This window comes from Triticum urartu, chromosome 2A (genome assembly GCF_056163025.1).
Source record: "Triticum urartu cultivar PI428250 chromosome 2A, HENAU_Tu73, whole genome shotgun sequence".
NCBI lineage: Eukaryota > Viridiplantae > Streptophyta > Magnoliopsida > Poales > Poaceae > Triticum > Triticum urartu.
This window is the reverse complement of record NC_141874.1, coordinates 497,575,948-497,648,036: the sequence shown is the minus strand read 5'-3', so window position 1 is coordinate 497,648,036 and position 72,089 is coordinate 497,575,948. Positions and strand designations below refer to the sequence as shown.

The window sequence follows — 72,089 nt, the reverse complement described above, 5'->3', positions numbered from 1 at the left end:
TGCACCATATCTAATAAAGTACGGTTATGACATTCAGACACACCATTACACTGTGGTGTTCCAGGTGGCGTGAGTAGTTAAACTATTTCACATTGTTTTTAACTGAAGGCCAAACTCGTAACTCAAATATTTTACTTCTGCGATCATATCGTAGAAACTTTTATTTTTGTTACGATGATTCTCCACTTCACTCTAAATTTTTTTGAACTTTCAAATGTTTCAGACTTGTGTTTCATCAAGTAGATATACTCATATCTGCTGAAATCATCTGTGAAGATCAGAAAATAATGATACCTGCCGCGAAGTCAATATTCATCGGACCACATACATTAGTATGTATGATTTCCAACAAATATGTTGCTCGCTCCATTGTTCCGGAGAACGGAGTCTTAGTCATCTTGCCCATGAGGCATGGTTCGCAAGCATCAACTGATTCATAATCAAGTGATTCCAAAAACCCATCAACATGGATTTTCTTCATGCACTTTACACCAATATGACCTAAACGGCAGTACCACAAATAAGTTGCACTATCATTATTAACTTTGCATTTTTTGGTTTCAATATTATGAATATGTGTATCACTACGATCGAGATCCAACGAACCATTTTCATTGGGTGTGTAACCATATAAGGTTTTATTCATGTAAACAGAACAACAATTTATTCTCTTACTTAAATGAATAACCGTATTGCAATAAACATGATAAAATCATATTTATGCTCAACGCAAACACCAAATAACACTTATTTAGGTTCAACACTAATCCCGAAAGTATAGGGAGTGTGCGATGATGATCATATCTATCTTGGAACCACTTCCAACACACATCGTCACTTCACCCTTAACTAGTCTCTGTTCATTCTGCAACTCCCATTTCGAGTTACTACTCTTAGCAACTGAACCAGTATCAAATACCGAGGGGTTGCTATGAACACTAGTAAAATACGCATCAATAATCTGTATATCAAATATACCTTTGTTCACTTTGCCATCCTTCTTATCCGCAAAATACTTGGGGCAGTTCCGCTTCCACTAACCAGTCCCTTTGAAGTAGAAGCACTTAGTCTCAGGCTTAGGACCAGACTTGGGCTTCTTCACTTGAGCAGCAACTTGCTTGCCGTTCTTCTTGAAGTTCCCTTTCTTTCCCTTTGCCCTTTTCTTGAAACTAGTGGTCTTGTTAATCATCAACACTTGATGCACTTTCTTGATTTCTACCTTCATCGATTTCATCATCATGAAAAGCTCGGGAATCGTTTTCATCATCCCTTGCATACTATAGTTCATCACGAAGTTCTACTAACTTGGTGGTGGTGACTAGATAATTCTGTCAATCACTATTTTATCTGGAAGATTAACTCCCACTTGATTCAAGCGATTGTAGTACCCAGACAATCTGAACACATGCTCACTGCTTGAGTTATTCTCCTCTATCTTTTAGCTATAGAACTTGTTGGAGACTTCATATCTCTCAACTCGGATATTTGCTTGAAATATTAAATTCAGCTCCTGGAACATCCATATGATCCATGACGTTCAAAACATCTTTGAAGTCCCGATTCTAAGTTGTTAAGCATGGTGCACTAAACTATCAAGTAGTCATCATATTGAGCTAGCCAAACGTTCATGACGTCTGCATCTGCTCCTGCAATAGGTCTGTCACCTAGCGGTGCATCAAGGACATAATTCTTCTGTGCAGCAGTGAGGATAATTCTCAGATCACGGATCCAATCCGTATCATTGCTACTAACATCTTTCAACTTAGTTTTCTCTAGGAACATATCAAAAATAAAACAGGGGAGCTAAATGCGAGCTATTGATCTACAACATAGATATGCTAATACTACCAGGACTAAGTTCATGATAAATTTAAGTTCAATTAATCATATTACTTAAGAACTCCCACATAGAAAGACATCCCTCTAATCTTCTAAGTGATCACGTGATCCAAATCAACTAAACCATAACCGATCATCACGTGAAATGGAGTAGCTCTCAATGGTGAACATCAATATGTTGATCATATCTACTATATGATTCACGCTCGACCTTTCGGTCTCAGTGTTCCGAGGCCATATCTGCATATGCTAGGCTCGTCAAGTTTAACCTGAGTATTCTGCGTGTGCAAAACTGGCTTGCACCCGTTGTAGATGGACGTAGAGCTTATCACACCCGATCATCACGTGGTGTCTGGGCACGACGAACTTTGGCAACGGTGCATACTCAGGGAGAACACTTTTATCTTGAAATTTAGTGAGAGATCATCTTATAATGCTACCGTCAATCAAAGCAAGATAAGATGCATAAAAGCTAAACATCACATGCAATCAATATAAGTGATATGATATGGCCATCATCATCTTGTGCTTGTGATCTCCATCTCCGAAGCACCATCATGATCACCATCGTCACCGGCGTGACACCTTGATCACCATCATAGCATCGTTGTCATCTCACCAATCTTATGCTTCCATGACTATCGCTACCGCTTAGTGATAAAGTAAAGCATTACAGCGCAATTGCATTGCATACAATAAAGCGACAACCATATGGCTCCTGCCAGTTGTCGATAACTCGGTTACAAAACATGATCATCTCATACAATAAAATTTAGCATCATGTCTTGACCATATCACATCACAACATGCCCTGCAAAAACAAGTTAGATGTCCTCTACTTTGTTGTTGCAAGTTTTACGTGGCTGCTATGGGCTTAGCAAGAACCGTTCTTACCTACGCATCAAAACCACAATGATAGTTTGTCAAGTTGGTGTTGTTTTAACCTTCGCAAGGACCAGGCGTAGCCACACTCGGTTCAACTAAAGTTGGAGAAACTGACACCCGCCAGCCACCTGTGTGCAAAGCACGTCGGTAGAACCAGTATCGCATAAGCGTACACGTAATGTCGGTCCGGGCCGCTTCATCCAACAATACCACCGAACCAAAGTGTGACATGCTGGTAAGCAGTATGACTTATATCGCCCACAACTCACTGGTGTTCTACTCGTGCATATGACATCTACGCATAAAACCTGGCTCGGATGCCACTGTTGGGGAACGTAGTAATTTCAAAAAAATTCCTACACACACGCAAGATCATGGTGATGCATAGCAATGAGAGGGGAGAGTGTTGTCCACGTACCCTCATAGACCGAAAGCGGAAGCATTAGCACAACGCGGTTGATGTAGTCGTACGTCTTCACGATCTGACCGATCAAGTACCGAACGTACGGCACCTCCGAGTTCAGCACACGTTCAGCTCGATGACGTCCCTCGAACTCCGATCCAGCCGAGTGTTGAGGGAGAGTTTCGTCAGCACGACGGCGTGGTGACGATGTTGATGTTCTACCGACGCAGGGCTTCACCTAAGCACCGCTACAGTATTATCGAGGTGTACTATGGTGGAGGGGGCACCGCACACGGCTAAGAGATCAATGATCAATTGTTATGTCTATGGGGTGCGGCCGGCCATAGGATCCATACTTTATTCTCATACATGGATCCCATCTCAGATTTCATGGCCTCAACCAATTTCGCGGAATCTTGGCTCATCATCGCTTCCTGATAGTTCGTAGGTTCGTCATGGTCAAGTAACATGACCTCCACAACAGGATTACCGTACCACTTTGGTGCGGATCTTACTCTGCTTGACCTACAAGGTTCGGTAGTAACTTGATCAGAAGTTTCATGATCATCATCATTAGCTTCCTCACTAATTGGTGTAGGAATCACTGGAGCTGATTTCTGTGATGAACTACTTGTTGGGGAACGTAGTAATTTCAAAATTTACTTACGCACACGCAAGATCATGGTGATGCATAGCAACGAGAGGGGAGAGTGTTTTCTACGTACCCTCGTAGACCGGAAGCGGAAGCGTTAGCAAAACGCGGTTGATGTAGTCATACGTCTTCACGATCCGACCGATCCAAGTACCGAACACACGGCACCTCCGAGTTCAGCACATGTTCAGCTCGATGACGTCCCTCGAACTCCGATCCAGCCAAGTGTTGAGGGAGAGTTTCGTCAGCACGACGGCGTGGTGACGATGATGATGTTCTACCGACGCAGGGCTTCGCCTAAGCACCGCTACGATATGACCGAGGTGGATTATGGTGGAGGGGGGCACCACACACGGCTAAGAGACGATCAAATTGATCAACTTGTGTGTCTAGAGGTGCCCCCTGCCCCTGTATATAAAGGAGCAAGGGGGCAGGCGGCCGGCCTAGGAGGAGGGCGTGCCAAGGGGGGAGTCCTACTCCTACCGGGAGTAGGACTCCTCCTTTCCTTGTTGGAGTAGGAGAGAAGGAAAGAGGAGGAGAGGGAGAAGGAAAAGGGGGCTGCACCCCTTGTCCAATTCGGACCAGAGGGGGGGCGCAGGCCTCCTTCCTTTTGGCCTCTCTCCTCTATTCCCATATGGCCCAATAAGGCCCATATACTCCCCGGCGAATTCCCGTAACTCTCCGGTACTCCGAAAAATACCTGAGTCACTCGAACCTTTCCGAAGTCCGAATATAGTCGTCCAATATATCGATCTTTACGTCTCGACCATTTCGAGACTCCTCGTCATGTCCCCGGTCTCATCCGGGACTCCGAACTCCTTTGGTACATCAAAACACATAAACTCATAATATAACCGTCATCGAACTTGAAGCGTGCGGACCCTACGGGTTCGAGAACTATGTAGACATGACCGAGACACGTCTCCAGTCAATAACCAATAGCGGAACCTGGATGCTCATATTGGCTCCCACATATTCTACGAAGATCTTTATCGGTCAGACCGCATAACAACATACGTTGTTCCCTTTGTCATCGGTATGTTACTTGCCCGAGATTCGATCGTCGGTATCTCAATACCTAGTTCAATCTCGTTACCGGCAAGTCTCTTTACTCGTTCCGTAACACATCATCCTGCAACTAACTCATTAGTTGCAATGCTTGCAAGGCTTATAGTGATGTGCATTACCGAGTGGGCCCAAAGATACCTCTCCGACAATCGGAGTGACAAATCCTAATCTCGAAATACGCCAACCCAACAAGTACCTTTGGAGACACCTGTAGAGCACCTTTATTATCACCCAGTTACGTTGTGACGTTTGGTAGCACACAAAGTGTTCCTCCGGTAAACAGGAGTTGCATAATCTCATAGTCATAGGAACATGTGTAAGTCATGAAGAAAGCAATGGCAACAAACTAAACGATCAAGTGCTAAGCTAACGGAATGGGTCAAGTCAATCACATCATTCTCCTAATGATGTGATCCTGTTAATCAAATGACAACTCATGTCTATGGTTAGGAAACATAACCATCTTTGATCAACGAGCTAGTCAAGTAGAGGCATACTAGTGACACTCTGTTTGTCTATGTATTCACACATGTATTGTGTTTCCGGTTAATACAGTTCTAGCATGAATAATAAACATTTATCATGATATAAAGAAATAAATAATAACTTTATTATTGCCTCTAGGGCATATTTCCTTCACTACTTTCCATTTCGGGAGAAGGTACAATTACCTCATCAAGTTCTACTTTCCTCCCACTCACTTCTTTCATGAGAAACTCCTTCTCTAGAAAGGATCCATTCTTATCAACAAAGATCTTGCCTTTGGATCTGTGATAGAAGGTGTACCCAACAGTTTCTTTTGGGTATCCTATGAAGATGCACTTCTCCGATTTGGGTTCGAGCTTATCTGTTTGAAACTTTTTCACATAAGCATCGCAACCCCAAACTTTAAGAAATGAGAGCTTTGGTTTCTTGCCAAACCATAGCTCATACGGTGTCGTCTCAACGGATTTAGATGGTGCCCTATTTAACGTGAATGCAACTATCTCTAATGCATAACACCCAAAACAATGACGGTAAATTGGTACGAGACATCATAGATCGCACCGTATCTAATAAAGTACGGTTACGACGTTCGAACACACTATTACGTTGTGGTGTTCCAGGTGGCGTGAGTTGTGAAACTATTCCACATTGCTTTAAATGAAGACCAAACTCATAACTCAAATATTCACCTCCACGATCAGATCGTAGAAACTTTATTTTCTTAAATGATGATTTTCCACTTCACTTTGAAATTCTTTGAACTTTTCAAATGTTTTAGACTTATGCTTCATTAAGTAGATATATCCATATCTGCTCAAATCATCTGTGAAGGTTAGAAAATAACGATACCCGTCGTGAGCCTCAACACTCATCGGACCGCATACATCGGTATGTATTATTTCCAATAAGTCAGTGGTCGCCCAATTGTTCCGGAGAACGGAGTCTTAGTCATCTTGCCCATGAGGCATGGTTTGCAAGCATCAAGTGATTCATAATCAGGTGATTCCAAAAGTCCATCAGCATGGAGTTCCTTCAAGCACTTTACACTAATATGACCTAAACGGCAGTGCCACAAATATGTTGCACTATCATTATCAACTTTGCATCTTTTGGCATCAGTATTATGAATATGTGTATGTCGGATGTGGGGTTCCAGCAAACCCTTAAGGTTCGAACACTGGGGTGCGCGCAAAGTCTTTCCCTTCTACCGATCTACGATCTAGCTCACTAAGATCTTGCGGACGAACTCGATGAACTCACAACACAGAAAGACACGGGGTTTATACTGGTTTGGGCCACCATTGTGGTGTAATACCCTGCTCCAGTGTGGTGGTGGTGGATTGCCTATTGGGCTGATGATGAACAGTACAAGGGAAGAACAGCCTCATGAGGTTGGGGTGTTCTTGTGCGTATGAACTTGTGGTGTGTAGATTCCCTCAAGCTAAGATGAGATGCCTCTACTATGGTGGTGGCTAGTCCTATTTATAGAGACCCTGGTCCTCTTCCCAAATATTGAGCGGGAAGGGAGCCAACAATGGTGGGCTAATTTGAAGGGGGACAGCTAGTACAATCTATCCTGACAAAAGGTAGTCTGCGCCTATGAAAGGCTCTGGGGTGACGCCGTCTTGGGCTCCACGATGACCTCCGTCTTGCAATCCATGGTCTTAGTCTTGTTGCACCGAAATGGAAACCCTTGCATGATGCCTCGATACTCCGCGGCTGCGCTTGCCCCCTTTGCACCAAAGAGGAAACAAGGAAGCTGCGTGCGCTAGCGCCCGCCTGGTGTCGATCGTCATGGCTCACGTCACGAGAGCCTCATGAGGTTTGCCTCGCCTTGATATCTCCGCCCCTCGCGAGCCTGCCTGACTAGGCCGCTCGGGAGGAGGTCTTGCGTCGGCCGCCTCGCGAGGCTTGGCCCCTCACGAGGGTCTTGGGTGCCTTGTTGGTGAAGATGGGTCGTACGGCCTACTACTTGGCCACGCCGTGGGCCGCGGGCCGCAGGCAGGCAAGTCTGGGGACCCCCATTCCCAGAACACCGACAGTAGCCCCCAGGCTCAAGGTGCGCTCGGGCTTGGCTTCGTGGCGAAGCCAAGGGTCAAGTTCGGAGCACCGCGGGCCCCAAAACCTGCGGCCTCGGTCGACGCGTGGCGGTTGATTGGACGTGGGCGTCTCCGCTTCCCCACGCTGCCCTTGAATCTGCCTGGCTATGCGGCCCCTGCAGCCTGCATAGTTATTTTTCCTTCGCCACGCCTGGTTCTTCCAATCTCCCTGCTTCCTCGATGCCCTGCTCCGCCTTCCCAATCCGACCAGCGCTCCACTCGCTTCACCGCCATGACGCCGAAGCAAGCTGCTATGTCTTGAGCTTGCGTTGGTTTTCCCCGAAGAGGAAGGGATGATGCAGCAGAGTAGCGTAAGTATTTCCCTTAGTTTTTGAGAACCAAGGTATCAATCCAGTAGGAGCCCATGCTCAAGTCCCTCGTACCTGCACAAAGTGATAGCTACTCGCAACCAACGCGATTAGGGGTTGTCAAGCCCTTCACGGTCACTTACGAGAGTGAGATCTGATAGATAGAATATTTTTGGTATTTTTGATATAAAGATGCAAAGTAAAAAGTAAAAGTAAAGTAAATAGCAAAACAATATAAAAGTAATGGAGATTGATATGATGAGGATAGACCCGGGGGCCATAGGTTTCACTAGTGGCTTCTCTCAAGAGCATAAGTATTCTACGATGGGTGAACAAATTACTGTTGAGCAATTGACAGAATTGAGCATAATTATGAGAATATCTAGGCATGATCATGTATATAGGCATCACGTCCATGACAAGTAGATCAAAACGATTCTGCATCTACTACTATTACTCCACTCATCGACCGCTATCCAGCATGCATCTAGAGTATTAAGTTAAAAACAGAGTAACGCCTTAAGCAAGATGACATGATGTAGAGAGATAAATTCATGCAATATGAAATAAACCCCATCTTATTATCCTCGATGGCAACGATACAATACGTGCCTTGCTGCCCCTTCTGTCACTGGGTAAGGACACCGCAAGATCGAACCCAAAGCTAAGAACTTCTCCCATGGCAAGAACTACCAATCTAGTTGGCCAAACCAAACGGATAACTCGAAGAGACTTGCAAAGATAACCAATCATGCATAAAAGAATTCAGAGAAGATTCAAATATTATTCATAGATAGACTTGATCATAAACCCACAATTCATCGATCTCAACAAACACACCGCAAAAAGAAGATTACATCGAATAGATCTCCACAAGAGAGGGGAAGAACTTTGTATTGAGATTCAAAGAGAGAGAATAAGCCATCTAGCTACTAACTATGGACCCGAAGGTCTGAGGTAAACTACTCACACTTCATCAGAGGGCTATGATGATGTAGAAGCCCTCCGTGATGACGGCCCTCTTCCGACGGAGCTCCGGAACAGGCCCCAAGATGGGATCTCGTGGATACAGAAAGTTGCGGCGGTGGAATTAGGTTTTTGGCTCCTGTTCTGATCGTTTGGGGGTACGTGTGTATATATAGGAGGAAGGAGTACGTCGGTGGAGCACCGAGGGCCCACAAGGCAGGGGGGTGCCCTAGGGGGGGCGCGCCCCCCACCCTCGTGACCACCTCTTTGATCCCTTGTAGTAGGGTCCAAGTCTCCTGGATCACGTTCGGTGAGAAAATCACGTTTCCGAAGATTTTATTCCGTTTGGACTCCGTTTGATATTCTGTTTATCCGAAACACTGAAATAGGCAAAAAAAACAACAATTCTGGGCTGGGCCTCCGGTTAATAGGTTAGTCCCAAAAATAATATATAAGTGGAAAATAAAGCCCAATATAGTCCAAAACATTAGATAATATAGCATGGAGCAATCAAAAATTATAGATACGTTGGAGACGTATCAGTGGGCCCCCTGAGGCTCCTCCGACTCCAACTCCAACTCTATATATTGTGTTTCAGGGAGAAAAAAACCAGAGAGAAGAATTCATCGCGTTTTATGATACGGAGCTGCCGCCAAGCCCTAAAACCTCTCGGGAGGGCTGATCTGGAGTCCGTTCGGGGCTCCGGAGAGGGGAATCCGTCGCCATCGTCATCATCAACCATCCTCCATCACCAATTTCATGATGCTCACCGCCGTGTGTGAGTAATTCCATCGTCGGCTTGCTGGACGGTGATGGGTTGGATGGGATCTATCATGTAATCGAGTTAGTTTTGTTAGGGTTTGATCCCTAGTATCCACTATGTTCTGAGATTGATGTTGCTATGACTTTGCTATGCTTAATGCTTGTCACTAGGGCCCGAGTGCCATGATTTCAGATCTGAACCTATTATGTTTTCATCAATATATGAGTGTTCTTGATCATATCTTGCAAGTCTATAATCACCTATTATGTGTTATGATCCGTTAACCCCGAAGTGACAATAATCAGGATACTTACCGGTGATGGCCGTAGTTTGAGAAGTTCATGTATTCACTATGCGTTAATGCTTTGTTCCGGTACTCTATTAAAAGGAGGCCTTAATATCCCTTAGTTTACATAAGGACCCCGCTGCCACGGGAGGGTAGGACAAAAGATGTCATGCAAGTTCTTTTCCATAAGCACGTATGACTATATTCGGAATACATGCCTACATTACATTGATGAACTGGAGCTAGTTCTGTGTCACCCTAGGTTATGACTGTTACATGATGAACCGCATCCGGCATAATTCTCAATCATCGATCCCTTGCCTATGAGCTTTCCACATATTGTTCTTCGCTTATTTATTTTCCCGTTGCTATTGCTATCATCACTACAAAATACCAAAAACATCACTTTTACTACTGTTGCCTTTTGCTACCGCTACCACTACTATCATATTACTTTGCTACTAAATACTTTGCTGCAGATATTAAGTTTCCAGGTGTGGTTGAATTGACAACTCAGCTGCTAATACTTGAGAGTATTCTTTGGCTCCCCTTGTGTCGAATCAATAAATTTGGGTTGAATACTTTACCCTCGAAAACTGTTGCGATCGCCTATACTTGTGGGTTATCAAGACTATTTTCTGGCACCGTTGCCGGGGAGCATAGCTCTATTCTTTGAGTCACTTGGGATTTATATCTGCTTATCATTATGAAGAACTTGCGAGATCCAAAAACCAAGATCTATCCCTCAACTACGAGGGGAGGTAAGGAACTGCCATCTAGCTCTGCACTTGATTCACCTTCTGTTATGAGTAAGCTTGCGACACCTAAACCTGCTTCTGCTATTCGTTCTGATATGTCGCATGTTATTGATGATGCCACTTCTGCTATACATGATACTTATGATGAAAGTACTTCTATGCTTGATACTACTGTGCCACTTGGTGAATTTCTTGATAAACAACTTGCTAGGGCTAGAGAGATTGAAAATATTGAATCTAATAATACTGATGAAATTGATGATGAAGACTTGCCTGTTATTCCTGAGCATTATGTTTTTGATAAAGAAGCTTCTTTAGCTATTTTAGCTTTCAAAGAAAGGTACGAACTTAAGAGGTTATTAGCTAAATGGAATAAGCAATATCTAAATACTAGGATGAAACCTGACCCTGCTTTTGCTACTTCACCTATCTGTGTTACTGATGAGGATTATGAATTCTCTGTTGATCCTGATATAATACTTTGGTTGAATCTGATCCTTTTCATGGTTATGAATCTGAAACTGTTGTGGCACATCTTACTAAATTAAATGATATAGCCACCCTGTTCACTACTGATGAGAGAACTCGTTACTTTTATATCCTTAAAATGTTTTCGTTCTCATTAAAGGGTGATGCTAAGATATGGTTTAATTCTCTTGATCTTGGTTGTGTGCGTAGTCCCCAGGATATGATTTATTACTTCTCTGCTAAATATTTCCCTGCTCATAAGAAACAAGCTGCTTTAAGGGATATATATAATTTTGTGCAAATTGAAGAAGAGAGTATCCCACAAGCTTGGGGGAGGCTTCTCCAATTACTTAATGCTTTGCCTGATCATCCTCTTAAGAAAAATGAAATACTTGATATCTTTTATAATGGACTAACCAATGCTTGCAGAGATTACCTGGATAATTGTGATGGTTCTGTTTTCAGGGAAAGAACACCGGATGAAGGTGAAATTCTATTGAATAATATGTTGACAAATGAAAATAATTGGACATCTCCGGAGCCAATTCCTGAGCCTATTCCTAAACCAACTCCGAAGAAGAGGGGTATTCTATTTCTCAGTCCTGAAGATATGCAAGAGGCAAAGAAATCAATGAAAGAAAAAGCTATTAAAGCTGAAGATGTTAAGAATTTACCTCCTATTGAGGAAATACATGGTCTTAATTTACCGCCTGTTGAAGAAACATATGATCTTAATCCTTCACATATTGAAGAAACTCATGGTCTTGATAACCCGACACAGGTAGTAAAGGTAAATTCTCTCTATAGATATGATAAAGCTGAAATCCCGTTTACTAAGTTTGCTAGCCCATGCTTAGATGAGTTTGATAAATTTATGGCTAAGCAAGAAGACTTTAATGCTTATTTTGGTAGACAATTGAAATACAATTCAAATATGCTTGAACATTTGGGTGATTATATGGCTAATGTCAAAGGTGAACTTAAACTTATTAGTAAACATGCTTCTATGGTTACCACTCAAGTAGAACAAGTACTTAAAGCTTAAAATGATTTGCTCAATGAATTGAATAGTAAGAATAATGATAATGTTGCTAGAGTTATTACTAGAGGTGGTAAAATGACTCAGGAACCTTTGTATCCTGAAGGCCACCCTAGGAGAATTGAGTAAGATTCTCAGAGAAATAATATAGATGCACCTAGTCCTTCTAAAAGGAAGAAAAATAAAAATGATAGGACTTTGCATGCTTCTAGTGAACCTATTACTGAAACACTCGAGAATCCAAATGATATTTCTATCTCTGATGCTGAAACACAATCTGGTAATGAACCTGAAACTAGTGACAATGTTAATGATAATGTTCATGATGATGCTCAACCTAGTAATGATAATGATATAGAAATTGAACCTGTTGTTGATCTTGATAACCCACAGTCAAAGAATCAACGTTATGATAAGAAAGACTTTGTTGCTAGGAAACATGGTAAATAAAGAGAACCATGGGTTCAGAAACCCATGCCTTTTCCTCCCAAACCATCCAAGAAAAAGGATGATGAGGATTTTGAGCGCTTTGCTGAAATGATTAGACCTATCTTTTTGCGTATGCGATTAACTGATATGCTCAAAATGAATCCTTATGCTAAGTATATGAAAGATATTGTTACTAATAAAAGAAAGATACCAGAAGCTGAAATTTCCACCATGCTTGCTAATTATACTTTTAAGGGTGGAATACCAAATAAACTTGGAGATCCCAGTGTACCAACTATACCATGCTCCATTAAAAGAAACTATGTTAAAACTGCTTTATGTGATCTTGGAGCCACTGTTAGTGTTATGCCTCTCTCTTTATATCGTAGACTTGATTTGAGTAAGTTGACACCTACTGAAATATCTTTGCAAATGGCTGATAAATCAACTGCTATACCTGTCGGTATTTGTGAGGATGTGCCTGTTGTAGTTGCAAACGTTACTATTTTAACGGACTTTGTTATTCTTGATATTCCCGAGGACGATAGTATGTCTATTATTCTTGGAAGACCCTTTTGAATACTGCAGGGGCTGTTATTGATTGCACTAAAGGCAATGTCACTTTTCATGTTAATGGTAATGAGCATACGGTACACTTTCCGAGGAAACAACCTCAAGTTCATAGTATCAACTCTATTGGAAAAATTCCATCGATTATATTTGGAGGTTTTGAATTTCCTCTTCCTACTGTCAAGAAGAAATATGATATTCTTATTATTGGGGATGTGCATATCCCCATTGAGGTAACATAGTGTTATTCGAAATTTCTCCGGTTTCATGTTATTCGGAATGAGTTTGTTAACAAGACCTGATCAACCTTGTTAGTGGATTCCTTTTGATGAGCATGAGATGGATGAAACTAGGAGGCACAACCTTCTGTATCCCACTTTTACTTTCTGTTATTTATATTAAATAAAATAAAAATAGTATTTTTCTGTCTGTTATCTGATTATCCGTGCAATATAAAAATACCCCGAAAATAAAAGTTCTCCAAATGCCCTGAAATTTAAATATGATTTTTTCTAGAATATTTGAAAATATTTGGCACTGAGAACACAGCAGGGGGGTCACCCACCTGCCCACGAGGGTGGAGGGCGCGTCCCCTGCCTCGTGGGCCCACGGTGGCCCTCCTCCACTTATCCTTTCACCCACACACTCCTTCTTCCTCCCACAAACACGAACAACCAGCTCAAACCCAAGTCCAACCTCGTTTTGCGGCCATTTTCGATCTCCTTGCTCAAAGCACCTCTCACAAAACTGCTTGGGCAGATTGTTCCTTGGTATGTGACTCCTCCATTGGTCCAATTAGTTTTTGTTCTAGTGCTTTATTCATTGCAAATTTTTGCTGCTTAGGTGACCCTGTTCTTGAGCTTGCATGTCAAATTTATATGGTCAAAAGTAGTTTTGATGCATGATATAGGCCCTAGGCACTTGTAGGAGTAGTTGCTATCAATATTATTGAGTTTGGTTTACTTTTATTTTGAAGTTACTAAAAAAATTCAGAATTTTTCAGAGGAAGAAATATGCTTAGGAAAATGTTCCAAGGTGGTTCTTCAAGGAAGCAAGGACGCAGACTTGCAATGCGTGATGTTGATGATGAGCCACCAAGAGACGCTCCAGTGCATCCTTGTGAATGGCCTTCTGAGAACTTTATGGATCGAGCGGGAATTAAGGAAGAATTTAACGCATATTTGCGTAACGTTGATCTTGTGAGCTTCGAGGAAGAGAAGTGCGGCCAGTATCACCAGCTCACTAGTTCCTTTGTGAGGAGGCAAAAGGAAGATATATTGTTATCAGAGAGGAGGCAGATAAGTACGAGAGGAGAGTGGAGGCCGCTCATTGCCACACTGCAGCTCAGGAGGCGATAGCCGCTGCATCGGAATACGACCCCAACTATTATGATGGATACCCGCCAGGCCAGCCGTGGCCATAGACCAACTTAGGCCAAAAGCCTAAGCTTGGGGGAGTACGTATTTCCCACCGACATTACATTTATGTTCACACACTCATTGCTAGATGCCGGTGCTCATACTTTTTCATTGTATCATCCATGCTAGTTTATTTCTCTTTTTATGCTTTCTTCTTGTGTGTTTAATAAACCTTAAGAAAAACCCAAAAAAATTAGTTGTAGCTTTTAGCTAGTTTTAATTTCCATGCTTGTAGTAGTAATTAAAAAGAAAACCCCAAAAGATTTCCTGTTCTTCTTTTGCTTGTTGGGAGATTTCCCGTGTAAATAGTTTTATTTCTTTTCTTTTCTTTGGGGTTGATAGGAGAAGACCATGATTATATTGTTGAAGTGGCTCTTATATGCATAATTGTTGATCTGACAAAAGAGCCCATATTGCCTTGTCTTCTCCTGTTTATTGGATGCTTGCATATTCCATCTTAGTCCAATGCACGCGCACTATTATTATTATTCACATCGTTCGGTCGTGCAAGTGAAAGGCAATTATGACCATATATGATGGACTGACTGAAATGAGAAAAGCTGGTATGAACTCAACCTCTTTTGTTTTTGTAAATATGATTAGTTCATCATTCCTGATTCAACCTATTATGAATAAACATTTTTGCAATGACAACTAGAGATCATAGTTTCTTGTGCCATGCTTGATTAGCTATGAGTTATAATGGTTTACCTTGTGACGGTGTCCTGGACTAGGGGGTACTCAACACGTCATCTCCCGATCTGCTAGATTGGGCCGAGGACCCCCATGGCCGTATACTCATGGGCCAGTTTGGACAGCTGCCGCATACATGGAAGATTCCACAAGACTTGGTGATCAAGACAAGGACTCCTCCCCACCGGCGTATTCGGCTAGGACTCTTATTATCCTAGGCCTTTGGTACATTATATAAACCGAGGCCAGGCTAGTCGATAGAGAACATATACAACAATCATACCATAGGCTAGCTTCTAGGGTTTTAGCCTCTACGATCTCGTGGTAGATCAACTCTTTTAATACTCATATCATCAATATCAATCAAGCAGGACGTAGGGTATTACCTCCATCAAGAGGGCCCGAACCTGGGTAAACATCGTGTCCCCTGCCTCCTGTTACCATCGATCCTAAACGCACAGTTCAGGACCCCCTACCTGAGATCCGCCGGTTTGACACCGACATTGGTGCTTTTATTGAGAGTTTCACTATGTGATCGGCAAAAGGATCAATGGCTCGCCCGCTGGTCAACTGCGATGCCGACATCTTCGTCGCTGGCTCGACTGGTCACCTTGGCTCGACCGAGGACCGTGCTCCATCTCCGATCATCATGTTCGGACGGGGGCCTTCTTCAACATCAACTCCGATCTCTATCATGATCATAGAGAAGTCATCCATGGAGCTCGAGGGCTCAACGTCAACATTGCCCTCGGGCAGCCGTGCTGTTTTTACGGATAGCGAACTTGTATTTGCCGTCACCACCTCCTCGAGCGTCGGTTTGACGATTGCTTCAGTGTAATAGTGCGGAATTATGTCTACAACAGCCATGCAAAATTTCGTTGATTTCTGATGGAGGAATCTCCGACAATCTACGATATACCGGAGCCCTGTCAAATCTGGACGGGAATCTGGACGAGTTTAGGGCATGGTCTCCAGAGCCCAGCTCGGAGGTCCTTTGAAAGATCCAACCGTTCATCTACTGCAGAATCTCCATATCTACCACCCCTCCAAATTTCAGCTCGATCTGACGGTTCAAACTCCGGGAACCTTCCGATGAGTGGACCAATTTTCAGATCCGTTTTCTGCGCGAATACGGATCCGACCCGAATTCATGTTTCTTTATGAACGTGATATTGGACAACCTTTTTAGAGGAATTCTCTTCTAGGGTATTGTGCGTTGTTTTTAAACACGTGCCCGTAAATTTTTAAGCCTCCCCTGAGGTCATCTTCATCATCATGCTGGTGTCAAACCAGTCCGGCAATATTGCTCCAAGGCTGCCGACCTGCGCTAGACACGTCGTCACTTTGTTGAGCCGAGCTCAATTTCTTCAGATCATCATCTCGGCAAGCCAAACAAGAGTCCGGCATCGCGAAGGATAAATCATCACCAACATCGCCACCCCACGGATTACACGGAGCGGGCATACTGGCATCGCCGCACGGTCACTTCATCAAGCTGGCATCAACCACGTCACGACCTGCATCGGCAGGGCCGCACTATTGCTTCTTTAAGCTGGTGTCCATCACGCCGACCTACTTCGACTCATCGGCTGACATCGAGGCTTCGACATCTTGGCTGGACCGGGGGCTTCGCCATCTCTTCATCAACCTACTCCGGAGACTTCGGCGTCACTAGCCGACCAGCTCCGTCACGTTAGCTGGACCGAGGGCTTTGCCTCGGCGAGACAACCTTTGCCAGCATTGCCATACCGTCGCTTTATCGCCCATCAGGCAATGGGTGTGTGGATCGAGTCCCAATTTTCGGAATCACCTTTCTTCGGATTGCTACAACAAATAAACCAGGTGCTATTAATCCTAGTATTTTTTGCTTGTTCGGGTTCATTTTTCCCAAGGAATTATTACTCTGGTTTGTTCATCATATGTACACAGGTCTATCAAATGATGGCCGCATTAACAACGGTCCATGGTGGTTCGGTCAGTTTCCGTACATGGTCTGGCGAACGCCGCATCCAAAACTCGGAGCGACCTGTGAATTCAGGCTTTGCCACGCCTTTACCGCATCACGCCGACGCCCTGCATCGACATTGACTTCGGCGCCAGGCCATATTTCTTTCTATTACTCAATTTGCATAAATTATTTATTATGCAATGATTTTTTAAATTATTATTATTACTATTATCTCTGGTTTGCACTATTTTTTGTGCACAAGAAAATGATCCGGGTTGGGCAGTATCGTCAACTCGGCGTACTGACATACCACGTCACCTCGGCTGGACGGGGGGCTTCGTCAACACTTCATTACCCCATGCCAAGGACTTCGGCATCACTCTGTCGGCCCGCATTGACCGTGCTATGTTACCACTTCGGAGTGCCGAGCTCTTTGCTCCGCCACCTTGGGACCGGCTTGGGGGATGGAACCTTGTCCCGCATCAAGCTCGGGCCGCGTCATCAATACCGAACACATTAACCAGCTAAGTTGCCTTCATGCTCAAAGTTTTAAATTTTTAACTTGTGTTCGGTTCGACCAAGCATTATACCTTTTTGAAAAAAAGTTGCTTGTAGAGAATGTCCTTGTCAAAACTTTGTTTGTGACACACAAATTCAAATACCCCGTTTACTTGGGGGCTCCGTTGATGGAGCTTTTCCTCTTGCATATGATTATAATTGTACGGCTTCGTTTCTTGTTCGTGTATTACGCCACAATATGTACCATATTGACCTAAGCGATTTGCAAGCTGGGTTGCCTGGCTCCTGTGCTTACACCTACGTTCCCGATTGTTCGGCTAGGGAGTAAAGGGAGCACCTCTGCGATTGTCATGACCGGGTCATCCGAGCTCTGACCTCAGACTGGGTGAAGCCGAAAGCTAGCGCTCTTATTATTTTCAATCATGGTCGGCACACAACGGAACTCATGAGTACAAAAAATCTATTGCACAAGTCTCATAGTAATAATGAGCACCGAAGAAAGATATCGGTGGGGGTACTATTTTCTTCGAAGATGCTTCTTACACTTCGTTAGTAATATAGCATAAGTTCCCTGAGCGCGCTTTGTCTGTTACAGCCTTATGGCCTGATTGCCTGGTCATCGGAAACACCGTCGATACTCTCGACAGGCGGAGTACATGACACTTTTTGGCCCTTGGCCGAAGAGGGAGAAGCCAACGGTCGGTTAAGACGCGTTTAAAGTTTGGGTGAACACAAATATGATATAAGTACTTCGGTACATACAATCATTATACATAAAATTCTTTTACCCAAGTCACTTGGGGGCTCTTAAATTTATATGAGCCGTTTTATAATAAGTGTTCTTCTTCTTAGTTGTTGCAAAGTTTTTATTACTATTATTATTCATCACTCCTTTTTTTGACATGAGTGTGTGGTCACTAGCCGGGGAGCCTAATTTCTCTCTCAAGGCCACTAGAGTTTAGTTTGCCTAATGAGAAGTACTCCGCCTTCGGGATAGGAGGTTGAAGCCGTAGGCTGACCCGCTTGAAGTCTTGAGATAGGATGTGACATGTTAAAGCATGACAGAAGCACTCTTTTTTTCTAAGACCAATTTTCGGATTGGCACCGAACACTTGATCTTGTTCGGACGTCAAGTTTTTACTGACGTTTTTTGGTTTTCCAAGCTTATGACACTTTTAAGCTATTTGTGTGTTTTCAGCACAAGTCTCGCATTGCAACGCCGAACACCTTTAGAGATTCGGCAAAAACATTCTCGGATATTGCTATATATGCATCGATTTCGAATTGTGTCTTCGGTCAATAGTTGGGTTGCCCGGCCCCTGCACTTGCTTCCTACGTTCCGCTTTGTTCGGCTAGGCATGCAAAGGGAGAACCACTGCGATTGTGCTTCCAGCTCACATGGTTAAGCACCTTAGTGGAGAAAGCCGAAAACTGACTGTCACAATAAGTGTAAACTGGTCAGCGATTCGATGACTGTGTTAAATGACGGGCCATTCATAACAATGGCCGAAGTGTTTACGGCTTGACCTCGACTGTCGCCGAACACTACCGGGGGCTATTAACTGGCCTCCCAAACTAAATCCTCGTTATTTTGCTCTTACATTAGAGCTGAGGTTTCATGATCATGCTTACCATGACAACCCAAAGAAAGGAATTGATAGCGGGACTATTTTCTTTGGAAGACATTTCTTATGTTAAACAGTAATATAACATATCTCTCTGCGTACCTTTGTTTATAAAACCGTATGGCCAGATTGCCTTGTTTATCTTGCCCTCATAAAGGCTTTATAAAGTAGGACAAACACTCCTCGGCTACTGGCTGAGGAGGTGGAAGCCGATGGTCGGTCAACAAAGTTGTGTACAATGCGGATCCGAGCATTAATGACGTAAAGTACTTGGGTACATAGAGTCATTACACATAATTTGTGATTTTACTACGGATATCGATCCTTAATTCGGCCACCCATGCCCGCATTAAGGCTCGGGGGCTACTGGGCTTCAGGCTTATTATTTACAAATATTAAAGGGGCACATCGATCCCCTGATCTGGTGTTGCCACCCGACCAGTGTCTCGGGGGCTACTGCATTGCCTGTTCAATGCAGAAAATTTTAAGTGCAATACAGTTTCCGACGAGATTTTGATCCTCAGGTTGGTCGGCCGCACCCAACCTGAGTCTCGAGGACTGAGCACGCCGCTTTTTGTGTCCCGAAGTATTCTGCTGAGCTAGGACCTGATCCTCAGGCCGATTTTACAAATCAACCTGAGTCTCAGTGGCTACTGGGATCAGCGGTCTTACGTCATCCTTCAGGTGCATCTCGGGTTTTAGACCGATACACACCTTGAGGGCTACTGGCTATATATCTCGGCAGAGAATAAATTGCACCAATCAAAAATATTGACAAAAAATCGGCCCATAGTCGGGGTGGTGCACCACCTCGGAAGCAGTCCCGCATAAAGCTCAGGCACTAGTGGCTGGCTCCATAGAGGGCATTTCCGGCATTAAGCTCGGCTAAACTCCTTCAACTTTTTTGAACCAAGGTGATTTATGACAGTCCGACGTTGGAGCTTGGACATAGTCCGGCGTTGGAGCTCGGATACAGTCCGGCGTTGGAGCTCGGATACCTTCCAGTGTTGGAGCTCGGAAGCGGTCCGGCATTGGTGCTCGTCTGCAAAAGATACCTCAAATGCAGTCCGGCATTGGAGCTCGGACGCAAGAGGACACTGCCTCCCTGGAACAACTTCAAACCCGAGGTGTGGCATAAAAATAACAAGGCATTGATAAAGGCCAGAACTTAAAGGGGCTCCTCGGATACCCGACGTATAAACTCGTCGAATGCATTTCGGCGATCCTCAAGATCGAAGATGAGAAGATTTGTTGAACCAGTTTTCAAGACCGCCAACCGAAGATGAAGAACAGTTCGGAAGAATCGAGGAGCATCCCTAACTTGAAGACCGGTTCAGGGGGCTACTGATGGTGTCCTGGACTAGGGGGTACTCAACACGTCATCTCCCGATCTGCTAGATTGGGCCGAGGACCCCCATGGCCGTATACTCATGGGCCAGTTCGGACAGCTGCCGCATACATGGAAGATTCCACAAGACTTGGTGATCAAGACAAGGACTCCTCCCCACCGGCATATTCGGCTAGGAATCTTGTTATCCTAGGCCTTTGGTGCATTATATAAACCGAGGCCAGGCTAGTCGATAGAGAACATATACAACAATCATACCATAGGCTAGCTTCTAGGGTTTTAGCCTCTACGATCTCGTGGTAGATCAACTCTTGTAATACTCATATCATCAATATCAATCAAGCAGGACGTAGGGTATTACCTCCATCAAGAGGGCCCGAACCTGGGTAAACATCGTGTCCCCTGCCTCCTGTTACCATCGATCCTAGACGCACAGTTCGGGACCCCCTACCCGAGATCCGCCGGTTTTGACACCGACACCTTGCATGCCAACATGCTATTAAAATGGTTGTGATGTGGTATGATAGGGTGGTATCCTCCTCTGAATGATTTAAGTGACTTGACTTGGCGCATGTTCACGCATGTAGTTGAAACAAAATCAACATAGCCTTCACGATATTTATGTTCATGGTGGATTATATCCTACTCATGCTTGCATTCGGTGTTGATTAATTTTAATGCATGTTCATGACTGTTGTCGCTCTCTAGCCGGTCGCTTCCCAGTCTTTTTCTAGCCTTCACCTGTACTAAGCGGGAATACTGCTTGTGCATCCAATCCCTTTAAACCCCAAAGTTATTCCACATGAGTCCACTATACCTACCTATATACGATATCTACCTACCGTTCCAAGTAAATTTGTAAGTGCCAAACTCGAAACCTTCAAATAAATATCCTGTTTTGTATGCTCGAATAGCTCATGTATCAACTAGGGTTGTCTGTATCTTCCATGTTAGGCGGGTTATTCTCAAGAGGAGTGGACTCCGCTCCTCACTCACGAGAAAGTGGCTGGTCACTGGGATGCACAGTCCCATGGTTTATGCAAACTAAATCAAAATAATTGCAAACAAAACTCCCCCTGGGACTCTTGTTAGTTGGAGGCACTCGTTGTTTCGAGCAAGCCATGGATTGATGCTTGTTGGTGGAAGGGGGGTATAAAATTTACCATTCTGTTTGGGAACCGCCTATAATGTGTGTAGCATGGGAGATACCGCCATCTCTTGGTTGTTATGTTGACAATGAAAGTATACCGCTCAAAATATTATTCACCTCTGTTTCAAAACCGAGCTCTGGCACCTCTACAAATCCTTGCTTCCCTCCGCGAAGGGCCTATCTATTTACTTTTATGTTGAGTCATCATCCTCTTGTTAAAAAGCACCAGTTGGAGAGCACTGTTGTCATTTGCATTCATTATAGTTAGTTTACATTGGGTATGACTTGACTGGATCTCTTTTACCATGAATTACAATGTCTAGTCAGTCCTTGGTCTTTAAAGGTGCTCTGCATTTATGTTTTGCGGTCTTAGAAAGGGCTAGCGAGATACCATCTTGTTATATCATATTATGATTGTTTTGAGAAAGTGTTGCCATCCGAGATTTATTATTATTGCTCGCTAGTTGATTATGCTATTGATATGAGTAAACTTGAGACCTAAGAGTTATTGCGAATGTGGTTAGATATAATCTTTGCTGAAAACTTGAATGCTGGCTTTATATATTTACAACAAAAAGAGTAAACAGAGCTTGTAAAAGTTTTTCTTTATCACTTTCAGTTTGTCAACTGAATTGCTTGAGGACAAGCAAAGGTTTAAGCTTGGGGGAGTTGATACGTCTCCGTCGTATCTACTTTTCCAAACACTTTTGCCCTTGTTTTGGACTCTAACTTGCATGATTTGAATGGAACTAACCCGGACTGATGTTGTTTTCAGCAGAATTACCATGGTGTTATTTATGTGCAGAAACAAACATTCTCGGAATGACCTGAAACTTCACGGAGCAACTTTTTGGAAAATATAAAAAAATACCTGCAAAAGATGAAGTCCAGGGGCCCACCACCTATCCACGAGGGTGGGGGCGCGCCTGCCCCCTAGGGCGCGCCCCCCTACCTCGTGGGCCCCTTGGAGCTCCTCCGGCTCCAACTCCAACTCTATATATTGTGTTTCGGGGAGAAAAAAACCAGAAAGAAGAATTCATCATGTTTTACGATACAGAGCCGCCGCCAAGCCCTAAAACCTCTCGGGAGGGCTGATCTGGAGTCCGTTCGGGGCTCCGGAGAGGGGAATCCGTCGCCATCGTCATCATCAACCATCCTCCATAACCAATTTCACGATGCTCACCATCGTGCGTGAGTAATTCCATCGTAGGCTTGCTGGACGGTGATGGGTTGGATGGCATCTATCATGTAATCGAGTTAGTTTTGTTAGGGTTTGATCCCTAGTATCCACTATGTTCTGAGATTGATGTTGCTATGACTTTGCTATGCTTAATGCTTGTCACTAGGGCCCGAGTGCCATGATTTCAGATCTGAACCTATTATGTTTTCATCAATATATGAGTGTTCTTGATCCTATCTTGCAAGTCTATAGTCACCTATTATGTGTTATGATCCGTTAACCCCGAAGTGACAGTAACCGGGATACATACCGGTGATGACCGTAGTTTGAGGAGTTCATGTATTCACTATGCGTTAATGATTTGTTCTGGTACTCTATTAAAAGGAGGCCTTAATATCCCTTAGTTTCCATAAGGACCCCGTTGCCACGGGAGGGTAGGACAAAAGATGTCATGCAAGTTCTTTTCCATAAGCATGTATGACTATATTCGGAATACATGCCTACATTACATTGATGAACTGGAGCTAGTTCTGTGTCACCCTAGGTTATGACTGTTACATGATGAACCCCATCCGGCATAATTCTCCATCACCGATCCATTGCCTACGAGCTTTCCACATATTGTTCTTCGCTTATTTATTTTCCTGTTGCTATTGCTATCATCACTACAAAATACCAAAAACATCACTTTTACTACTGTTGCCTTTTGCTACCTCTACCACTACTATCATATTACTTTGCTACTAAATACTTTGCTGTAGATATTAAGTTTCGATGTGTGGTTGAATTAACAACTCAGCTGCTAATACTCGAGAGTATTCTTTGGCTCCCCTTGTGTCGAATCAATAAATTTGGGTTGAATACTTTACCCTCGAAAACTGTTGCGATCCCCTATACTTGTGGGTTATCACTACCAAAGCGGAACATCAAGTGCAAGATGACTTCAAGTATGCCAAGTTCTCATACAAGTCATATGGCTTCTCCAACACCCAAGCTTCAACGACTCCAACACCGTCTACCTCAACCAAGCCTTCTACAAGCAACAACGACAAGTCGAGTTACAAGAAAGCTTCAACAACCTCAAGTCATCCTCCTACAACGAGCAATTTCAAGCCGAGAACTTCATCATCATCATCTACCCCAACCGATGAGACCGTCAAGACAAGTTCCATCAAATGGTTCACATGCGGAGGCCGAGGCCACAAGTCCTTTGAGTGTACCAATAAACGAACCATGATCCTCAACGACGATGGCACATACGACTCCATGAGTGAAGGAGAAACGGAAGCACTTGAGCAAGTCGCCATGCACCGGCAAGTGAACGATGAAGAGGAACAAATCTTTTGTGATGAAGATTCAAGTCCCGCTCTTGTTGTCTCCAAGGTCTTGACCCTTCAACATCACCAAGAAGAAGACCAGAGATGCCACATCTTTCATACCAAGGCTGACATCAATGGAAGGTCCGTCCAGGTCATCATCGATGGAGGGAGTTGTCATAACTTAGCAAGTGAAGAACTTTGCTCCAAGCTCCAATTGCCCAAGACGAAGCACCCACATCCCTACAAAGTTCAATGGCTAAGCGACTCCGGCACTATTCAAGTCGAGCATAGAGTGCAAGTCTCCTTCAAAATCGAAGCTTACGAAGACACTTTGGAGTGTGATGTCGTTCCAATGACCGTTTGCCACCTTCTTCTAGGACGACCATGGCAATTTGATAGAGGTGTCATCCACAACGGCCGAACGAACCACTACATCTTCAAGATGAAAGAAAAGGAGTACGTACTTCGCCCTATGTCTCCAAGCCAAGTGATCGCCGACAAGCAAGCCACCCATCATGGAGAGAATGGTGAGAGAGCGAACCACCAAAAAGAGAGTGAGCGCCACAAGCCCAAATTGAGTGCCTCCACGATGAGCGAAAAGAAGAACCTAGTTCTATTTGCCACCAAACGTGAGATAAGAGAAGTGTGTGAGAACCCATCTAGTGTGATACACTACATCCTTTTGTGCAAGGATGACGCACCAAAAGCTAACACCTCTCACACTCTACCTTTAGTGTTGTCTTCTCTTTTGCAGGAATTCCAAGATGTTTTCCCCGACGAGCTACCTCCGGGACTACCTCCACTACGAGGCATAGAGCACTGCATCGACCTCATCCCCGGAGCACCTCTTCCGAACAAAGCTCCCTACCGAGTCAACCCCCAAAAAACCAAAGAAATACAAAGGCAAGTAATGTTGGAAATATGCCCTAGAGGCAATAATAAATTAGTTATTATTATATTTCCTTGTTCATGATAATCGTTTATTATCCATGATAGAATTGTATTGATAGGAAACTCAGATACATGTGTGGATACATAGACAACACCATGTCCCTAGTAAGCCTCTAGTTGACTAGCTCGTTGATCAATAGATGGTTACGGTTTCCTGACCATGGACATTGGATGTCGTTGATAACGGGATCACATCATTAGGAGAATAATGTGATGGACAAGACCCAATCCTAAGCCTAGCACAAGATCGTGTAGTTCGTATGCTAAAGCTTTTCTAATGTCAAGTATCATTTCCTTAGACCATGAGATTGTGCAACTCCCGGATACCGTAGGAATGCTTTGGGTGTACCAAACGTCACAACGTAACTGGGTGGCTATAAAGGTGCACTGTGGGTATCTCTGAAAGTGTCTGTTGGGTTGGCACGAATCGAGACTAGGATTTGTCAGTCCGTGTAACGGAGAGGTATCTCTGGGCCCACTCGGTAGGAGATCATCATAATGTGCACAATGTGACCAAGGAGTTGATCACGGGATGATGTGTTACGGAACGAGTAAAGAGACTTGCCGGTAACGAGATTGAACGAGGTATCGGGATACCGACGATCGAATCTCGGGCAAGTATCGTACCGATAGACAAAGGGAATTGTATACGGGATTGATTGAATCCTTGACATCGTGGTTCATCCGATGAGATCATCGTGGAGCATGTGGGAGCCAACATGGGTATCTAGATCCCGCTGTTGGTTATTGACCGGAGAGTTGTCTCGGCCATGTCTGCATGACTCCCGAGCCCGTAGGGTCTACACACTTAAGGTTCGATGACGCTAGGGTTATAGGGAAAGTATGTACGCGGTTACCGAATGTTGTTCGGAGTCCCGGATGAGATCCCGGACGTCACGAGGAGTTCCGGGATGGTCCGGAGGTAAATATTTATATATGGGAAGTCCCGTTTTGGTCACCGGAAAAGTTCCGGGTGCTATCGGTAACGTACCGGGACCACCGGGAGGGTCCCGGGGGTCCACCAGGTGGGGCCACCAGCCCCAGAAGGCTGCGTGGGCCAAGTGTGGGAGGGGACCAGCCCCAGGTAGGCTGGAGCGCCCCCCACCAAGGCCCAAGGCGCGTGGAGAGTGGGAAGGGGGCAAACCCTAGGTCCAAATGGGCCTTAAGGCCCACCCTAGGGCGCCCCCTTCTCCTCCCTCCCTTGGCCGCACCCTAGATGGGTTTTAGGGGCTGCCGCCACCCCTAGGGATGGAATCCTAGATGGGGGCGCAGCCCCTCCCCTTCCCCTATATATACTTGAGGTATTGGGGGCTTCCCAACATATGATTTGATCTTCCTCTTGGCGCAGCCCTACCTCTCTCCCTCCTCGTCTCTCATAGTGCTTGGCGAAGCCTTGCTAGAGTCCCGCGCTCCTCCACCACCACCATGCCGTCGTGCTGCTGCTGGAAGGAGTCTTCCCCAACCTCTCCCTCTCTCCTTGCTGGATCAAGGCATGGGAGACGTCACCGGGCTGCACGTGTGTTGAACGCGGAGGCGCCGTTGTTCGGCGCTTAGATCAGAATGGACCGCGATCTGAATCGCCACGTGTACGACTACCTCATCCGCGTTCTTGCAATGCTTCCACTTAGCGATCTACAAGGGTATGTAGATGCACTCTCCTTTCCCTCATTGCTAGATTACTCCATAGATTGATCTTGGTGATGCGTAGAAAATTTTAAATTTCTGCCATGATCCCCAACAGTGGCATCATGAGCTAGGGCTATGCGTAGATTCTATGCACGAGTAGAACACAAAGCAGTTGTGGGCGATGATTTGTTCAATTTGCTTACCGTTACTAGTCTTATCTTGATCTGGCGGCATTGTGGGCTGAAGCGGCCCGGACCGACCTTACACGTATGCTTACGTGAGACTGGTTCCACCGACTGACATGCACGTGATGCATAAGGTGGCTGGCGGGTGTATGTCTCTCCCACTTTAGTCGGATCGGATTCGATGAAAAGGGTCCATATGAAGGGTAAATAGCAATTGGCATATCACCGTTGTGGTTTTGCGTAGGTAAGAAACGTTCTTGCTAGAAACCCATAGCAGCCACGTAAAACATGCAACAACAATTAGAGGACGTCTAACTTGTTTTTGCAGGGTATGCTATGTGATGTGATATGGCCAAAAGGATGTGATGAATGATATATGTGATGTATGAGATTGATCATGTTCTTGTAATAGGAATCACGACTTGCATGTCGATGAGTATGACAACCGGCAGGAGCCATAGGAGTTGTCTTAATTTATTTATGACCTGTGTGTCAATGAAAACGCCATGTAATTACTTTACTTTATTGCTAACCGTTAGCCGTAGTAGTAGAAGTAATATTTGGCGAGGCAACTTCATGAAGACACAATGATGGAGATCATGATGATGGAGATCATGGTGTCATGCCAGTGACGATGGTGTTCATGTCGTGCCTCGAAGATGGAGATCAAAGGCGCAAGATGATATTGGCCATATCATGTCACTTTATGATTTGCATGTGATGTTTGTCATGTTTTTACATCTTATTTGCTTAGAATGACGGTAGCATAAATAAGATGATCCCTCACAATAATTTCAAGAAGGTGTTCCCCCTAACTGTGCACCATTGCTAAGGTCCGTTGTTCTGAAGCACCACGTGATGATCGGGTGTGATAGGTTCTAACATTCGCATACAACGGGTGTAAGCCAGATTTACACACGCAATACACTTAGGTTAACTTGACGAGCCTAGCATGTACAGACATGGCCTCGGAACACGGAAGACCGAAAGGTCGAACATGAGTCGTATAGTGGATACGATCAACATGAAGATGTTCACCGATGATGACTAGTCCGTCTCACGTGATGATCAGACACGGCCTAGTTGACTCGGATCATGTATCACTTAGATGACTAGAGGGATGTCTATCTAAGTGGGAGTTCATTAAATAATTTGATTAGATGAACTTAATTATCATGAACATAGTCAAAAGGTCTTTGCAAATTATGTCGTAGCTTATGCTTTAGTTCTACTGTTTTAGATATGTTCCTAGAGAAAATTTAGTTGAAAGTTGTTAGTAGCAATTATGCGGAATGGGTCAGTAAACTAAGGATTGTCCTCATTGCTGCGCAGAAGGATTATGTCCTTAATGCACCGCTCAGTGAGCTGAACCTCGAGCGTCGGTTGTGGATGTTGCGAACATCTGACATACACGTTTTGATGACTACGTGATAGTTCAGTACGTAAGACTAACGGTTTAGAATTGTGGCACCAAAGACGTTTTGAAACGTCGCAGAACATATGAGATGTTCCAAAGACTGAAATTGGAATTTCAGACTAGTGCCCACGTCAAGAGGTATGAGACCTCTGACAAGTTTCCTAAGCCTACAAACTAAGGAGAAAAGCTCAATCGTTGAGCATGTGCTCAGATTGTATGAGTACTACAATCTCTTGAATCGAGTGGGAGTTGATCTTCCACACAAGATAGTGATGGTTCTCCAAAGTCACTGCCACTAAGCTACTAGAGCTTCGTGATGAACTATAACATATCAGGGATAGATATGATGATCCTTGAGCTATTCGCGACACCACGAAAGTAGAAATCAAATAGGAGCATCATTGTTTATGGTTAGTAAAACCACTAGTTTCAAGAAGGGCAAGGGCAAGGAAGGAATACTTCATGAGACGGCAAATCAGTTGTTGTTCTAGTGAAGAACCCAAGGTTGAACCAAACCCGAGACTAAGTGCTTCTGTAATGAGGGGAACGGTCACTAAAGCAGAACCACCCTAGATACTTGGTAGATGAGAAGGCTAGCAAGGTCGACAGAAGTATTTTGTATATACGTTATATTAATGTGTACTTTACTAGTACTCCTAGTAGCACCAGGGTATTAAGATACCGGTTCAGTTGCTAAGTGTTAGTAACTCAAAATAAAAGGCTACGGAATGAACGGAGACTAGCTGAAGGTGAGATGACGATATGTGTTGGAAGTGTTTCCAAGGTTGATGTGATCAATCATCGCATGCTCCCTCTACCATCGAGATTGGTGTTAAACCTAAATAATTGTTATTTGGTGTTTGCGTTGAGCATAGACATCATTGGATTATGTTTATCGCAATACAGTTATTCATTTAAGGAGAATAATGGTTACTCTGTTTATTTGAATAATACCTTCAATGGTCTTGCACCTAAAATGAATGGTTTATTGAATCTCGATCATAGTGATACACATGTTCATGCCAAAAGATATAAGATAATAATGATAGTACCACATACTTGTGGCACTGCCATTTGAGTCATGTTGGTATAAAACGCATGAAGAAGCTCCATGTTGATGGATCTTTAGACTCACTCATTTTTGAAAAGATTGAGACATGCGAACCATGTCTATTGGTAGATATGCATGAAGAAACTCCATGCAGATGGATCGTTTGGACTCACTTGATTTTGAATCACTTGAGACATGCAAATCATACCACATGGGCAAGATGACTGAAAGGCCTCGTTTTCAGTAAGATGGAACAAGAAAGCAACTTGTTGGAAGTAATACATTTTGATGTGTGCAGTCCAATAAGTGTTGAGGCACGCAGTGGATATCGTTATGTTCTTACTTCACAGATGATTTGAGTAGATGTTGAGTATATTTACTTGATGGAACACAAGTCTGAATTATTGAAAGGTTTAAGTAATTTCAGAGTGAAGTTGAAGATCGTCGTGACAAGATGATAAAATGTCTATGATATGATCATAGAGATGAATATCTGAGTTACGAGTTTGGCACACAATTAAGACATTGTGGAAATTGTTTCACAACTAATACCGCCTGGACCACCATAGTGTGATGGTGTGTCCGAACATCATAACTGCACCCTATTAGATATGGTGCATACCATGATGTCTCTTATCGAATTACCACTATCGTTTATGGGTTAGGCATTAGAGACAACCGCATTCACTTTAAATAGGCACCACACAATTCCATTGAGACGACACCGTATGAACTATAGGTTTAGAGAAACCTAAGCTGTTGTTTCTTAAAAGTTTGGGGCTGCGATGCTTATGTGAAAAAGTTTCAGGCTGATAAGCTCGAATCCAAAGCGGATAAATGCATCTTCATAGAATACCCAAAACAGTTGGGTATACCTCCTATTTCAGATCCGGAAGCAAAATTGATTGTTTCTAGAAACGGGTCCTTTCTCGAGGAAAAGTTTCTGTCGAAAGAATTGAGTGTGAGGATGGTGGAGACTTGATGAGGTTATTGAACCGTCACTTCAACTAGTGTGTAGCAGGGCACAGAAAGTTGTTCCTGTGGCACCTACACCAATTGAAGTGGAAGCTTATGATAGTGATCATGAAACTTCGGATCAAGTCACTACCAAACCTCATAGGTCCACAAGGATGCATACTACTTCAGAGTGGTACGTAATCCTGTCTTGGAAGTCATGTTGCTATACAACAATGAACCTATGAGCTATGGAGAAGCGATGGTGGGCCCGGATTCCGACGAATGGCTCGAGGCCATAAAAAATCCGAGAGAGGATCCATGTATAAAACAAAGTATAGACTTTGAAAGAACTACTTGATGGTCGTAAGGATGTTGGGTGCAGATGGATTTTAAAAGGAAGACAGACAATGATGGTAAGTGTCACCATTAAGAAAGCTCGACTTGTCATTAAGATGTTTCCCGACAAGTTCAAGGAGTTGACTACGATGAGACTTTCTCACTCATAGCGATGCTAAGAGTCTGTTGGAATTATGTTAGTAGTTACTGCATTATTTATGAAATCTTGCAGATAGGATGTCAAAACATTGTTTCCTCGACGTTTTTCTTGAGGAAAGGTTGTATGTGATACAACCAGAAGATTTTGTCAATCCTGAAAGATTCTAACAAGTATGCAAAGCTCCAGCTATCCTTCTAAGGACTGGAGTAAGCATCTCGAAATTGGAATGTGCGCTTTGATGAGATGATCAAAGATTTTGGGTTTATACAAAGTTTATGAGAAACTTGTATTTCCAAAGAAGTGAGTGGGAGCACTATAGAACTTTTGATGAGTATATGTTGTTAACATATTGTTGATCAAAAATGATGTAGAATTTCTGGAAAGCATGCAAGGTTATTTGAAAAGTGTTTTTCGATGGAAAACCTGGATTAAACTACTTGAATATTGAGCATCAAGATCTATAAGGATAGATCAAAAATGCTTAATAGTACTTTCAAATGAATACATACCGTGACAAGATTTTGAAGGAGTTCAAAATATATCGGCAAAGAAGGAGTTCTTGGCTGTGTTACAAGGTGTGAGTATTGAGTAAGACTCAAGACCTGACCACGGCAGAAGAGAGAGAAAGGACAAAGGTCGTCCCCTATGCTTTAGACATAGGCTCTATAGTATACTATGTTGTGTACCGCACCTGAAGTGTGCCAAGCCATGAGTCAGTCAAGGGGTACAAGTGTGATCTAGGAATGGATCACAGGACAACGGTCAAGGTTATCCTTAGTAACTAGTGGACTAAGGAATTTTCTCGATTATGGAGGTGATAAAAGAGTTCGTCGTAAAGGGTTACGCCGATGCAATCTTTGACACTAATCTGGATGATTCTGAGTAGTAAACCGGATTCGTATAGTAGAACAATTATTTGGAATAGCTCCAAATAGAGCGTGGTAGCTACATCTGCAAGATGACATAGAGATTTGTAAAGCACACACGGATCTGAAAGGTTCAGACCCGTTGACTATAACATCTCTCACAAGCATAACATGATCAAACCCAGAACTCATTGAGTGTTAATCACATGGTAATATGAACTAGATTATTGACTCTAGTAAACTCTTGGGTGTTAGTCACATGGGGATGTGACCTTGAGTGTTAATCACATAGCGATGTGAACTAGATTATTGACTCTAGTGCAAGTGGGAGACTGTTGGAAATATGCCCTAGAGGCAATAATAAATTAGTTATTATTATATTTCCTTGTTCATGATAATCGTTTATTATCCTTGCTAGAATTGTATTGATAGGAAACTCAGATACATGTGTGGATACATAGACAACACCATGTCCCTAGTAAGCCTCTAGTTGACTAGCTCGTTGATCAATAGATGGTTACGGTTTCCTGACCATGGACATTGGATGTCGTTGATAACGGGATCACATCATTAGGAGAATAATGTGATGGATAAGACCCAATCCTAAGCCTGGCACAAGATCGTGTAGTTCGTATGCTAAAGCTTTTCTAATGTCAAGTATCATTTCCTTAGACCATGAGATTTTGCAACTCCCGGATACCGTAGGAATGCTTTGGGTGTACCAAACATCACAACGTAACTGGGTGGCTATAAAGGTGCACTGCGGGTATCTCCGAAAGTGTCTGTTGGGTTGGCACGAATCAAGACTGGGATTTTTCACTCCATGTAACGGAGAGGTATCTCTGGGCCCACTCGGTAGGACATCATCATAATGTGCACAATGTGACCAAGGAGTTGATCACGGGATGATGTGTTACGGAATGAGTAAAGAGACTTGTCGGTAACGAGATTGAACGAGGTATCGGGATATCGATGATCGAATCTCGGGCAAGTATCGTACTGATAAACAAAGGGAATTGTATACGGGATTGATTGAATCCTTGACATTGTGGTTCATCCGATGAGATCATCATGGAGCATGTGGGAGCCAACATGGGTATCCAGATCCCGCTGTTGGTTATTGACCGGAGAGTTGTCTCGGCCATGTCTACATGACTCCCGAGCCCGTAGGGTCTACACACTTAAGGTTCGATGACGCTAGGGTTATAGGGAAAGTATGTACGTGGTTACCGAATGTTGTTCGGAGTCCCGGATGAGATCCCGGACATCACGAGGAGTTCCGGGATGGTCCGGAGGTAAAGATTTATATATGGGAAGTCCCGTTTTGGTCACCGGAAAAGTTTCGGGTGCTATCGGTAACGTACCAGGACCACCGGGAGGGTCCCGGGGGTCCACCAGGTGGGGCCACCAGCCCCAGAAGGCTGCGTGGGCCAAGTGTGGGAGGGGACCAGCCCCAGGTAGGCTGGTGCGCACCCCACCAAGGCCCAAGGTGCGTGGAGAGTGGAAAGGGGGCAAACCCTAGGTCCAGATGGGCCTTAAGGCCCACCCTAGGGCGCCCCCCTTCTCTTCCCTCCCTTGGTCGTACCCTAGATGGGTTTTGGGGGCTGCCGCCACCCCTAGGGATGGAACCCTAGATGGGGGCGCAGCCCCTCCCCTTCCCCTATATATACTTGAGGTATTGGGGGCTGCCCAACATATGATTTGATCTCCCTCTTGGCGCAGCCCTACCTCTCTCCCTCCTCGTCTCTCGTAGTGCTTGGCGAAGCCCTGCTAGAGTCCCGCGCTCCTCCACCACCACCACGCCGTCGTGCTACTGCTGGACGGAGTCTTCCCCAACCTCTCCCTCTCTCCTTGCTGGATCAAGGCATGGGAGACGTCGCCAGGATGCACGTGTGTTGAACGCGGAGGCTCCGTTGTTCGGCGCTTAGATCGGAATGGACCGCGATCTGAATCGCCACGTGTACGACTACCTCATCCGCGTTCTTGCAACGCTTCCGCTTACCGATCTACAAGGGTATGTAGATGCACTCTCCTTCCCCTCGTTGCTAGATTAGTCCATAGATTGATCTTGGTGATGCGTAGAAAATTTTAAATTTCTGCTACGATCCCCAACAAGTAAAACATCTCATAGTACATGGACATGTGAGTGAAAGTTTGAGTCCTTGTGACGCTCCGGTCATTCTTTTGCCAAAACGAGACGGTAGCTTTCGCATGTGTTCCGATTGTAGACCTATCAATGCTATCACCATTCGCTATAGGTATCCCATTCCACGCCTTGATGATATGCTTGATGAACTTAGTGGTGCCACTATATTTTCCAAAATTGATCTTAAAAGTGGTTACTATCAAATCCGCATACCAGAGGGTGATGAATGTAAAACCACTTTCAAAACAAAGTTTGGCTTGTATGAGTGGTTAGTCATGCCTATGGGTTTATCGGAAGCACCGGGTACTTTCATGCGTCTTATGAATTATGTGTTTCTCCCTTACATTGGTGAGTTTGTTGTGGTCTACTTCGATGATATCCTTGTTTATAGCAAATCTCTCAAAGATCATGTCACCCATGTTCGAACCGTTTTGCAAACTCTTAGAAAAGAGTGTCTCTATGCTAACATGGAAAAGTGCCTTTTTGGCGTTGACAAGCTCGTTTTCTTGGGTTTTGTTGTTTCCTCTAAGGGTGTTCATGTTGATGACTCTAAGATCAATGCTATAAAAACTTGGCCACAACCAACCAACTTGCATCAAGTGCGTAGCTTCCTTGGTTTAGCCGGTTTCTACCGTAGATTTGTGAAGGACTTTAGCACCATTGCTTCACCTTTGCATGCTTTGAGCAAGAAAAATGTGCCTTTTATTTGGGGACCATCCCAAGATACCGCTTTCAATGAGCTTAAGAATTTACTTACTCATGCTCCCGTGCTCGTTTTACCCAACTTTGACAAACCCTTTGAGATTCATTGCGATGCTAGTGGTAATGGCATAGGAGGTGTGTTAACGCAAGAGAAGCGCCCCATAGCTTACTTTAGTGAGAAACTTTCCGGAGCGCAACTCAATTACCCCATCTATGACAAAGATTTATATGCTTTAGTGCGAGTTTTGCATGAATGGGAACATTATCTTCGCCCTCATGAATTTATCATTCATACCGATCATGAAACGCTTAAATACCTTAAGGGTCAAACTAAGTTGAATAAGCGTCATGCTAAGTGGAGTGAATTCATTGATTCATTTCCTTATATCATCAAGTACATCAAAGGTAAGGAAAATGTTGTGGCGGACGCTCTTTCCCGCATATGCATGCTTGTTACTCAACTTGAATTGGATGTCATTGGCTTTGAGCACCTAAAAGACTTGTATGAGCTTGATCCTACTTTTGCTTTTCCTTATACCAAATGTTTGACGCACATGGATACCTTATGAGAGCTAACAAACTTTGCATCCCCGAGTCTTCTCTTTGTTTGTTGCTTTTGCAGGAATCTCATGGAGGAGGACTAATGGGACATTTTGGATGTGACAAGACTTTCGCTACGCTCTCCAAGAACTACTATTGGCCCAAGATGTTTCGCGACGTCAACCGCTTCACCAACCAATGCTCTACATGTCGCAAAGCTAAGTCTAAAGCTCAATCCCATGGACTTTATATGCCTCTCCCAATTCCATATCAACCATGGGAAGATATTAACATGGATTTTGTACTTGGATTGCCTATAACTAGAAATGGAAAGGATTCGGTATTTGTTGTTGTGGACTGATTCTCTAAGATGGCACACTTCATTCCTTGCAACAAGATAGACGATGCTTCACATGTTGCCAATCTCTTTTGTAGGGAAATATTGCGTCTACATGGAGTGCCAAAGACGATTGTCTCGGACCGCGACGTAAAGTTCCTAAGCTACTTTTGGAAGACCCTATGCGCCAAGCTCGGAATCAAGCTACTCTTCTCCACGGCGTACCATCCACAAACCGACGGCCAAACGGAGGTGACCAACCGCACACTCTCCGCTCTCCTTCGCGTGCTCATAAAGAAGAACATCAAGGAGTGGGAGGAGTGTCTACCTATCGCCGAGTTCGCCTACAACCGAGCAAGACACTCAACTACCGGCAAGTCCCCCTTCGAGGTCGTCTACGGATTCAACCCATTGTCACCATTGGACATTCTTCCTCTACCACTACAAGAGTGCATTAATATGGATGCAAGTGCACGTGTGAACCATCTCAAGAAGGTGCATGAAGATACAAGGCACACCATTGAGCGCCAAGTACAACAACTTGCGACCAAGCTCAACATCAACAAGCAACCCTTGGTATTCAACATTGGTGATCTTGTGTGGCTACACCTTCGCAAGGACCGCTTCCCTACCGAACGCAAGTCCAAACTCCTACCACGAGCGGACGGACCCTTCAAGGTGCTTGCACGCTACAACAACAATGCTTACAAGATCGACCTCCCGCGCGACAAGTACAACGTGAGCGACATGTTCAACGTCAAGGATCTATCGCCCTACCATGGTGATGAAGAATTCGATCCGACGTCGGATCTTTCCCAAGGGAGGGGAGATGATGCGGAGCATCCCAAGATCATCCCCATGGACCTACCTACGTCTCCCTCGACACCACTTGGACCAATGACAAGGGCACGAGCAAAGGCTATCGAAGATAAGGTGAACTCGCTCCTCTCCGAACTACCACTTTCTATACATGAGACATGGCTACTACGTCAAGCGAAAACACTATGCGTGATCAGGTACTTGGAGGAGAGCCACGGAGCAGCTACACCCATCGAACAAGATGACAAGGACACCAAGCGCCAAGGTCATAAAGAAGGAAGGCCAACAAAGCTACAGCCACCGGACGACCGGTCGGGACCGGACGTCCGGATCCTGAAGCCCCAGCCGAAAGCTACAGCGAGCGGACTTCCGGCCAGGACCGGACGACCGGCCACACCTCCCAGCAAGCGGACGATCGGGAAGGACTGGACATCCGGCGCCACCGCACCCGAGCCAAATTAGCGGAAGTCCGAAGTGACCGGACGTCCGGCACCTCCATCACAAAACAGAAATAGCGGAAGTCCGGCGGCCACCGGATGTCCGGACGCCCACGAGCCACCGGACGACCGGTCCCCAGCGGACGTCCGCTACCTGTCTGCGCACAGGATTCGGGCCCGAGGCCCATGTACCCCTCACTTCGTCCCCATTTGCACTAAGACTATAAATAGACCTCCTACTCCTCCTAGCTAGGGTTAGCAAAGTAGTAGCTCAATAGAGATAGAGCTTTGCTCATCCATTATGGATCTACTCCACGAGAGATACCGCGGCCCGGTCCCTTGGATTCAAGACCCCCTTTTGGGTGGCCCCCATCAAGACCTCCTTTGGAGAAGAACCGGTTACCGTGTATCGTCCCTTGTTGATGGTGGATCATGTATCTCCCTTTGTGTTCATGGATCTAGCGCATGTGTGATCTATCTGGTTGGTTTTAGTGTTTCTCTCGTGTTTCCCCTCGTGTTTACCCTCATGATTCCCCTCGTGTTCCTCGTGTTCTTCGCGGGATCCGCTCCTTTTGTGAAAGATCGGCCATCTAGGGTTCCACCCTACATCAGATAGACATCCCTCGAGTCATCTAAATGATCACGTGATCCAGATCAACTAAACCATGTCCGATAATCACGTGAGATGGAGTAGCTTTCAATGGTGAATATCACTATGTTGATCATATCTACTATATGATTCATGTTCGACCTTACGGTCTCAGTGTTCCGAGGCCATATCTTCATATGCTAGGCTCATCAAGTTTAACCCAAGTATTCCGCGTGTGTAAAATTGGCTTGCACCCGTTGTATGTGAACGTAGAGCTTATCACACCCGATCATCACGTGGTGTCTCGGCACGACGAACTGTCGGAACGGTGCATACTCATGGAGAACACTTATACCTTGAAATTTAGTGAGGGATCATCTTATAATGCTATCGCCGTACTAAGCAAAATAAGATGCATAAAAGATAAACATCACATGCAGTTAAAATAAGTGATATGATATGGGCATCATCATCTTGTGCCTTTGATCTCCATCTCTAAAGCACCGTCATGATCACCATCATCATCGGCTTGACACCTTGATCTTCATCGAAGCATCGTTGTCATCTCGCCAACTATCGCTACTACGACTATCGCTACCGCTTAGTGATAAAGTAAAGCAATTACATGGCGATTGCATTTCATACAATAAAGCGAAAACCATATGGCTCCTGTCAGTTGCCGATAACTGTTACAAAACATGATCATCTTATACAACAATTTATATATCATCACGTCTTGACCATATCACATCACAGCAAGCCCTGCAAAAACAAGTTAGACATCCTCTACTTCGTTGTTGCAAATTTTACGTGGCTGCTACAGGCTTCTAGCAAGAACCGTTCTTATCTACGCATCAAAACCACAACGATTTTTCATCAAGTGCGTTGTTTTAACCTTCAACAAGGACTCGGGCGTAGTCAAACTCGATTCAACTAAAGCTGGAGAAACAGACACCCACTAGCCACCTGTGTGCGAAGCACGGCGGTAGAACCAGTCTCATGAACACGGTCATGTAATGTTGGTCTGGGCCGCTTCATCCAACAATACCGCCGAATCAAAGTAAGACATGCTGGTAAGCAGTATGAATATTATCGCCCACAACTCATTGTGTTCTACTCGTGCATATAACATCTACGCATAGACCTGGCTCGGATGCCACTGTAGGGGAACGCAGTATTTCAAAAAAATTCCTATGATCACGCAAGATCTATCTAGGATATGCATAGCAACAAGAGGGGAGAGTGTGTCCACGTACCCTCATAGACTGAAAGCGGAAGCGTTTAGTAATGCGGTTGATGTAGTCGAACGTCTTCGCGATCCAACCGATCCAAGTACCGAACGTACGGCACCTCCACGATCAGCACACGTTCAGCTCGGTGACGTCCCTCGAACTCTTGTCCAGTTGAGGCCGAGGGAGAGTCCCGTCAACACGACGGCGTTGCGACGGTGATGATGAAGTTTACCGGCGCAGGGCTTCGCCTAAGCACTACGACGATATGACCGAGGTGTGTAACTGTGGAGGGGGGCACCGCACACGGCTAAGAGAAACTTTTGTGTCCCTTTGGGGTGCCCCCTCCCACGTATATAAAGGGGGGAGGGAGTAGGAGGCCGGCTAAGGTGTGGAGCACCCAAGGGGGGGGAGTCCTACTCCAAGTAGGATTCGCCGCCCCCCCATTTCCTATTCCCACAAGGAGAAGGGGGGAAGGAAGAGGAGAAGAGAAGGAAAGGGGGGGCGACCCCCCAACCCTAGTCCAATTTGGTTTGGGCTAGGGGGGCGCGCCACTCCTTGGCCTGCCTCCTCTCTTCCACCACTAGGCCCATGAGGCCCAATAACTTCCCCGAGGGGGGAGGGGGTTCCGGTAACCCCCGGTACTCTGAAACTCATCCGAAATGACCCGAACCATTCCGGTGTCCGAATGTAACCTTCCAATATATGAATCTTTATGTCTCGACCATTTCGAGACTCCTCGTCATGTTCGTGATCTCATACGGGACTCCGAACAAACTTCGGTACATCAAATCACATAACTCATAATACAAATCATCATCGAACATCAAGCGTGCGGACCCTACGGGTTCGAGAACTATGTAGACATGACCGATACACATCTCCGGTCAATAACCAATAGCGGAACCTGGATGCTCATATTGGCTCCCACATATTCTACGAAGATCTTTATCGGGCAAACCGCATAACAACATATTTTATGTGGCTGCTACAGGCTTCTAGCAAGAACCGTTCTTACCTACGCATCAAAACCACAACGATTTTTCATCAAGTGCGTTGTTTTAACCTTCAACAAGGACCGGGCGTAGTCAAACTCGATTCAACTAAAGCTGGAGAAACAGACACCCACTAGCCACCTGTGTGCGAAGCACGGCGGTAGAACCAGTCTCATGAACACGGTCATGTAATGTTGGTCTGGGCCGCTTCATCCAACAATACCGCCGAATCAAAGTAAGACATGCTGGTAAGCAGTATGAATATTATCGCCCACAACTCATTGTGTTCTACTCGTGCATATAACATCTACGCATAGACCTGGCTCGGATGCCACTGTAGGGGAACGCAGTATTTCAAAAAAATTCCTATGATCACGCAAGATCTATCTAGGATATGCATAGCAACAAGAGGGGAGAGTGTGTCCACGTACCCTCATAGACCGAAAGCGGAAGCGTTTAGTAATGCGGTTGATGTAGTCGAACGTCTTCGTGATCCAACCGATCCAAGTACCGAACGTACGGCACCTCCACGATCAGCACACGTTCAGCTCGGTGACGTCCCTCGAACCCTTGTCCAGTTGAGGCCGAGGGAGAGTCCCGTCAACACGACGGCGTTGCGACGGTGATGATGAAGTTTACCGGCGCAGGGCTTCGCCTAAGCACTACGACGATATGACCAAGGTGTGTAACTGTGGAGGGGGGCACCGCACACGGCTAAGAGAAACTTTTGTGTCCCTTTGGGGTGCCCCCTCCCACGTATATAAAGGGGGGAGGGAGTAGGAGGCCGGCTAAGGTGTGGCGCGCCCAAGGGGGGGGAGTCCTACTCCAAGTAGGATTCGCCGCCCCCCCATTTCCTATTCCCACAAGGAGAAGGGGGGAAGGAAGAGGAGAAGAGAAGGAAAGGGGGGGTGACCCCCCAACCCTAGTCCAATTTGGTTTGGGCTAGGGGGGGGGCGCCACTCCTTGGCCTGCCTCCTCTCTTCCACCACTAGGCCCATGAGGCCCAATAACTTCCCCGAGGGGGAAGGGGGTTCCGGTAACCCCCGGTACTCCGAAACTCATCCGAAATGACCCGAACCATTCTGGTGTCCGAATGTAACCTTCCAATATATGAATCTTTATGTCTCAACCATTTCGAGACTCCTCGTCATGTTCGTGATCTCATACGGGACTCCGAACAAACTTCGGTACATCAAATCACATAACTCATAATACAAATCATCATCGAACATCAAGCGTGCGGACCCTACGGGTTCGAGAACTATGTAGACATGACCGATACACATCTCCGGTCAATAACCAATAGCGGAACCTGGATGCTCATATTGGCTCCCACATATTCTACGAAGATCTTTATCGGGCAAACCGCATAACAACATATTTTATGTGGCTGCTACAGGCTTCTAGCAAGAACCGTTCTTACCTACGCATCAAAACCACAACGATTTTTCATCAAGTGCGTTGTTTTAACCTTCAACAAGGACCGGGCGTAGTCAAACTCGATTCAACTAAAGCTGGAGAAACAGACACCCACTAGCCACCTGTGTGCGAAGCACGGCGGTAGAACCAGTCTCATGAACACGGTCATGTAATGTTGGTCTGGGCCGCTTCATCCAACAATACCGCCGAATCAAAGTAAGACATGCTGGTAAGCAGTATGAATATTATCGCCCACAACTCATTGTGTTCTACTCGTGCATATAACATCTACGCATAGACCTGGCTCGGATGCCACTGTAGGGGAACGCAGTATTTCAAAAAAATTCCTATGATCACGCAAGATCTATCTAGGATATGCATAGCAACAAGAGGGGAGAGTGTGTCCACGTACCCTCATAGACCGAAAGCGGAAGCGTTTAGTAATGCGGTTGATGTAGTCGAACGTCTTCGTGATCCAACCGATCCAAGTACCGAACGTACGGCACCTCCACGATCAGCACACGTTCAGCTCGGTGACGTCCCTCGAACCCTTGTCCAGTTGAGGCCGAGGGAGAGTCCCGTCAACACGACGGCGTTGCGACGGTGATGATGAAGTTTACCGGCGCAGGGCTTCGCCTAAGCACTACGACGATATGACCAAGATGTGTAACTGTGGAGGGGGGCACCGCACACGGCTAAGAGAAACTTTTGTGTCCCTTTGGGGTGCCCCCTCCCACGTATATAAAGGGGGGAGGGAGTAGGAGGCCGGCTAAGGTGTGGCGCGCCCAAGGGGGGGGAGTCCTACTCCAAGTAGGATTCGCCGCCCCCCCATTTCCTATTCCCACAAGGAGAAGGGGGGAAGGAAGAGGAGAAGAGAAGGAAAGGGGGGGTGACCCCCAACCCTAGTCCAATTTGGTTTGGGCTAGGGGGGGGCGCCACTCCTTGGCCTGCCTCCTCTCTTCCACCACTAGGCCCATGAGGCCCAATAACTTCCCCGAGGGGGGAGGGGGTTCCGGTAACCCCCGGTACTCCGAAACTCATCCGAAATGACCCGAACCATTCTGGTGTCCGAATGTAACCTTCCAATATATGAATCTTTATGTCTCGACCATTTCGAGACTCCTCGTCATGTTCGTGATCTCATACGGGACTCCGAACAAACTTCGGTACATCAAATCACATAACTCATAATACAAAACATCATCGAACATTAAGCGTGCGGACCCTATGGGTTCGAGAACTATGTAGACATGACCGATACACATCTCCGGTCAATAACCAATAGCGGAACCTGGATGCTCATATTGGCTCCCACATATTCTACGAAGATCTTTATCAGGCAAACCGCATAACAACATATGTTGTTCCCTTTGTCATCGGTATGTTACTTGCCCGAGATTCGATCGTCGGTATCATCATACCTAGTTCAATCTCGTCACCGCAAGTCTCTTTAATCATTCCATAATGCATCATCCCATGGCTAACTCATTAGACACATTACTTGCAAGGCTCATAGTGATGTGCATTACCGAGAGGGCCCAGAGATACCTCTCCGATACACGGAGTGACAAATCCTAATCTCGATCTATGCCAACTCAACAAACACTATTGGATACACCTGTAGAGCATCTTTATAATCACCTAGTTACATTGTGACATTTTATAGCACACAAGGTGTTCCTCCGGTATTCGGGAGTTGCATAATCTCATAGTCTGTGGAACATGTATAAGTCATGAAGAAAGCAACAACATAAAAACTAAACGATCATTATGCTAAGATAACGGATGGGTCTTTCCCATCACATCATTCTCTAATGATGTGATCCCGTTCATCAAATGACAACACATGTCTATGGTTAGTAAACTTAACCATCTTTGATTAACGGGCTAGTCAAGTAGAGGCATACTAGGGATACTCCGTTTGTCTATGTATCCACACATGTACTAAGTTTCCGGTTAATACAATTCTAGCATGAATAATAAACATTTATCATGATATAAGGAAATATAAATAACAACTTTATTATTGCCTCTAGGGCATATTTCCTTCATTGCAACATTGTTTTTGTGCCCGTTTACTATTTGCTGCATTGCTGTTTTTATTTATTCAGATTATAAAAATATATATCTACCATCAATATTACACATTTATCATCATCTCTTCGCCGAACTAGTGCACCTATACATTTTGCCATTGTATTGGGTGTGTTGGGGACACAAGAGATTTCTTGTATTTGGTTGCAGGGTCGTTTGAGAGAGACCATCTTCATCCTACACCTCTCACGGATTGATAAACCTTAGGTCATCCACTTGAGGGAAAATTGCTATTGTTCTACAAAACTCTGCGCTTGGAGGCCCAACACGTGTCTATAAGAATAAAGTTGCATAGTAGACACCAGGTTTGTTCGGGGTATCTTCATCTCGACCGGAACCAAAATTAGCTACCCCTCAACCTACTGCACCTACTAAAAATATTGAATAAAAAATTCCTTCGGGTATGATAGAACAACTACTAACTAATCCTTATGCAGGAGATGGAACCGAACATCCTGATATGCACTTGATTTATGTAGAACAAATTTGTGGATTATTCAAGCTTGCAGGTTTACCCGGAGATAAAAGTTATGAAAAAGGTTTCCCCTTTATCTTTGAAGGGAAAAGCATTGGCATGGTATATGCTATGCGATGATATTGGATTTTGAAATTGGAATCTTTTGAAATTGGAGTTCCACCAAAAGAATTATCCAATGCATCTAGTTCATCGTGATCGGAATTATATATATAATTTTTGGCCTCGTGAAGGAGAAAGTATCGCTCTAGCTTGGGGGAGGCTTAAGTCAATGTTATATTCATGCCCCAATCATGAGCTCTCAAGAGAAATTATTATCAAGAACTTTTATGCTCGGCTTTCTCGTAATGATCAAACCATCCATGATACTTCTTGTGTTGGTTCTTTTATGAAGTAGACTATTGAATTTCGGTGGGATCTTTTGGAAAGAATTAAACGCAACTCTGAAGATTGGGAACTCGACGAAGGTAAAGAGTCAGGTATTAAACTTAAATATGATTGTGTTAAATCTTTTATGGATACCGATGCTTTTCAAAAGTTTAGCACTAAACATGGACTTGACTCTGAGATAGTAGCCTCCTTTTGTGAATCATTTGATACTCATGTTGAACTCCCTAAAGAGAAGTGGTGTAAATATCACCCACCTATTAAAGAAGAAACTAAAGAACCGGTACCAGTTAAAGAAGAAACTATACTTTATAATGTTGATCCAGTTCTTCCTTCTACTTATATTGAGAAACCACCTTTCACTGTTAGGATAAAGGAACATGCTAAAGTTTCAACTGTGGTCAACAAAAGCTATATTAGAACACCTAAACCTGATAAATAGATTAAAGTTGAACCTAGTATTGCTATGGCTAAAGATCTCTTAGAAGAAGATATGGATGGGCATGTTATTTACTTCTATGAAGAAGCTGCTAGAATTGCCAAACCTGATAAAAAAGATAAACATAGACCTGTTGTTGGCATGCCCGTCATCTCAATTAAAATAGGAGATCATTGTTATCATGGTTTATGTGACATAGGTGCTAGTGTGAGTGCAATTCCTTATACCTTATATCAAGAAATTATGAATGACGTAGCACCCGCAGAGATAGAAGACATAGATGTTACTATTAAACTTGCTAATAGAGACACTATATCACCAATTGGGATTGTTAGAGATGTTGAAGTCTTGTGTGGGAAAATAAAATACCCTACTCATTTTCTTGTTCTTGGTTCCCCACAAGATGACTTTTGTCCCATTATTTTTGGTAGACCTTTCTTGAACACCGTTAATGCTAGAATTGACTGTGAGAAACAGACTGTCGGTGTTAGTTTTGGTAATGAGTCCCATGAGTTTAATTTTTCCAAGTTTAGTAGAAATCTTCATGAAAAAGAATTGCCTAGTAAGGATGAATTAATTAGTCTTGCTTCTATTGTTGTACCACCTACAGATCCTTTAGAACAATATTTGCTAGACCATGAAAATGATAAACATATGCATGAAAGAAATGAAATAGATAAAATTTTCTTTGAACAACATCCTCTACTTAAACACAATTTGCCTATTGAAACTCTAGGAGGTCCTCCTCCACCTAAAAGTGATCATGTGTTTGAATTAAAACAATTGCCAGACACTTTGAAATATGCTTATCTTGATGAAAAGAAGATATATCCTGTTATTATTAGTGCTAACCTTTCAGAACATGAAGAAGAAAGATTATGAAAGTTCTAAGGAAGCACCGAGCTGCTATTGGATATACTCTTAATGATTTAAAGGGCATTAGTCCCACTCTATGGCAGCACAAAATTAATATGGAACCTGATGCTAAACCTGTTGTTGATCACCAACGTCAGTTAAATCCGAAGATGAAAGAAGTGATAAGAACAGAAATATTAAAACTTCTGGAAGCAGGTATAATCTATCCTATAGCTGATAGTAGATGGGTAAGTCCTTTTTATTGTGTTCCTAAGAAAAGAGGTATAATTGTTGTTCCTAATGATAAGAATGAACTTATTCCACAAAGAATTGTTACAGGTTATAGAATGGTAATTTATTTTAGAAAATTAAATAAAGCGACTAGAAAAGATCATTACCCTTTGCCTTTTATTGATCAAATGCTTGAAAGATTATCTAAGCACACACACTTTTGCTTCCTTAATGGATATTCTGACTTTTCACAAATTAATATCTTGACAGTTGTCTTCTAGGGCACAAATTAATATCAGAATGATCTTGTTCGCAAACATATACTTTAAAGAATCAAGTCTTCATACCCGCACATGTTTGTATTTATAAGTGTTCACTATGCAACTTGATTTTGTTCTAGTCCAAAAACTAGAATTAATACTCTTGCAAAAGCTGGTTAGAACCCCTTGTCTTCAAGGTGCACTTCCTCTCGTGGGTTCGATAACTCAGGGTCACCTATAGGAAAAAAGGCAAGAATCCTTTTCTCTCCTTTACCGGATCACTAAAGGGACTCATCGGTATGTATGACATTTTCAAGGCCATAGACGATGATATGTCGCATGCGCTTGTCAGTTGCACGTAGACGGAGAAATTTTGGATCACAACCAAGGATCGGTCTCAGCTTCATCTTCCACTTCCACGGCTACATCCACAAACTTGGGCTCTGGGTATCTTGTTAAATGTTCACTGGAGATGACAGATGCAAGATTATCACCACTATGCATAAAATCTGGACTTCGTGCAACTGTTGGACGCATGAGCGACAAGGATATGACCCGACACAGGCTATTAAAATGGGTTCATGAGACTGGCGATCTTGGGCCTACCAGTAACTCGTAAAAAAGTTGGCAGTGAACCAATGTTGGAGATCGTTCGAACCGGGGTGGGTTACAATCAACACTGATGGGTCGGTGAATACTGATGACATGAAGGGAGGGCGAGGGGAGTGGCTCCCTTGCATTTCTCGAAGCTTGGAGCATGCCTTTGCAGGGTGTGTCAGATTCTTTCACCGCTGGATTATTAGCCCTTTTGTGAAGGAATGATATTCGCTCAATTTTGTGGTTATTCACATGTGATATTGGAGGTCGATCATTTGGAACCTATGAAAATAGCGCAACAACTCACATTCAATTGCAACGCGAGATTTGAGCTATTTTTGCTTCCCTCTTGGTTACTTACGTCGGTAGGGATGCCAATGTCCCAACCCATCAATGTGCTCATTTTTAAAATGGAGGAAAAAGCTTTGTCTCTTCTCATTAATTAATAAGAAGCCGGACAAAGTTTTAAGATTACAGGACAACGCAGGTCTGAACAAAAGGGATCACTCTCCCGGAATTAAATGGCCCAAAAATCTAGCCCCAACAACTACCCAAGTCTTGGCCTCCTCCATGATCGTCGCTGCCACCCGCGTGGGAAGGGAGGCTTTGTTCCGGAAGATCCAAGCGTTTCTCTTGTTCCAAATCTACCAACATACGAGCATATGTAACGAGTTGGTCGCCTTTCTGGAGTAGCCTAGTCGACCCTCGCTAGAGTTCCACCATTGTTTGACTATCTGAGGGTCGCTCCAAGAGAGGGTCGCGGATTGCATTCCCAACCAGTCGTAAATTATGTTCCGAACTCTCATAGTAAAACGACATTTGAACATTAGATGAGTCGCAATTTTTGGTTCCCTTTTGCCGAGCTGGCAAGGGCCGCGGTTTGGCCAACCTCCGTGAAGCAATCTGTCGGCCATCCAGATCCTATCTTGAAGCACGGGTCAGGAGACGAATTTTATCTCCAGAGGAGCCCACATCTTCCAAACCATTGTTTTCATCTCGGACTTTATCAATCTGGCAACTTCATCCTATAAGCATTGGCGGCGGAATAGCATCCATGGTGGTGAACTTCCAGCGGATGGCATCAATAGTGCCTAGAGTAAGGTGGATCTCATGGGATTTGCACCAAAGGTGACAGAATTGTTGGATGGGGGCAACTGATAGACCTCCTTGAAGGTTTATGTGACGGATTCAGGCATTATTAGCCATAGCCTTGGCAAGAATTGGTACGTTTGGACATGGCAAAGATGCCCGAAGCGATGTCCTTCGACTTTTACCCATCAAGCCAAGGAGAATACCATAAATTGGTCGTCATGCCGTCACCAATGTTGATCGATGTTGCCGCATAGAATAAGTATGTGTCTTCACCGTCATAAGGGGTTTCAAGGCCAACCCAATCTCTCTAGGGATTGACCCAAGCAAACCAAAGCCATCAGAGTATAAGTACGCGGGCAACATTTTCAAGATCAAGGATACCCAAAGCGCACATATTGGTTGGGCGACACACCATTCTCCAATTAACCCACTTGCCGCCCGAAACCTGATCGGATCCCACCCACAGAAACACCCGCTGAATCTGATGATACTATCTTGGTGCCAGGAGGAATGTCGGTTGTGGTGATGTGGTTGATCACGAAGGAAGTTAAGACTGACTTAACAAATGTGCTCGTTTTGCTTGTACATTTGATGGGACGAGGACGAATATATGTGGGTCGGGTGGGCGAGCGTGGGCCGGATCCCACGTGGCTCACGCGCCCTATTGCGTCCGGGCCACCCCATGTCCACCCCAGTGGGCTGGATATGAGAGGTACCGATCAACCTGGGCATTTGAAGCCGGTTTGAGACGCCCGCCCGAGCCACTTCTTTTTGATCGGTTAGTGACCAGACTGTCTGTCGGAGCGCTCGAGGGGGATTTCAGGTGTCAGACTGTAGATGCTCTTCGTTAGTACGGTATTCGTTAATAAAGCTCCCAATTTTTTTTGAACCGGGCATAACCCCTTTCCATTACTTTGACATAACGGAAATACAAAGTTTTCACCGTTGCAGTTACTAAGGAGGCGAGAAAGGGGAAAGCGAGTTCAACGCATCCTTGGGAAACCCACTACAAGCACTCGTCCTCGAGCAGCTTACCGTGGGGCGAAAACCCAAGGACACCCAAACACAGAACTAGCCCTAAACGATATCATCCAGCGAGGTTTTGATACAGCAAAAGAGCTCACGCAGGAGCAGAATGAGAGCGCTCACATAGGAGCAGCATGACCACAGATCAAGACCACGGCACACGACCAAGACGAGATTATGACCCAGCTCAGGCACCAATCCTCTCCCTTCAGTCCTGCTCCATCTTGCCTGAAGCCGCACAGATCCTCATCATGTTTGATGCGCTGGCTCTTAGCATTTTTGATCCTCTCTCCATCGCCTCCCGGTCCATCCAGTCATCATCCCTGCCCAATAAGAGATGAAACCACAAGTAGAATAAATCACAGCGAAAGGAGTCTTTAATTTTTTCTGTTCAAAGGTAGCTTGGTTTCGGCAATTCCATATAGCCCAGCACACGGCTGCAAGCACAAATGTGTAAAACTTTCCTCCATCAGGAAGGAAAACGTAGCACCATGAAAAGTATTGCCAAATATTGTTCGGACATGTGTTCGTACCCAGAACACACCCCACAGTCCTCCAGACCACCCTGGCCACAGGACATGTGAAAAACAGGTGATTTGAAGTCTCTCTGTTCCAACAGAAAGAACATTTGGGGTTGCCGGCCCATCGTCTTCTACTCATGACATCTCTAGTCAAAATAGCATCCTGAAAGGTTTGCCACACGAAAATTTGAATTTCAAAGGGATCTTTGCCTGCCAGATCCATCTGTAGTTACAACCTGCGATGTTTCTCTCCAGCTAGTCATATACCGATCTGGTTGTAAATTTATTCTTCTTGCCCAGGGTCCAAGCCACTTGATCAGGTTCATCCGATAACTCCCAAGAGTTAACAGTGTTATTGAGTTCATTCCACTGATCTAACAATGCTGCATGCAGCTGTCTCCGGAAGAAGTTTTCCCCTACACCATTTCTAAACTGTTCCACCGTGATCTCCTGTATATTACAAATGTTGTACAGCAAAGGGTATTTCTGCTCCATAGGGAGTTCGTCATGCAAGGAATCTTTCCACACCCTGGCAAGGTTGCCCGACTTCATAATCACTTTACGACCGGCCAGGTAATATTCTTTTACTTTCATAATAGCTTTCCAGATAGGGGAATCACTAAATCTGCTTTTGACCGATGTAACCGTATCTTTTTTCAGGTATTTCGCTCGGATTACTTCTTGCCACAGCCCTTGCTGTGTTTCCAGTTTCCACCACCACTTGGTGAGAAGACTGATGTTCTGTTTTCGGAGATCTTTCACCCCCAGTCCTCCCTTATTCTTAGATCTACATATTCTGGTCCATTTGACCAGGTGATATCTCTTGCGGCCCTCATGTTCTTGCCAAAAGAAGCGCTTACGATGTTTGTCCAGTTTATCAATGACCATCTTAGGTAGGAGAAACATAGACATATAAAAATAGATGATGCTAGTAAGGGAAGAGTTCAGAAGGATAAGTATTCCTCCTGATGAGGCCGCATTGCCTATCCAGGACTCGCAACAATGCAAGATCGCTCATCGGCGAAGTTCCATTGCAGGCTACGAAGGGTCGAATAGCTGACTGACACGCCCAAATATTTCATTTGGAAATGACCAATCTGACAATTAAACAGTTCTGCATAGAAGGTTAAAATATCATCATCCCCTCCAACACAAAGGATTTCGCTCTTTAGGAAATTGATTTTAAGCCCAGACATGAGTTCAAAGATATAAAGTGACAACTTCAGGTTAACATCAGCTTTTTTATCGTGCTCCAAGCAAATGACAGTGTCATCTGCATATTGAAGGATGGCTACCCCATCTTTGATAAGATCCGAAGCCAATCCAGTAAGAAGTTTTTCCTTCTGTGCGTTGCGGATCATTTTTGACAGTGTCTCAACTGCCAGGTTAAATAGAAATGGGAAGTGGGGGTCGCCTTGACGCACCCCCTTGTGGCTTTGGAAATAGGGGCCTTTTTCATTATTCATTTTGACACTGACAGTGCCATTGTAAAGAATTTTTTTAATCCAACCACACCAAGTTGTCCCAAAGCCTCGACCTCGATGACATTCCAATAGGAATTCCCAATCGATCTTGTCATAGGCTTTTTCAAAGTCTAATTTCAGCACCACTCCGACTTTCTTTTTCTGGTGGGCGTGATGTAGAACTTCATGCAACGTAAGGATACCATCCATGATGTTCCTGTGTTTAATGAACGCGTTTTGATGTCTGCTAATCAGCTTGTCAGCAAAAAGCGCCACCCGGTTATCCAAAACCTTGGTGATAAGCTTATAAGGGCATCTTAGGAGACATATGGGGCGGTATTGCTGTATTTTCTTTGCCCCTTTCATCTTTGGAATAAGTGTAATCACCCCATAGTTCAGGCAGGCTATGTCAAGGTTGTTAGAATGGAAGGCTTTGAACAAACACATGATGTCACTCTTGACAAACTCCCAACAATGCATATAAAACTCTGCTGGAATGTTATCCGGCCCTGGTGCACGGTTACATCCCATCCCAAACAACGCTTTTCTCACTTCTTCTTCTGTGAACTCGCTCGTGAGTAGGATATTATCCTCTTCATTGAGTTTTTCTTCTTCAGACCAGGTTTCAGGGGATAAATGGAACATATTGCCTCTGGCCGGACCAAACAGTTCCTTGTAATATGAGGTTGCGTGTTCTAGTAGGTTTTTCGTGCCCTCAATGTTCACCTCCCCCGCGGAGAACGAGTGAATAGTATTTTTTCTCTTTCTACCATTAGCAATCTTGTGATAGAAAGCTGTGTTACTATCTCCTTTGAGCAGCCAACGCTCATTGGAATGTTGCAACCAAAACAGTTCTTCCATAACAAGGAGGTCATTTAATTCTGCATACAAGGAGGTCCTCTCTTCATAGATTTCTGGATCGAGGGGGCCATTTTCTTCCAACCTCTCAATCTTCTCTAATTCTTCTTTGATGCATTTTTTTCTTTTTCTGGCATGCCCAAAAGAGTGAGCCCCCCATCCTTTGAAGTATTTCTTGATCCGTTTGAGTTTGATATTCAAGATATCAATGGGATCCTCGGAATTCACAGGTTGCTCCTAAATACTCTTAGCCTTGGCATAAAACTCTTCCTTCTTAAGCCAGCTTAGCTCAAATCTAAATTCCCGATTATGGGAAGGGCTAGTTTTCATAGGTTCTGTGACCAAAAGTAGTGGATTGTGATCCGAGGTATCTCTCACCAACTTACGAATAGATACCAAAGGGAATAGATCCTCCCATTTAGAGTTCATAAGAATTCTGTCTAGTTTCTCCAAGGTAGGGTGTTTCTGCTTATTGGACCAAGTGTACTTTCCCCCTCCCATATAAATCTCTCTTAAATTTAAGGATTGAATAACAGAATTAAATTTGTCTGTGTAATGGGAATGGGTCATTTTTTTGTTTTTCTCCTCACTGTATCGTAAGATATTGAAATCACCGCCCACTATATAGGGGACATGGATCTGGGAACAAGTAGTATCTAGCTCATTTAAGAATTCATTTTTCCTATCATCCTGAGCTTCCCCATAGACTACTACGAGAGCCCAGACACACTTTTTTTAATATCATATATGTTAGCTTGAATAAGGAAGCTTCCAAGTACCCAGGATATAATGTCAAGATTTTCTTTCTTGATACCACATAGGAGACCACCTGATTTGCCAATAGAAGGGGTCCAGTTCCAGATGTATCTATCCAAGGGGCCTACCTTTCTTAGGAATTTAGGAGAGAATTTTTTCTTCATAGTTTCTTGCAGACCTATAAAGTCCAGGGAATGATCTCTTATTAAATCAGAGAAGCAGGTAGTCATTCCTTTTTTTCCTGCTCCTCTGCAATTCCAAAACATTCCATTCATTTAATCACATTGTTTTTCCCCTTCTAGTAATCCTACTAGGAGGCAGAGTAGGATCACCCTCTTTTTTCATTAAGGAAACACCATTTTTCTGACTCCTGGTCACAGGTTTGGATATCACCACATTAACTTTTCTATCCCTCTTCTTCCTGGATTTAACCATAATAAAATTCTCTTCCTCTACATCAGTTTCATCACCCCACCTCAAATTCAAGGGGGTTTTGTCCCCTTTTGCATTAGTTAAGATCATAGGGATCTCCTCATTGTTATTATCTTCTTTTTTCTCCTCCTGAGGTTCATTGTTCCGACATTTTTCAAGTTCTCTCAGAACATCAATGCAGGTAAAGTTAGTATCAGGAATGTCAACACCCATTTTAACCGCCCTAAGAATCAACTCAGGGTTAGAGAGCGTTTCAAAAGAGTTTGGGCTGTTATGCGTACCTTCCATATTCCTCTTCTTCACTGCTGCCACGGCCTTTTCCTCCACCCTCTCCAGCTTGTTCTGCACATTACGCGAACTGAAGCGAAGGTTCTCTTCGGTGACTAGAGGGGGGGTAGGAATCACCTCATCTTCCACACCATCATCAGGCAATTCTACTCTGTAGTTGCTGCTTCCACCCAGCTTGTCTTGTTTGTATTCAGTCATCTCATTCACCTGTGTAGATGATCTCACGACATCAGAATCGGATTTTTGCCCATTGCTAGGCCAAAGAGTATCCGTTTTTCTTTCATTGTTAAGGATACTTACATTCTCCTCTCTCAGTTTCTGTTCTTGAGCCATAGTGTCGATTAACAGAGAAGTGTGCAAGGAGTCATCGGATTCCACACTCTCCTGCGACTCCCGAATGACGTCCTGCTTCTCTCCCTTGGACCTGGAAGGGGCCTGCCCAGGCCCGGGAGAGAAACTGTTCATCATAGCTCCAGGAGCCGCCTGCTTATATCCCTCCTTTTCCACATTCTTATCAGGGCCCTGAGATATCTCAACTGTTTTTTCTCTCTGTTGGGATCTCTAGTCAGAACTTGCTCCACTTCATAGAAAAAATCATAAAAGTGCCCTCCTAAAACTGCCTCAGCCACAACAGGGATTTCATCAGTGTTTCTGCACCCCATTTTAACACGAACAGAGCTAGGACGGTGCAGAGTTGCACCATCAATCTCAAGAGGAACACCTACCAACAATGTAACATAAGCCATATTTCTTTCGCTTCTCTTATCCAGAGGGACATTACTGACTCTAACCCAGGCTACCTCCATGACTCCTTTGGCCCTCACAGCAGATGACCATTGTGTGGCATGAATCACAGCCCCACTTTTCTTAAGAGTGACTTTCCCCACATAACAGATTTGCGCTACTGCTCTGGGGTTAGGAAATCTCACAACAAAAACTCCAGGGCCAATAGCATGCGCCGAACAGCGCCAACCCGTAGCCAAGTAATCGCTAAGATCAAGCTCCATTTGACGAGTCGATGTTTCCCCTTCAATGATAGTAACTACAATATTATTGGCCCTCTCCTTCACCTGATTAGCAGTACAAGAATCATGTATGTAGTAGAAGCCCTGCCCTTTTGACTGGAAAGCATACATAGGGGCAATGCATTCCCACGGAAGGAATTCGACACAAACAGAAGCAAGGTGACCTAATTTTTTGCAGCGTTCACAGAAAGCTTGCGGGCATCGCGTAGGAGGATGCTCAGGGGACTTGCAAATGGGATAGAGATCAGGATTCTTGGTAGGGTGCACCTGGTTTTGCTTTCCATGAGGACGCTGCTGCGGAGGGGGGGGGCGTGTTGATCTGCACTGACGCCGCCTGAGCCCGACGACGCCTGCGCCTTCTGAACCCAGATCCCGCCGTCGTGGATCTCGCGGCGCCTCCCCGCAGCCTCCTCCCACCTGGATGTGTCATCCGACGCTGACGCGGCCTTGGACGAGTTGGAGTGGGAGTTGGTGTGCCTCCCGTCGTCGTCGCGCCGCCACGAGAACTTGCTCCTGTCGCCCCCGCGGCCGTTGCCGCGCCCGGGGATCCGACCCATTCCACGACTAGCTCTTCCTCCCCCGTCGCCTCGTGCCGGTCTCCATGATAGCCGCGCCCCCCCTCCATCGCCATGGGAGGGGAGGCGACCACCGCAGCGAAGGATCTCGAGTCTCCCCCAACCTTGCCTCTCCACCACCCAAATGACTCTGCTGTCCTGGATCTAGGGTTTCTCTCCGCCGCCCAGAAATGGGAGAATGAGATATCTAGGTCAAGCACGGGTCGGGGCGTGGGATTTATACCTCCATTGCGCGGCTGCGGGGGGGGGGGGGGGTTGGAAGGTTGGATGTCTCCCCACGTGTCGCCCATCCGCCATTGACGGGCGGTTAGGAAAGCTCGGACCCGTCTCGGACCGAACTGCTCCCTTGGTCTGGTTTTTTTAGGCTGAACCGCGTCAGGTGCCGCGGTGGATCTCAACGGCCGGTTCGCCGCCGGCAGCCGGTCGCGTACCCTAGCGAAGTGGCACGGGAAGGCCACGATATCACATAAAGCTCCCAATTACCACATGATTTATGTGGTAAGCAACCTCAAACCAAACAAAAATAAAGCTCCCAATTTTGTGATGTTTAAAAGAAAATTACGGAATAGTGTTACACGGACGGCACAAAGGCACAAACTAAAACCAAGCGCCGCGGGGCTCTAGCCCCGCGCTAGATTTACATCCAGACCCTCGAAGAAATAAAATAACCGCGTCGCAGAACAACCCTCTCCGTCGGCTTCCCTCCACATAACCTATCCGAAGTCGCAACTCGCAAACGCTACCAATTTCCCTCCCTTCCCTCGTTTTCTTCTCTCCTCGCGCTTTTCCCCCTTAACCCCTCGCACCGCCCCGCTCCCCGCCGCCGACCTCGCCGGAACCCTACCCAAGGAGCCCGCATCGGGGCGATCGCCGGAGATCCGACCAGGACCAGCCTCTCCACGCGCCGGGCTGGTGATCGCCGGACTCGGTGGTGCTGCGGCCCTCCTGTCGGAGACCATGTCGGGAGGTGGCCGGCCGCAGGCCGCGCAGCAGATCGTGCAATCGGTGCAGAAGTGCGTTCCGCTGGCCCCGGAGCGTCCGCCCTTCGCCGTCCCCGCCGAATACCACCGGTTCCCCTTGCCGCCGTCCTCCTCCGCCCCGGCAGCAGCGTCCCGGGGCAGCGCTGGCGGCGATGTCGAGGAGGGGATCGTCATCAGGATGCCCGTGAGTTGCCTCTTTGAGCCTACCCATGAACTTTACTGTACCATGTGCTTGTTTCTTGGAGGGATCTTCGTACGGATTTGGTGAGGTTTTGTGCACTTCGAGCTGTCATTTAGCGGAATATCGAACATGTTATACAGTTTATTGGCATGTTGATTTCGGTAGAATCGTCGGCAGCTTATTTCCATTCTCTGAATAATCTGGGGAAACATTGATGTTAAGCTTCCATCGCATTGGATAGTCTATCGATTTATCTGGTATCAATTGCAAATTGGAGTAATATTTTTCTAGAATACAAAGTGGAGTAATCTGTGTATGTAGTTCGCCGGTCCGCAGGGAGATTTGGGGTTTGGGGGCGATAGGTAATGTTTGGATGGCAAATGCCACATTCAGGTTGTTTTCCTTAATCCTTCCCAGCTGCTTGAGAGTTGCTTCTTGTCGGCTTGGGAGGGTACTAGAGTAGCATTTTTTTAGGAATACTAATAAAGTAGCATTTGATACTTTGTAGAATCGGTTTAGATGTAAATTCGCTGTCGCCTCACTTTGTTGCAACTATGATTGGCAGTTCTCAGTTCTGGTGCTTCTGTCATGTTTCTTTTTCTGTGAATAGTCATGTTATTGCTAATTTAGTTATTATTACTGCAGTTCTCATGCCTGACGTGTATGTATCTGCAACACAGAAATTGCTGCTCATGTAGTAATTTGCATTGCACTTTGTTAGAGATATCTGTTTTCTTTGGATCACTGTGCTTGTTCCAGGTTAACGAGACAATGTTGCAGAAAAAACATGTTTGCGTATTTATGATGGTTACTTCCCCATAGTATAAAAAGATTTCATGATCTTTGTTATCTTGGACAGTGTACACGACTTTTCACATTGAAGCTCCACAAATATAGTTGTGTTCTTTAGAGAGATTCTGAGTGTTTTGGTGAAGGAAATTGTCATTTGGGATTATTGGTAGCCATGATAGGATCACTGTTTGTGTAGTCATAGGTTCAATGCAGCTATAGCTTATACCTGACACTGGTGCTATCTGCTCTAGGTTTTCTTATATCTTTGTGTTGTGATCATGCGGATTGCTGTCCATTTTCATTGTTAGATTATACAGCATATAAACAAAATATTATCTGCCTACTAGACCCAGGAGGCATGTTGACTTACTCATGATACACTTACTGCATACATGAGAATTTGAGATCTGTTATTTGCATATGCCACTTAAGGCAATTTCTGATGTAAGATCACTGAATGATGCATTTTCTCCTTTTTGCAGCTAAAAAGAAAAGCTCCATGTGGAGAAAGTGATGCCATTGAGTCAACTGAATGGATGATAACCAGCCCTGGGTTTACTGAAGGAGTTAGCAGTCCACATATGACCCCTGTCTCTGGAAAAGCTGCTAGGACATACAAATCAAAGGCTAAAGGCAGCAAAGATGGACTGCAGACCCCTATATCAAATGCTGGCACGTAGAAACCTCTTGTTCTATACTACTGATTACATCAACATAGTTTTTTTTCACAACTTATACTTTTATATCTGGATGTGTTTTTTTGCACTAATATTTGAATGCATGCACCTTTGTGTTTTGCAGGTTCACCTGGTACTCCACTCACTCCTGGTTCTTCCCGCGCTGAACATTCATTAGGTTTGTCTTGTCTCATACGATCTCTAGTTTTTCTCACCTTACTGTTGGGATTCAGCTTATGGTGCATTTATATCTGGTTATATCGTCATGCTTGATATTAGCTTTTACTTTTTTTTTCTGGGAATACCCAGCGGGAGTGCTGCCTATTCATTAAGTAGAAGAGAATTGCCTGGTTAGATATTAGGTTTTCTGACAGCTCTCTGTGTAATGTTTGTTCAGGGGAATTGACTAAAAAGTTCATCAGTTTGCTCAAGCAGGCTGAAGATGGCATTTTAGATTTGAATCATGTTGCAGAGATATTAGTGGTATAGATTTCTTCTCTTCTCATTAAAGCTAACATATATATTGGTCCCTATTGATACAAGATTACCAATGGTTTCTAACAACAGGTTAAAAAAAGACGCATATACGACATTACAAATGTCCTTGAAGGAATTGGGCTGTTAGAAAAGAAGCTTAAGAACAGAATCCGTTGGAGGTAATCATTGTCTTCCTTCTAACTATTTATGCCTGTATTTATGGTGCGAAATGCTAAGCTCGCAACGCTGCAGGGGTTTGGATGACTCAGGAGCTAACTTAGACAATGAATTTTCAGTTTTGGAGGTACATATTGCTGTAATTTTCTAGTTCTCGCAACCTTGAAATTGTCACAGTTTTGATAATTTCTTCTGAAGATAGAAACAGAAAACATTTTAATCTAAGCAGCCTTTTGTGTAACCTTGTCGCAGACAGAACTTGAAAATCTTAAACTCCAAGAAAAAGCATTGGATAATCGTATAAGGTTGGTAGCTACTGGAGGTTCCAAAATTATTGACTGTAATTTGTCTGGTACCTAAAGTAAATAGCTACATGATCTGAAAATAATTATACTTGCAGTGAAATGCATGAAAAGGTGAGGGAGTTAACTGAAGAAGAGAACAATCAGAGGTAAACTATATTCCTTCCATGTTTGGCTTTTGTACTTAATAGCATGCCACTTTCTAATCATGTACTAATTTTTTTCTGGTATTCCTGCCTTTAGGTGGCTATACCTTACCGAGGATGACATCAAGGGATTGCCCTGCTTTCAGGTCCGTCTGTTTTACTGAGAAATGCAATATTGTTCATTTCCAAAGGTCACTTTATTGCTAATTGTTCAGACTTAGCTTAACAGACCAGCTATAATAATCTGTATGGAGATAATTTTGTTGCGATCTCATATGGTCTTTGTCGTTCTGCAGAATGAAACACTAATCGCGATAAAAGCACCTCATGGCACTACACTGGAAGTACCAGATCCTGATGAGGTAATGAAACAGTCAAAGTGATGAGTTATCCATCTACTTCATCTATTGTTTAATAATTATTACTAACTTTTTTGCGACCTCTGTGAATCTGTTCCTTAATCAGGCTGGTGATTATGTCCAAAGGAGATACACAATCGTAATAAGGAGTACAATGGGTTCCATCGATCTTTACCTGGTTAGGTAATGTGTCAGTCTTCTCTTTGAGGCTTATGCATTAAACGGTAGATTGTCTTATTAACATTCTCATTATATTTTTAGTAAATTTGAGGAAAACATGGAAGAGCTGGTTGGTGTCACAACGCCTCCAAGGCATGCAAATGTGGCCGAACCTGCCTCCACAGACGGATTCATAGCAACAGAAGCTGGACAAAGCAGCAGATCAAAGGACAAGTTGCCGAATATTCAGCATATCCACAAAACTCCAGATCTAAATGCTCAAAACTTTGGCGGGATGGCAAAGATAACTCCAGAATTTGATGTAAGTTCCTTCTAAAAAAATGTTGATGCAAGTCGATATGAACTTTACGTTCTGTATAAATAAACTATTATGGAAGGTAAAAAAATTAATCATATCATTGAACTGAAAAGTACACCGGACTCTTATTTTTTCCCTTCATAACTTCTTTGTCCATGACATCTGTGAACGTCAACTCACATTAGTTGCATATATATTCTTGGACTCTTGATCTTTGTACTATCCAGTCACCTTTCTGGTAGCAATAACAATCTATTTTTAGCTTTCTATTGTTTTTCATCTTGTATTGATATGATATCCAGACTCTCAAAGACCCAGTGGCTCATGCTTGTACACACTTTTGCAGGTTGATGCTGACTACTACCTTCTCACTGACGGTGATGCCAGCAGCATTACAGATATGTGGAGAACAGCACGTATCCTTTAAGAAATGAATTCACCGTGATGTTGTTTAAAAAGGCACAACCCGACCTCAACTTTGAAGTACTTGACTAATGAACAGCAGAAGTGCAGTGGGATCAGTTCTTAGCTGAAGAGGCAACCGCCCCTCGCACACCCCAGCAACAGCCAGCAGTTGTCAGCAAATCTACAGCTGTAGGCCCAACCTGTGGATAGAGAACAAGATGATGATTAGGACATTCTGGAACAAGAGAGTTCGTTTCTTGGGGATGGTAAATGTTCTTCCTGGGACTCTTTGGAAGCTGGTGATTTCTACCAAATTTTGCGTCCTTTCTGGCAGTGGCCTGGCGATGTGTGTTCAGTAACTTATTGCTTTGCCGTGCCTCAATGGTTTCACCTCCTCCTTCCAGTCAGCGTATGTACATTGAGTCGCTAGTATTTTGTGTCTTCAGTCTGGCCGCTTGAGCTTATCAGGTGATTTTCTCCAACTGGATTCCCCTGATAAGGTCAGTCTGGGCGCCTGCTTCTTCCTCTGCAAAAACCTGTAAATATTCTGGCAGGCGTGTACAAAGTACAATGGATAACTTATACCATTATACTAGGGCATATGTCGAGCAAACTGTGCAAATTCCATGCAGAAGAGTTTATAGGTCATTTCCCAAGCATTGACGGTTTCTGGACTCACCATTCATTGTTATCATTACTAGCTAAAATTCGATATATTCCCAGTTACTAATACTAGTTTGTCTCTGATACATTGGGATTACTATCCTGTTTTACAAGAGCAGCAGCAAACATACAAAACAAGTAGGCAAAATCGTACTTTAGCCAGATTTCATTTACACTACTAGAACATCTAAGCTGGGCGTGATGCATAGACTACCAGCAAGCGCACATCGATCGAAGTGCCTATGCTTCACTGTTGCATCAGTGGAGTCAGTCGCCTCCCTTGGTGATCTTCCCTATCCAGTTGGCCACCACCGGCGTGAGCGCCACAGTCGGCGGGAACCTTATCGGCGACGCCGCCTTATGCGCGGCGTAGGCCAGCGCGAATGTCCCCACCTTCCCTCCGGTCTCGTCCGTGGCGATCCCAATCTGCAGCATTTATGTTAGAACAAAGCACAAACCCCGTCTGTGATTAAGAAGTTTGTGACCAGCTCGAGTCGAAAAGTAGCTCTGACCTTGCCGAGCAGCTGCTGGACGTCGACGCCGGCGTTGATGAGGAGGTAGCAGGCGGTGAAGGAGATGAGCGAGAGCGTGATCGAGGTGGCCAGGTACGCTCCGCCGTACTTGCCCAGGAGCTCCTTGGCCTGCTCCGTTCTCGACTTCCTCGGCTTCCCCTCCAACCCTTCCTCGCCTCCTTCCTCCTCCTTGGAGCTAAATATCTGAAGCAAGCAAACACGTCAGACGTCACACGATTCAGTTCACGTGTGCTTGCAAATTTCACTTCATGTATACGTATACTAGTAGGCTGCAGTGGCGTGCGTGCTTACCTTCCAGAGGCCGACCTCGAGGCCGTACTTCTCGGTGATCTCCTCGGCCGTCTTGGCGTCCTCCTCCTTGGTTTCCGGCACGGCGGAGAGCGGCCGGCGCGGCTGCCGGAGAGGCCGAGCGGCGAGGAAGCCGGGCGGGAGCTGCCTCTTGGGCTGCAGCAACTGGTGGTTGCGGTGGAGGTACCTGGCCGTGGCCGTGGGCGCGGCGTGGTTGGCAAGGGGGAGAGCTGGTGCGGCCATGGATGGAGCACGGACGATTGGATGGAGTGGAAACAGCAGAGGCTGCAGAGCGAAGACCGCCGAAGGAGCGGGTGGGGACGCGGGGGCAGGAAGAGATAGGAATCGGGGCCGCCAGGTGGTACAATGTTACTGGGTGTTGTGCACGATGGACGGCTGGGATCGATGCGGGCTTGGGCTGCTGTGCTGATGCAAACGTGAGGTGGAGGCAGGTGACAAGTAGCCATCGCTGTGCCATTGAGTACGTACGGACTGCGTGTAGCACAGTGTGTTGACACGTCGCCAAAGCGTTCAGGCGCAGGGCCAATATCTCATTGCTTTTACACTTTTGTTGCTAGTAGTATGTAGTATTTCTCTTTAGTGATCTATAAACGTTCTTATATTTTTTTTACAGATGTAGTATAATATATTTCCTTATTCAAATTTGTCGAATGATTTCATACACAGGAGTAAGCCTTGATCAGCGTGACAGTGTTTCAGCTTCTACCTTTGCTAGCGGATACCCGCACGTTACCATTGGGATTATAGGAATTTGTATACACACAGAATCATCAGCCTTATTTAATCCCACAAAAAGAAAAGAATCTATGGTCTTTTTTGAACACTCCATACAATGTACTGGTGTCTGCATACGGAGACACGAACTTACTAGCTTTATTTAACCGCTTTGGTGCTGGTAAACCGTCGATCAGTCCTTCAGCTGCAGGCTGGGCATGGTGTAGTCTGCAAAACAAAGAAAAATGACACGTGATTACTCGCCCAACGCGTCGTCGACCGTTTCATAATCCAACGAATTCCTAGGCGAAGAACCACGCGAGCGATGAATCAAACAGCGCGTAACGTACCGCCGCACTTGTAGCCGATGGGGCGGTCGGCCAGGTCGCAGCGCTTGGGGATGGTGATGGCCACCTCCGGCTTGACCCCGACCCGGCGCACGATCTTGGAGAGCAGCACCGCGCAGAGGCACGCGGGGCTGCTCTCCCCGATCTCCTGCACCGCCGCGCAGCAGCGGTCCGAGGGCTGGGAGTCCGGGTCCTTCCCCGCCGCTATGCACGGCATCAGCTTCAGGGCCTCCTGCTCCGGGGGGGTGGCGCCGCACTCGTCCGTGCCCCCCGCGAGCCGCGGCGCGGCGGCGAGGACGGCGGCCAGGACCAGCGCGGCCGCGGACACCGAGACCAGGGATCTCATTGTTGTGCTCGTGGTGGTTTACGCTCCCTTTGCTCGGCTCTTGTGCGCGCGCGATGTCGTGGCTAAATGGCGGCATAGCTCCTGCTTATACATACAGTGTCCATGGTTTTTTTTTTTTGCTATGTACAGTGTCCATGGATTGCCGACCATGTAAGGAGCACGAACCTCGTGATGGGCGCAGCAGTCCCACTGTCAGATTCACCATCCGTCAGGATTGTCCTCTACGTTAAGAAGCACATGCATGGCACACCGGAGGGAACAAGATACGTGTGTGGCGCCGTCCTTTTTTTCTTCTCATGATAAATGTGTGCACAACTTCCTTCGTAGCGTGCGGCAATCTATCGTACATGGCAATCTATCGTACATGCACGACATTTTTGATGGCATGAAGGGTTGATACTACGGCTTGTGAACGCAGAACCATTAGTGATGGCAACCAATTAGAGTTCCCTTTTAGAAACGCCAACTACTCAAGTTGGTCCAGTTAAACGAGGGAAACCGCCCAAAAACTATACAAATACAACAGACGGTACAAAAAGAATAAATGATTGATAAGTGCCACACGTCAGGTGCGTGACACTTCGGCCCTGAAGTTTTCGTAATAATTTCAATCATACAAGGATGGCAAATTTCAGTGACACACAACAAGTTTCTATCAAAAATAAACTGAACCGCGAAAGTTGCCATGCTTCACAACTAAAGTTGTCATCCACGCGTTATTAGGGTCCTAAAAAAAATTCCACAAAAAGCACAAACAAAACCATTAATTATTAATTAACGCAAGCCGTCTCAACCAGACCCAAAGCCCACAAGAAATAGAGGGGGCTATGCAACAATTCGACCATTGCTACAGTACCATGTATCTCAGGTTTATCCTAAAGAACTTATAGCTTCGCTTCTCTTCTTCCTGGTGATGGATATTGTCTCGATGGCTTTGCCCAAGTATAGCATAATAGTCAAATAAGATATCCTTCAAAGGGAATTTCATGTGCGAGCACCTTGCCTCTTTTAGGGAAGGCTATTTACCAAGTGAGGATATTACTCAGATTATTGAAGAGGATATTACTTAGAATACCAAGTGACAAGAAAACTATGTGCAGAGCTAAGAGGAGGCATAACAAAAAACAAATACCGACATGAAGACACTAATCTTGAATGTGCTCACTATCGTTTTGGCCGTACTTCTATTTTTTTGTTGTTACGAAAAAGGGAGGTGGAAAGTCGGTGCCAAATTCATTGCAATCCTTGCTCGAGCTTATTTACGATTTTGTGCTGAACCTGGTAAACAAACAAATAGGTGGTCTTTTCGGAAATGTCAAATATGAAATATGAAGCAAGTTTTTAATAAACTGCTTGAGTTTTAGCAGAAGTTGCCCTACGAGGTCGCATTGATTGGTTGAAAGGCTTCAAAGAAAACGTAGTTCAGGAGGTCGGGGGTTATACCTGTTGGTATTGGATTCCAAAATTTGTGAATGGTTCCCCACAAGACAAGAACCTTTATTTCGGAATAAAAGAAATCTATTCACGTCGGAAGTGAGAGATTTATAAATGAAGGAAATATACAAAGTACCTTTGTCCTCTGCAAAGACCATAAGATCAAATGGAGTTGGATTGATTTCTCACATTTACTAGATCAGAGATCAGAGTCAGGGGAGCTCTCACAAGTGAGCCTAAGCAAGTAGTGTGGTTCGAGGGGATACAAACTTGACCTTTACCGACTCAATTAAGGTATTACTGTTTGTTATATTAGACAAAAAATATCGCGTAAACCCTTTTGGATTGCTTTCATTGTACCTAAGTTACGGAAAATTCATAATTCAATTTAGATAATACTAAAAAAAGATAGAGTGAGATACAGAAGTGTAAAAGAAAGTGGATTTCAGATGATAGATGAGTCCCTAATTCTAAATCAAGAGATTTGTTGTGGAATTTGTCAATTGAGTAAAGTTTGGTTAACTTAGTTTTTTTGTACTGTATCAGCACCTAGTTCATTACTCTCGATAAAGTGGGTGGATCCGCCTTCTTAGATTTCTTTTACTATTTATTTTTCCATCTAGGATTCATTTCCCCGTCGTCTCCTTCTCTCTCTCTCTCTCTCTCTCTCTCTCTCTCTCTGCGGTTGCGGAGCTGGTGCGTCATGGTGAACAGCGTTGGAGGTGATGGAAGACCCCCGCCCTCGACTGCCGGGCAATCGGCACCATCGTATAGTGAGTCACGCCCTCCCTCGTGCTCTGCCTCTGTTAGGGTTAACCGGAGACATGATCATGCACTCAAGTCTTTGTTTTCGTTGCTGAGCAAAATATTTCTATGGAGTAATCCACCATGGTCTACAAGCAGTAGCAAGTTCTTGTGCTCTATTATTGCATCTATCATTTTCAACGTGTTTGTATCACATACCAACAATTTTCTCATATGTGACATGATATGACAGGACAACTCTGTCATATCCCAGTTGTTTAAGAAAGTCATTGTTGCATATAATTGACCAAGTGTTACTCTGACAATGTTCAAATTCATCCATTCCATAATCCATGTATGCCATGTTGCTACCACTTTCACAAAAGAAATCCTTGCTATGGATCTGAAGTAAACAAACCATCAGATGATCCTACATGAACAAAAGCACAAATTCAGGTCATAAATTCACATAACTGATAACACTGGTGCACAAAAAATCAGTTAAATGTACTATTGTTAGTGTCACAATAATTCAAAATTTTAGTTAACTAGCCCAATATACAGTAGTTAAGAAAATTCAGGAATTCACTTAACTAACTATTACAATTATATCTAGTGCTTACAATGTCACAAATATTCAGTTAACTAACTGTAGAAAAATTCAGTGCACACAATTTTAAGTTAACTTCAATGCATATGTCACATAAATTTAAGAAACAAACTATACAAAAATTCGGTTAACCAACATCACAAGATTTTCACTTGCAGCACATTAATATTTTTTGAAAAATACTTGACCCACAAAATTACTGAAAAAATTTGAGCACAAATTTACCAAATCTGCTGCCATTATGTTATTGATCAACGAATTTGCTCCGCAAATTTGGCTCATTCAAAAACACCAAATAAACCCTGGCCCAATTTAGGATGCAGAGGGCAATGCCGTCAAGAATTAATCCATACAAATATCGCTCAATACATGGATTAAACAAGTAAAACAAAGATTTGAATCTCTTGTTAACCCTAACCGAAAATAGGGCGAGAGAGGGCTGAGAAAACTAGGAGGGATCAAGTGAGGGCATGACTTGCCATACAATGGTGTTGTTTCGCCCGACAGTCGACGATGAGGGTCGTCCATCGCCTTCGACATACCCTCATGCAGTACCCTCCACCGCCGCCTTCTAATGGTCGCGCGTCGGGGGGGGGGGGGGGAGAGTGCGAGTCAAGATGTTGTGCAGTTGGGGGACCAATGCACACAAATTAAAGGATTGTCTCTTACCAACTTTGGATGGTTCTTTACGCAATTTAAAAGAACATGAGAGTTTTTTCTACAAAAAAATATCGTGCATGCTGGATAGTTAATGCCTCTCCTTATCCACCCACTAACAGTGGGCCATGGCCTCACTGGGGTGCCTCGCAAGTGCCACATAGGGTCGCATACGTGAGGAGGCGCCATATTTGCATGCTATGATAAATTCGGTCACTGAAAACATGTATTTGTGAGTTTTAGCACTAAATTGTCCATCCACCAAGTTCTATCTCTCTTTCATAAATCCTATAAGTAAATATTGCAAAATCCTAGGATTTTCAGATCCTATAGGAGTACATGGTATGTGGCATCTTAATCATATGTTTCTTCTATCCCTAATCCCTAAGTTTTAAAATTCCCACAATCCAAGGTATGATCCAAAAATACATGCTGCAGAATTCCAACTTTTTCAAATCCTATAGAAGTACTATGTGGCATCTTAATCCTTTGTTTGTTTTCTATGTACCATCCAAAAGCACATATTGCAGAATCCCATGTTTTCCTTCTTCCTGCTGCATGCATCAGTAGCGTGATGTGAGCAAAGCTTGTAGTCGCATCTGGGACCCCGTCTTAGCGGAGCAAACTTGTTTAAGCCCATGAGCTTGTAGAAGCACTGGGAAGTCGTTGATGTAGACCAGAAGATGCCGACGGCCTCGACCTCGGCAGCAAGCTGCCGCCCTAGAGAAGAAAATGACAGAGGGGGCCTGTAAAATGGCCCAGTTTTGCCAGACAGAGTCGGGGAACACAAAGCTCACACGCTTTCTTGTGAGACTGAGATTGCCGAACCTTCATCAGTCGGAACTGGATCTGAAGGACCAAGACATACAACCATGTTGTCCGTTCCACATGAGAATATGACCTAGACAAACCTGTAGAAAAAAAGCCAGACTCGAAGAACCAGATCTGATAACACACCATCTTTCACATGTCCCCCAACAACACAAGCAAGCATCACCGGAAGGAGGGGGAGAATTTACAGTAATGTCGACAGCGACACTGTCGTCTCGTCACCGTGGAACAGAGACATACCTAATGCCCCAAGAGGAAAAAGATTTACAAACCTCGTAAATAGGCCGGCCCCTCCCGACATACCCCAACAGTGAAGCTGGCGGCGGAGGAGGAGGCCGGTGATGTACCGACAAAGGAGGATGACAACATTTGTTCAATTTTATATTGGGTTTGTCTAGGTCTCATTCGACTGAGACTTGACGAAGTCTCAGTCGGCTGACGTCAGCACGTGTAAATATTGGATGTTATGACTGATGCTCACGTACGTCTACTCCATCGTTTGGTTTTCTGTTTTGTGTGCGTGGCTGGTTTGCTGTTTGGGCTGGATCTGTTCTCGTTGGGCTGGCTCCCTTATTTGGGCTTTGTTTTTTTTCTAGAACAGCAAAATATACAAGTAAAAGATATATAAAAGGTACTGTGTTGCGCATGCGTTTCTTACAGTCAGCAAAACAGATGCCTTACATAGGCTGTTCTGCCAGCTCATGTCCTGTTTCAACTTATTTTTTTTCATAGATCCAAAAGAAAACTATGAAAATTAATTTTTAAAAATAAAAAAAATATTATGTAAAATTAAAATTCTTCGTGTTTTCGTGTGTATAAATGGTTGTCCTATATTTGTATCATCTTGTATTTATAAAAAAAAATTGATCGTGTATTCACAAACAAAAATTCGTTGTATATTCTGACATGTTCATCGCACATTTGTCGAATTTTCACCGCATAATATAAAAAAGTCCATCACGTATTTGAATAAATATTTATCATGTATTTAACATAAATGTTCACCGTGTATTTACAAAAAAAAATAATGTATTAAAAGTAAATCATGAAAAAAATGAAGAAACATAAATAAAATAATGATACGATGGTTGACCCCCTCCTAGTGGTAGATATGCAACTGCCGCACCCCCATAAAATACCACAGAGTTGCAGTACGGATGACCCATGCAGTTGTGGCCAGACATGTAGTTGCAGTCGAGGTCTATGATTACAGTTGCATGCCTAGTGTCACACATGCAACCGTCCCCTTCTCTCACCGCCCTGTGATAAAACAAAGGTCACTTGCAGTCGGATGGGTAGACATGCAATTGCAGTCGGGGGTCACACTTGCAGTTGCATGCCTAGTATCAGACATGCAATTGCCCTCCCTTCCTGCGACAAAACAAAGGTTAGTTGCAGTCGGGTGGGTAGACATGCAGTTGCAGCTAGATATGACAATTGCGGTCACATGTTCACACAATTGCAACTGCCCCATCTCCCGCCTCCATTTGACAAAACAAACTCTAGTTACATCTGTGTTAGGAGACATATAGTTGCAATTGATGGGCTACACTTGCAGTTGCATGTCTAGTGTTAAACATGCAATTGAAGGAAATATGCCCTAGAGGCAATAATAAAGTTATTATTTATTTCCTTATATCATGATAAATGTTTATTATTCATGCTAGAATTGTATTAACCGGAAACATAATACATGTGTGAATACATAGACAAACAGAATGTCACTAGTATGCCTCTACTTGACTAGCTCGTTGATCAAAGATGGTTATGTTTCCTAACCATAGACATGAGTTGTCATTTGATTAACGGGATCATATCATTAGGAGAATGATATGTTTGACATGACCCATTCCGTTAGCTTAGCACACGATCGTTTAGTATATTGCTATTGCTTTCTTCATGACTTATACATGTTCCTATGACTATGAGATTATGCAACTCTCGTTTACCGGAGGAACACTTTGTGTGCTACCAAATGTCACAACGTAACTGGGTGATTATAAAGGTGCTCTACAGGTGTCTCCCAAGGTACTTGTTGGGTTGGCGTATTTCGATATTAGGATTTGTCACTCCGATTGTCGGAGAGGTATCTCTGGGCCCTCTCGGTAATGCACATCACTTAAGCCTTGCAAGCATTGCAACTAATGAGTTAGTTGCGGGATGATGTATTACGGAACGAGTAAAGAGACTTGCCGATAATGAGATTGAACTAGGTATTGAGATACCGACGATCGAATCTCGGGCAAGTAACATACCGATGACAAAGGGAACAACATATGTTGTTATGCGATTTGACCGATAAAGATCTTTGTAGAATATGTAGGAGCCAATATGAGCATCCAGGTTCCGCTATTGGTTATTAACCGGAGACGTGTCTCGGTCATGTCTACATAGTTCTCGAACCCGTACGGTCCGCACGCTTAACGTTACGATGACAGTTTTATTATGAGTTTATGTGTTTTGATGTACCGAAGGTTGTTCGGAGTCCCAGATGTGATCACAGACATGACGAGGAGTCTCGAAATGGTCGAGACATGAAGATTGATATATTGGAAGCCTATGTTTGGATATTGGAAGTGTTCCGGGTGAAATAGTGATTTTACCGGAGTACCAGAGAGGTTACCGGAACCCCCCGGAGGCTATTGGGCCTTATGGGCCCAAGTGGAGGAAGAGGGGAGGCGGCCAAGGGGCAGCCGCGCGCCCCTCCCCCCCAAGTCCGAATTGGACAAGGAGGGGGGGGGCGCCCCCCTTTCCTTTCCCCTCTCTCCTCCTTCCCCCCAAGTCCTAATCCAACTAGGAAAAAGGAGGGGAGTCCTACTCCCGGTGGGAGTAGGACTCCTCCGGCGCGCCTCCTCCTATGGCCGGCCACACCCCCCTTTCTCCTTTATATGGGGGCAGGGGGCACCCGATAGACACAACAATTGATCGTTTGATCTCCTAGCCGTGTACGGTGCCCCCCTCCACCATAGTACACCTCGATAATACTGTAGCGGTGCTTAGGCGAAGCCCTGCGTCGGTAGAACATCAACATCGTCACCACGTCGTCGTGCTGACGAAACTCTCCCTCAACACTCGGCTGGATCGGAGTTCGAGGGACGTCATCGGACTAAATGTGTGCAGAACTCGGAGGTGTCGTGCGTTCGGTACTTGATCGGTCGGATCGTGAAGACGTACGACTACATCAACCGCGTTGTGCTAACGCTTCCACTTTCGATCTACGAGGGTATGTGGACTACACTCTCCCTCTCGTTGCTATGCATCACCATGATCTTGCGTGTGCGTAGGAAATTTTTTGAAATTACTACGTTCCCCAACAGTGGCATCCGAGCCAGGTTTTATGCGTTGATGTTATATGCACTAGTAGAACACAAGTGAGTTGTGGGCGATATAAGTCATACTGCTTACCAGCATGTCATACTTTGGTTCGGCGGTATTGTTGGATGAAGCGGCCCGGACCGACATTACGCGTACGCTTACGTGAGACTGGTTCTACCGACGTGCTTTGCACACAGGTGGCTGGCGGGTGTCAGTTTCTCCAACTTTAGTTGAACCGAGTGTGGCTACGCCCGGTCCTTGTGAAGGTTAAAACAGCACCAACTTGACAAACTATCGTTCTGGTTTTTATGCGTAGGTAAGAACGGTTCTTGCTAAGCCCGTAGCAGCCACGTAAAACTTGCAACAACAAAGTAGAGGACGTCTAACTTGTTTTTGCAGGGCATGTTGTGATGTGATATGGTGAAGACATGATGCTAAATTTTATTGTATGAGATGATCATGTTTTGTAACCGAGTTATCGGCAACCGGCAGGAGCCATATGGTTGTCGCTTTATTGTATGCAATGCAATCGCCCTGTAATGCTTTACTTTATCACTAAGCGGTAGCGATAGTCGTAGAAGCATAAGATTGGCGAGACGACAACGATGCTACGATGGAGATCAAGGTGTCGCGCCGGTGACGATGGTGATCATGACGGTGCTTCGGAGATGGAGATCACAAGCACAAGATGATGATGGCCATATCATATCACTTATATTTGATTGCATGTGATGTTTATCTTTTATGCATCTTATTTTTCTTAGTTCGACGGTAGCTTTATAAGATGACCTCTCACTAAATTTCAAGATAAAAAGTGTTCTCCCTGAGTATGCACCGTTGCCAAAGTTCGTCGTGCCCAGACACCACATGATGATCGAGTGTGATAAGCTCTACGTCCATCTACAACGGGTGCAAGCCAGTTTTGCACACGCAGAATACTCAGGTTAAACTTGACGAGCCTAGCATATGTAGATATGGCCTCAGAACACTGAGCCCGAAAGGTCGAGCGTGAATCATATAGTAGATATGATCAACATAGTGATGTTCACCATTGAAAACTACTCCATTTCATGTGATGATCGGTTATGGTTTAGTTGATTTGGATCACGTGATCACTTAGATGACTAGAGGGATGTCTATCTAAGTGGGAGTTCTTAACTAATATGATTAATTGAACTTTAATTTATCATGAACTTAGTCCTGGTAGTATTAGCATATCTATGTTGTAGCTCAATTGCTCGCGTTTAGCTCCCCTGTTTTATTTTTGATATGTTCCTAGAGAAAACTAAGTTGAAAGATGTTAGTAGCAATGATACGGATTGGATCCGTGATCTGAGAATTATCCTCATTGCTGCACAGAAGAATTATGTCCTTGATGCACCGCTAGGTGACAGACCTATTGCAGGAGCAGATGCAGACGTTATGAACGTTTGGCTAGCTCAATATGATGACTACTTGATAGTTTAGTGCACAATGCTTAACGGCTTAGAATCGGGACTTCAAAGACGTTTTGAACGTCATGGACCATATGAGATGTTCCAGGAGTTGAAGTTAATATTTCAAGCAAATACCCGAGTTGAGAGATATGAAATCTCCAACAAGTTCTATAGCTAAAAGATGGAGGAGAATAGCTCAAGCAGTGAGCATGTGCTCAGATTGTCTGGGTACTACAATCGCTTGAATCAAGTGGGAGTTAATCTTCCAGATAAAATAGTGATTGATAGAATTCTCTAGTCACCATCACCAAGTTAGTAGAACTTCGTGATGAACTATAATATGCAAGGGATAACGGAAACGATTCCCAAGCTCTTTGTGATGATAAAATCGACGGAGGTAGAAATCAAGAAAGAGCATCAAGTGTTGATGGTTAACAAGATCACTAGTTTCAAAAAAAGGCAAAGGGATAGAAGGGGAACTTCAAGAACAACAACAAGTAAGTTGTTGCTCAAGTGAAGAAGCCCAAGTCTGGACCTAATCCTGAGACTAAGTGCTTCTACTGCAAAGGGATTGGTCACTAGAAGCGGAAACACCCCAAGTATTTGGCGTATAAGAAGGATGGCAAAGTGAACTAGCTATATTTGATATACATGTTACTGATGTGTACTTTACTAGTGTTTATAGCAACCCCTCGGTATTTGATACTAGTTCAGTTGCTAAGAGTAGTAACTTGAAACGGGAGTTGCAGAATGAACAGAGACTAGTTAAGGATGAAGTGATGATGTGTGATGGAAGTAGTTCCAAGATTGATATGGTCATC

General features: G+C 44.5%; 3 protein-coding genes and 1 pseudogene across 3 annotated transcripts; 1 reads left to right on the top strand and 3 right to left on the bottom strand.

The window, feature by feature from the left end:
• Nucleotides 1-53,219: 53,219 nt before the first annotated feature.
• LOC147985609 (uncharacterized) lies at nt 53,220-54,411 on the bottom strand (annotated as a pseudogene).
• Nucleotides 54,412-55,079: 668 nt separating this feature from the next.
• LOC125538178 (transcription factor E2FA) lies at nt 55,080-59,929 on the top strand. Its single transcript, XM_048701460.2, has 14 exons — nt 55,080-55,519; nt 56,791-56,980; nt 57,110-57,163; nt 57,383-57,468; nt 57,553-57,641; nt 57,715-57,766; nt 57,892-57,944; nt 58,040-58,090; nt 58,185-58,233; nt 58,384-58,449; nt 58,553-58,629; nt 58,708-58,927; nt 59,271-59,340; nt 59,427-59,929. Exons 1-14 carry the CDS (start codon nt 55,313-55,315, stop codon nt 59,537-59,539), a joined length of 1,377 nt encoding a protein of 458 aa, XP_048557417.2. The 5' UTR covers nt 55,080-55,312; the 3' UTR covers nt 59,540-59,929.
• Nucleotides 59,930-60,023: 94 nt separating this feature from the next.
• LOC125538179 (FAM210B-like protein) lies at nt 60,024-61,146 on the bottom strand. Its single transcript, XM_048701461.2, has 3 exons — nt 60,817-61,146; nt 60,505-60,708; nt 60,024-60,418 (listed from the first exon to the last, which is right to left on the bottom strand). Exons 1-3 carry the CDS (start codon nt 61,054-61,056, stop codon nt 60,260-60,262), a joined length of 603 nt encoding a protein of 200 aa, XP_048557418.1. The 5' UTR covers nt 61,057-61,146; the 3' UTR covers nt 60,024-60,259.
• A 120-nt stretch (nt 61,147-61,266) lies between these two features.
• Nucleotides 61,267-62,320, bottom strand: LOC125538180 (non-specific lipid transfer protein GPI-anchored 1-like). Its single transcript, XM_048701462.2, has 2 exons — nt 61,899-62,320; nt 61,267-61,776 (listed from the first exon to the last, which is right to left on the bottom strand). The coding sequence occupies exons 1-2, from the start codon at nt 62,239-62,241 to the stop codon at nt 61,742-61,744; spliced, it is 378 nt and encodes a 125-aa protein (XP_048557419.1). The 5' UTR covers nt 62,242-62,320; the 3' UTR covers nt 61,267-61,741.
• Between the last annotated feature and the right edge of the window lie 9,769 nt (nt 62,321-72,089).

What these genes read in the sequence shown, in the direction of transcription:
- LOC125538179 (XM_048701461.2), bottom strand. Translation starts at nt 61,056, where the DNA reads ATGGCCGCACCAGCTCTCCCCCTTGCCAACCACGCCGCGCCCACGGCC. An exon ending in TCGAGGTCGGCCTCTGGAAG is followed by an intron (nt 60,709 to 60,816) that starts GTAAGCACGCAC and finishes TGCTTGCTTCAG; the next exon opens with ATATTTAGCTCCAAGGAGGA. An exon ending in TCCAGCAGCTGCTCGGCAAG is followed by an intron (nt 60,419 to 60,504) that starts GTCAGAGCTACT and finishes TAAATGCTGCAG; the next exon opens with ATTGGGATCGCCACGGACGA.
- LOC125538180 (XM_048701462.2), bottom strand. Translation starts at nt 62,241, where the DNA reads ATGAGATCCCTGGTCTCGGTGTCCGCGGCCGCGCTGGTCCTGGCCGCC. An exon ending in CATCGGCTACAAGTGCGGCG is followed by an intron (nt 61,777 to 61,898) that starts GTACGTTACGCG and finishes TTTGTTTTGCAG; the next exon opens with ACTACACCATGCCCAGCCTG.
- LOC125538178 (XM_048701460.2), top strand. Translation starts at nt 55,313, where the DNA reads ATGTCGGGAGGTGGCCGGCCGCAGGCCGCGCAGCAGATCGTGCAATCG. An exon ending in ATGTTGCAGAGATATTAGTG is followed by an intron (nt 57,469 to 57,552) that starts GTATAGATTTCT and finishes TTCTAACAACAG; the next exon opens with GTTAAAAAAAGACGCATATA. An exon ending in AGGGATTGCCCTGCTTTCAG is followed by an intron (nt 58,234 to 58,383) that starts GTCCGTCTGTTT and finishes GTCGTTCTGCAG; the next exon opens with AATGAAACACTAATCGCGAT.